This window comes from Equus caballus, chromosome 8 (assembly GCF_041296265.1).
Source record: "Equus caballus isolate H_3958 breed thoroughbred chromosome 8, TB-T2T, whole genome shotgun sequence".
In the NCBI taxonomy this organism is placed as follows: domain Eukaryota; kingdom Metazoa; phylum Chordata; class Mammalia; order Perissodactyla; family Equidae; genus Equus; species Equus caballus.
Window position 1 is genome coordinate 69,598,397 of NC_091691.1, and position 72,089 is coordinate 69,670,485.

A 72,089-nucleotide genomic window follows, 5' to 3' on the forward strand; every position below is an offset into this window, starting at 1 on the left:
TATACAATTTGATTTTAATGGTCTCAATTTTTAATCTCTTATGGCATTTCTTAGTTTCCATCCCCTGTCTTTCACTTCTACCCTACCTTCTTGCTCAATCCATTCTTTATCTTGGAGATTGTCTTCTCTGCATCTAGCTCTTCTGCCTGCTTCAGGGAATTGCACCTACCTAGTATTTATTTCCTATGTGTGGCCCATAGTGCAACACAAGAGCCTCCAGCCTAGAGGAGAGTTTAAAAAATGATCCAGAAAACAATATTCTGCAAAGAAATACCTCTATGCACACATGCAGCACAGTTACCTTTAGTTTGGGGCACTGAGGACCCCCAAAATAGAATAACACTTTTCTGGAAGCAAATCCAGAGCCTAAATCATACCATTTGACCATTCCCGGACACCAGCACCATGTATGCTGTGTTGTTACAAAATCTTTTCACATGAAACAGTCCTCTTTCAATTAATGGCAAAGTGGATTTCAGAAGGAAAGCCCAACCAACAACAGGGACCTAGCCAGGGATCCCACCCCTTGTAACTTGTTGAATCCTCTCGTGAACTTGAATCCTCTTCCTGAAGGTGAAATCTGTCTTCAGAGGCCACTGAGCTTTTTAGTCCCTTGAAAGTTCTTACAGTGTCTATAAAAATTTCTGCTCTTAACCTTTCTTGTGTTATAAAAAGCACCGCCACGTTCCTCATAACTATTTGATGTCTTATATAAAACCCTTTATAAAATAAAATTTTTTAAAAATCTCCCCAGACAGCCTCAAAAGAAAAGTTGCCCGGCGTTGTCTTTAAATGGCATGCTTATTTAATACCGACATGAAGATAGAGTCAGTGCTCTGAATTCTGGACTGCCCATGCTGGCATTGAGGGGCACTGTTAAAACCTGCCAGTTGCTAAAATATCCCTTCTACTCCGTGGGGAGATAGTGTCAAGAGTAAAAGCCAGGAAGGGAAATTTTGGCTGGCCTCCAAAAACAGTTGTAGCAAAGAAGGTTCTCTCTCCGACAGCATTCTGACATGCTTTCTTCAGTTTTGCCATGAAGTTGAAATCCTTCCTCAGGAGAGAGGAGTGTATATATAAAGACAGCACGAGCGTGGTGGGCCCAGGAATTTCAAACATGGCCCAGTCTGACATGAAGGAAGGAAAGGGAGAGGGGGTGGGGAAGACACCGCTGAACTTCCAGCCAGAAAGGACTGTCAGAAGTAAGCCGTTTCAACAAGTTTATCCTTGAAATATTTCCACTGCCAAACTCTTCTGGGTGATTCTAATGTAATTTGGACTCAATCCTTGTATGATTTTATATAAGGCTTCTTGTTTGTTTGATTTCTGTTAGTTTGGATCCGTCATATAAATATAATGATGTATGTGATCTACATGATAAAAAGTTTGTATTTGTGGGGTAGTTAGAAGACAACAGTTTAGTATCCAAACAGCAGCTAAGGCGTGCAGTGAAAATTTTAAAAGTGTACCTGGAAAGAAGGAAGGATGATAGGGAAAATATGCAAAAAAATTCTTCCAATCTCAACTGGCAGGGACTTTGTCACAGAGAAGAGAGTGGCAGGCCTCTGCTATCACTCAGGCTGACCAAGTCTGAAATGGTGGTGGTGGAGGGGTGTGTCTGTATGCACACACCAACACGCATGAGCAAGGTAGAGCCAGGAGGGCCCTCAAGCAAAATAAAACTTCAAAAAAGATACATAGGTGTCTTTTTCCTACACTCGAAACCTGTCCCTCTACAGAGAAAAGAGTAAAACTTTGGCAATTGTCTAAATTAGTTCATCGATGAGTTTAACATTAATAACGGAGAACAAGTAGGTTAGACCTTGACCAATAGTGTGGGTTTAACAAAGCTATCCTTACTTCATGCTTTCATATGTTTTGAACAGTAAGAAAGAGCAGAGTTTCTAACTGTTAATAAGTAAGTAACAAAATAAACCAGGTGTGATTGTTTGCTAAGGAAGTTGAGAGGTAATTTCTAGATAAGCCCATAGAGCCATCAAAATCCATGACGGAAACACAAAGTAAAATTTTCTTCATTTGTCTATGCAGTGAATGCCTGGTTCTGCTCTTGGTTCTTTTACTAGCTAGTTGTTTATCTTCTTTACAACAAACAATTCTCCGAACATCAATTTTCTCACTTGTAAAATAGAGATAATCATAATACCTACTTCTCGGTATTATGTGATTTCAAAAGGTACAATGGATGTATCTTTTACAGACTATAAAACGTTGCACACATGTTGATCATCATGAATAGTAGTAATATCTCTGATTCATTTCTCTCACAAGATTGAAGAGAAAGGATATTTTATAGCTTCTTAGATTTTAATCAGTTTCTAATGCACTAATTTCATGGTCATAAAATATTAGAGCTGAAAGAGATCTTAGAAATCATCTCATTCAAACTTCCTCATTTTTCAGGCCCAGAGAGTTTGCAACGTGTTGAAAGTCAAACAGCAAACTTAAAAAGTTACAGACACATGTAGAATACAGACGTGTATTCCAGATGCGTACATCTACGATACAGGCTATTGTGAGCTTGCTAAATGTTTTCTTTGATAAGATCCTCTGACTTTTTGCAAAAGAGTAGGTTAACAAATCTGGCCTTAAAGAAAATTTCTGTAAAGTAAATTTTCTATTTACTCATTAGTTCTTATAATGCAATTTAGAAAAAAATGATCCCATGGAAACAGCAGCCGGAGACATCTTTTAAAGTTATAAATCCAATCATCTCATCTGCTTGCTTAAACCTTTTTATCAGCCCTCAGGCCCTTATTATAAAAACTTGCCATCGCTTGCAAGGTTTGCATGCTCTGATTCCTGCTGGCTTAGACAAACCTATCTCCAAGTTTATAACATCACTTCATCAATTATACTTTGGCTACACCTGCCTTGTTTCTTTTTTTCCAAATTCTGAGATTTACGTAAGGATTTTCCCTCAGGTAATTGCACGGCACATCTTTCGTCACTCATGTGTCAGCTCAAATGTCATCTTCTTGGAGAGACCTTCTGGATCTCTCTAGTCTCCTCTCTATCTTGCTATTTTGCTCCTGGTGCTCATTCCATCTGGAATGGTGTTACTCATGGATATTTTGAATATTTAGGGTCAGCCTCTGCCACTAGAACATAAGCTCCATTAGGGCAGCAATGATTTTCTTTCTTACCCACCACTGAATCCCCAGTATCTAGTTAGACTAGCTAGTTAGGACTAGCCCAACACATAGTAGTAGGCACTAAATTGTTTATGAACAAAACATAATTTTCTCATAAAAAAAAAAATGTGTGAGTGAACAAATGAATGGATGAATGAGTAGACCACTCACAACTTTTGATAAGAAAATGCTAAGATGGTGATCAGGATTGCTTTCATAACAGTTTGCAGTTCCGACCTGGTCGGAGCACCTCCTCGGCAACCAGAACGTTGTTGGAAGAATTATGTGAAGAAATAGTGGCGCTTGAAAGCAAGATGAAAGAACACTAAAGACATACTTTGCTAGTGTCAGAATTTCACATGAAGCCAGGCCTCAGCATCAGGTAGATTCATTAATTGCATGAATTAAGAAGTAAACATTTTAAGCACCTTCAATATTCAAGGCATACAGCATACAGGGAGTGAGAGGGAATAAGATACATAAGACGCAGTCTCTGACATAAAGTCCACGTAGGTTTGCTTTGGGATCTAAGGTATAAACACATAACAAATGAAATAACAGTGCCAAAGTTGAATAATTCAAAATTTGAATAGCAACTATTATGGACTGAATGTGTCCCCCCAAAGTTCATATGTGGAAATCTAATTCCCAAAGTGATGGCATTTGGAAGTGTTGCCTTTGCGAGGTGATTATGTCATGAGGGTGGAGCCCTCATGAATGCAATTAGCACCCTTATAGGAAGAGGCCAGAAAGCTAGCTAGCTGTCTTTCCACCTTGTGGATACAAGGAGAAGTCAGCAGTCTGCAACCCAGAAACGAGCCCTCACCAGAACCTGACTATGCTAGCACCCTAATCTCAGACCTTGATTTCCCAGTGTGAGAAGTATATTTCTGTTGTTTTAAAGCCACTCAGTTTATAGTATTTTGTTATAGCAGCTAGAGCCAAGACAGCAATGAAGAAAGATAGGAATCATACAGAGAGTAGCTGATTCTGTGTCAGGTAAGTAGAACAGTTAAAAAAGTGCTGAATTCAAGAAAGAAGAGTGTTGGCAAACTGGTGTCCACTGGTAAGGCTAATGTGGAAGGAATTCTATTGAGTCATTTTACTGTACTCATCGTTTTAGGCAATGAGGGCTATTTGGATTTCCTGATGTTTATTTAATCCCAGATACGCAATGGTGGAAAATTTCATTCCCCTTACTCTACCGTGTTCAAATACATCTGTGATGATCCTAAATAACACAGGAAACCACGTGGGTACAGCGCATAGAGTTTGCCTATGAAAAATTGGCACACAGGTAACGTGTGCTTTTTATAGCCTTTATACTACATCTTGGGATTTCCTATCTCCAGGCTCATTTGCAAATGACAGCAATACAAAGAGTGTTCAGATCTGCTTAATAGTGGAGGACCTGTTATCTTAGCATCTCTACCCTAGATGGGATGGGTTGAACTGGAATCCTCTTCCAGCAGAGATGAAAACCTCAGGCCCCAGAGACACTGCACCAGCAATGTTCAAGCAGCCACTACTCTAAGGAAACAGCTAAATTCTGCTGGGTTGTGATGCTCCTGTTCACCCTCTTCCCTTTGCAATTCTGAGTCCTGCCTGCTAGACTCAGGAAAAGGGTGCATTCTTCTTTCCCGGCTGCACTCTGTAAACTAGCACTGATCACAGTCCCTTGATGGTGTTTGCCAAATACTTAGGATGGTTGGATGAATGGATGGATACTTGGATGCATTTGCAACAGACAATGTAGCATCTAACAGATAATTTCTTTTGTCCTAAGCTATAAGCCTGTTCTCTGCAGAAAGTTGGGGAAAGGCAGTTGAAACATAGATACTGACATGACTGATACTTGGGTTCAAAGCCCAGCTCACTGCTCTAGCTTTGTAACTCTGAACAAGATCATTAAATCTGTGAACATCAGTCTCTCTGTCTTTAAAAAGTAGGATCATAAATTTACTTTCCACATTGGAAGACTAATGAATGGAATCATGTATATAACGTAATTAATTACTTGTCTTTTTCTGACTGTTTGATAAAATTTTTTCATACCATAGTCTGAAAACTAAATTTTCGTTTGTTGATTGTTTGGCTTTGATTTAATTTTCCCAGCCCTAAGATTGTATTAGAATGCCTGATGCTTTTATCTACACCTGACATTAGTTGTCTTGCTACTTTTTTTTTTTAACTCTGACCTGTGCTGGCGGCAGGAAGCCAGGCAAAATACTGTAGTAGTGGAACCATCTTACCCTACACCCTAATATATAAAACAACATACTGCTTCTTGGCATAATACGTCATGACTAAATTTGAAAATGAGATTTAATTTAAGTTTTTCATATTCTCTGCATTGTGACACTCATTTTATAAAAATATTCCCACTCATCACTGCTTATTGTTCTTTTGGATAGAACTGCAAAATTGTGAAGATGGTTAAGCTATTTATTTATTTTAAAGCTAAAGCTCTTTCATCTTTCATATCTATCTCCAATTCCCATCATGCTATGACTCAGGCTCTTCTCTCCTTATCATTTTCACACTGCACCCAGGCTTGGAGGCCATGGAGAACTCATCATTGCCTGGACAAGAGCATCCATATCTCGCAGGAGCAGAAATGGGATGTACAAGTTCATTATCGGGGAAGAAGAGGGGAATGAGCATAACATTCAGAAAAGCTGCTGTAGCAGCCCCCGTGCAAATCAGAGATTTGTGGAAATGACCACATTGCTACAGCCTGCCTTCTCTCCACAGTATGTTCTTCTCATTAATTCATTAATCTTTGTACCACCCCTGCAGCAGAGGTACTATTATTAGCTTGGGTTTGTAGATGGAGAAATAGAACTAAAGTACAGCGAAGCTCAGCATCTTGCCCAGGATCACAGTGCGAGATGTTGTTGGGAGCAGGATGTGAGCCCAGAAGTCTTGTCTCCCAAGTGTCTGCTGTAACAGAAACACTCCCCACCCCCATACTGTCCATTAGCATAATGGTTAAGGGAAGCTGTCATTTTATTTCTTGGAGTTGCATTCACCTAAGCTGCTGAACTCTCCTGAACACACATACAGTTGAGTTGTCCTAACATTTACACTGCCAAATGTCTGCATAATTCCTTTCTTTTCCTTTCCTAGCTGTCAGCAGCTGCCCTGCCTGACAGAATGCACCCACTTGGTCAGGAAAATATACTTTTGAAAAAAAAATACTGTTACACTTCAGCCCAGTGCTACAAAAGAAGCATGGTATTATCACCTAGTGAAACAATACATTTCTTTCTGAAAGGAAAGGTATATCCCATTATTTTTATGCACTGACCCTCTCTGTGCATCTCACCTCAAAGTACAAATGACATTTTGGTTTATCACCATGATGCTGCTGATGAAAATGACCCCTCAGTCGAGATGCTTGGCTGATTCAACTTGTAACTCCTGATTTGATTTCAGGAGCCATGTGAAGAAGTTGATTAGGGTGGAAACTAACATGGGCTGAGGGCCCCTCCATGTGCCAGGCACTGTGCAGCACTCATTGATTGTCAGAAAACTACAAGGTGGGTACTGGTGCTCTGGTTATATAGCTAAGAAAATATAAACTCAGAGAGGTTAACTTGACCCGAATTGTTCAGCTATCAACCAGAGGCAGGATTGGAACTCAGCTCTATCTGACTCGAAATCATGTTGAATCTATATATTAGAATAAGAATATATCCAAGGTATTGGCCCTTGATATATTTCAGTTGAACTCACTATGGAATCTATGCGCTTGAAAAAGAGGAGCCTTGCATTAAAAATCATTTGCTGAGCATGAACTCAGGGTTGTGCTGGGTTCTTGGGATTCCACCCATATGTACACAGTTGATTGTCAGGTCACAATGGGATAACTGCTGTCCTTGAGGTAGAAGCAAAATACTATATGAGTGAGGTATTCCAGGCTAGGCTGCAGAGCAAAAGAATCTGGAGGCTGGAGATGCCAGGAAGAGTTTAATGTTAGGGTCTATTACAGTGAATATATCCAAATAGACAAATATGTATAAATTAGTTACCATGTGCCAAGCAATATGATAGATCATCTCTCCATTTGTTGATGCTGAAACCAGGTTCAGAGGGCAGATGTGATTTGTTCAAGACATGAAGCCATCTAGTGACCAAGCTAAGGCTGAGTCAAACTTGTGCTGACTTCCCAGCATGCTCGTCACCATGTATCCTGGCTCTTTCTCCTACAATGCACTTAAACTTTCTGCACATCTGCCACACAGTAAGAAACTCTCTTCCTTTCTCTGCCTTTCTTCTTTGCTCCTCTGCTAAGCTCACTGTGAGAGGAAGGCTAATTAGTCTTTCCTGGGAAGTTGTTTTTAACTTTATATTTAGACTTTCATGGAAAAATTTACTAAATGTAGTCCTGAATGATAATTCCTTTTAAAATGTTTATTTAAAATCTACATTGAGCGGGGCTGGCCCGGTGGCCGAGTGGTTGAGTTCGTGCGCTCCGCTGCAGGCGGCCCAGTGTTTCGGCAGTTCGAATCCTGGGCACAGACATGGCACTGCTCATCAGGCCATGCTGAGGCGGCGTCCCGCATGCCACAGCTGGAAGGACCCACAACTGAGAATATACAACTATGTACTGGGGGGCTTTGGGGAGAAAAAGGAAAAAATAAAATCTTTAAAAAAAAAAACTACATTGAGAAATAATTATCCACCTAGCTGTACCATTTAACACTTATATACAAAACAAACACCAGCATAACCGCTATACTGGTTAAGAAATAAGTCTTTTCTAGCACCTCAAAAGCTCCCAGGTGACCCCTTCCTTTCCTCATAAAGGTAAACATTATTATGACATAAAGAATAACCTACTCCCCTTTTTTCTCAGAAACTGAACATTGAACAAAGGTGGTAAGACACTAAGAAATTTACAGAATACAATTCCATTCAAATAAGTTAAAATACAAAATTATATTGTTTAGAGAGAGATATATATGTGGCAAAACTATAAAGAAAAACAAATAAATGAGTTATTTTTTAATACCATAAATCACAACGTCATCTTTCTGCTTAAAATCCTTCAGCAACTTCTTGTTGCATAGAAAATAAAACTCTTTTTGCTTACTCTAACCCACAAGTGCTGGATCCGGCGCTGCCCACTCCTCTGACTTGATCCCCTGGGCCTCTGCCTTCCACAAACACTGAATTCAGCCTGTTTCAAGATCGCAGCAGGCACACCCATGCCTTCAAGCCTTTTCTGGACCACTCTTTCCTAGGACTCTTGCTTTCCTGGCACCTTGTCACTCAGATCTCAGTTTAATGCCACTTCCTCAGAGAAATCCTCCCCTACCACCTCCAATCTAAATGAGATCAATTCACCTTTTTATGTTTCCATCATGGCATTTATCATTACTGACATTGTATTATTTAGTTACTTATTTGTTTGATTATGTCTGTCTGTCCCCACCAGACATAAATTCCATGAGGGAAAGGGCCACCTCTGTCATGTTTGATGCTGTCTCCTTAGCAACCAGAACAGTGACTGGCACATAGTAGATGCTGAATCAATAACGTTTGAGTGAATTGGTCAAAAAGCAAATGGTTCCCTGCTTAGATGAGGATCAAACACCAAGAATGCATAAATGTTTCATAGTAGAACTCTGAGCTAATGGCTGAAAGCTGGCCATTGGTAAGAACCAGACATATAAAGAGAAAGGGAAAAACCCAGTGGAAGAAATCTTGCTCCAGAGGCTGGGACATAGATTCTCATTTCAGGACTGAAGTTTACGTGTAGAAAGTGATGAATTTTACCTGATCCTTATGATTCCCACTCCACCCCACCTCTCCAATCATGTAAAGAAGCTTTTGATTAAACCATCCTCTGCCCATTCTAACCCTCCTCTCACACCAATAACGTGGAAAAGGGAGAGCTAAGGAGCACAAGAGAAATGTGAGAACTCAGCCAGGGCGGGCTGGGACTTTTGGAGACTCATCCCTCTCTTGGTCCAGTCCTAACTCACGCCACGGCAGTCATCCAGCCGTGTTATCAATGGACCACAGGTCCCATTCAGGGTCAGGTGACCTTGTGAAGCAGAAATAATATGTCACAAAGATACAGTGTAATAAAAGATGTGTGCGAGGCTTGGCTGCCAAGCCAGCTTTTCTAAATAACATTCTGATTGCATTCGATGCCTCAGCAACCCCACTATTCTTGCTGCCCAGGCGTTCTGCAGCCAATATATGCACTGGATGATGAAAAGCCCAGGGACCCACTGGGCAAAAGCCAAATCGCATATCGGCAGCATCGGCATAAGGGCATATAGAGCAATCCTGTTAAATATTTAGATGTGTAGGGCCCCAGAGCATGACACACACTCAGCTGGAAATGTACTTTTTTTAAACCAGGAAACTTGAGATTATAAACCAGTATAATATTGTGCCTTTTAAAGGAAAGTGAATCTGAGAAGGATTTGTTGCATATTGACCTACAGGATTTAAATCATCACCATCAAATCACATGCCTGCCAGGGACTGGGTTCATTGAATCACAGCATTAATCCCTTGCATTTACATTTTACTTTTTTTGTTTCAAATCGCTTTCACAAACATTATGATGTTTGATGCTCAAAACAAAAATCCATGGAGATAAGTTCATTAGCAAGTATTTTTTGAGCAGCTGCTGTGGACAGGACACCAAACTGTGCACAATGGGAGACACAGAGACTAGCCCTCAAATGGAGAAAGAGGGCATCTGTAGATATGGAGAAGTAGTTTCATCTCCTTGAGGGAAACTATAATGGAAGGAGCATCAGGGGACATCAAAGATGAAAAATAGAGTTTAAGAGCAAGAACAAGCATTTATCCTGTACCTGTTACCATCAAGAAACTGTCCTAGCTTCATAGCTTAGAACTAACCACCCCACAGTTGTTTACAGCACAAATGAGAAGACAGAAAATTTTAATAAAAGAATAATTATAAATACAATATTATATGTAAATGCCCACTGAGTGATCCAAAATACGAGGATGTAAGAGCTCGGAGGAAGGTAGACTGAATAAGGTTTATCGAAGAATTTGGATTTGGGCTAATATTTGAAAGAAAAGTGTTCTAAAGAAAGTGTAAGTAAGCCTGTCATGTGGGAATGTGTAAAAGAGCTTTCTCAGCTGAGGGCTTATTCTTCACATGGAGAATAATGTGAGTTTTCAAGGGTTGCGGAGCTAACCAGTTAGAACTCAGACGTATTACAACCTCCCCTACTGCAATGTGCTGCCTAAAAATAAGTGAAATGATCTGCTCACCCACTCGATAAACAGGAACCGAGTATTAGAGATGGAGTCCGAAGACTGACATGTGCAGATGAGGTAGTCCAATTGAGAAGGTAGAAAGTAAGAAACATCCAGGGCACACAGGTGAGGCGGCTCCTGGAGGGAGCATCTGAGTTGATTTACAGCATTAACAGGCGTTAGCAAGAGGAGACCTGGAATAAGGGCATTTCTGATGGAAAGAACGGAAGAAATGGAAGAAGAAAGGCTTGCATGTGGATAGCAGGCCACCTTCCTGCTGGTAGCAAGTGTTATCCAGTGCGTAGAACCAGCAGAGCCCTCATCTCTCTTTTCGTGAGTGAGGGCTTTGGTGGGTGGTAAGAAAAGAAGATGGTGACACACTCCCACCAAGAGTGAGCCCTCAGGAGTTCAGATGGAAGCCTCAGCACGAAGCAGGGGAAGTTCAAAGGCAGGTCTTCCCTCAGCACCAGGCACAGGGGTGAGCCCTGAGGACTGCGCTTTCTCTGCAGATGCTACTTCTCATATTCTACTCAAGGTCAAAGCAGAGGTTTAAAAATATCTGGCAACTGCCAATGAAGAAGTTGAACTTGATATTAAACCTAAATTGTGCATACACTTCTGCAGCTTTCTGTATTCTTCCTTCATCCTCTCTCCAATTTTCCCTGATGGCTCTTGAATATCTGAGGGTTTGATCAGAACGATTAAGAGTAAGTATATTAGGTTTCATTGAATCATTTTTGTTCAAAGTATGTGAAAGAGTTAATTACAATTATACCTCTTGAACTTCTCTTAATGAACTATCTGAACCAACACTTTGAAGAAAAGTGATGCTGTTTATAGCCATGGCTAACTATCAGGGACCATTGTTCCCTGGGACTTTCTTTGAGGAGAAATCCTCAGATAATCTCATCTCTTATTTCACTGAAAAGATATTCAGAATAAAAAAGAAGTGATCATGTAAATAAACATGGCACTTTTTTTCCCTCTGCTGTACTGTTAGAGAAACAGAGCTACCACATGGACACCAAGAACAAGGGAAAGATCAATTAAGGAAAGCCTGAGTCACCAATGCAGCTAAGTGTAACTAAAGACCTCCTGGGTTGAGAATTGGAAGGTGCAGACCTGGGCTGAGATCTGCCACTTCCCAGTCATGACTCTCCAGGATCGTAGCTCTGTGGTCTGTAAAATGTGGATAGTCGACTACCAGCTGCACACTGCAGGCCTCAGTCCATCTCATGGGCTCGTTGTGTGCTTGTGAGGATTCAGTGAGATCACCTGACACAATCCCTGACGTATTATAGAAAAGTACAAATGCTAATTTAATAAGTGAATGATGTCTAAAGAATCAGAGTAGGACTGCACAATGAGTGTGGCCATTTGAGTCAGAGAAACGGGGTCAGAAACTGGGTTGCCACTGGTGCTGTCTGCCTGCGGATAATCATGAGATTTCTCTGAATCTCATTAAATGAGAGCACCTGGGACAGGCCTAGCACAGGGAGAGGGGAGTGAAAAAAAATGTCTGTTTCCCTTCCTTTTGCTTCAAAACAACCTATCACCCCAGACCTTCTACTTTCTCTCTGATGTACGTTTACACTTACTGAAAATCTGCGCCCAAAGCTGTATAAGGATGACTATGCTGCCCACCCCACTCCAAAGGGGTCTTCAGTTGAAATGCCTCCAAGTTAGCAAACCACAGCTTCTGAAGCCTTAAGATTAGAGAGAGAACCAGGAGACACAACAAGCCACTACTAATGTTTGTGTTGGTGTGAGTTTGAGTGTGTGTATGTTTGAATGTGTTCAAGAATGTGAGTGTGTGATTTCCCTAGTAAGACCTGGATGAAAAAATAACTGGAAGAGATCAGATGGATATGGAACAGCATATACATATATGTATACACGCAATTAGAGAGTGTACTGAGGGGCCCCCAGGACCCGTTCAGGGCCGCTGTAGCTTGTCTGTCAGACCAACTCGTCCTCACTCGAGTGTTAACAGAGCCCTGCCCAGAGCCACACAGGATGCCAAGTGACTGAGAGATGGGACTATGTTAGTTAAGGACGAAGATACAACCTAGAATTTTGTGTCGTTTTTACCTGCATGGGAAAAAACTAATTCCAAATTTGCCATTGTAGGAAATAACATTCCTGTTTTCTCAGACTGGCTTTTATTTTTTCCTGTCTGAGGTTTTTCTGTAAATGGGTTATTCAGGCAAGTAAAAAGGCAGAAAAATAAACACTGCTACTGTTTTCAAATTCAACAACCTCCATGGCTGTTAGTAATCCTTGATCAGTCCTGCCACGCTTCAGTAACAGTATTCCTTACACTTCCTTCTTGCCAGTAATCTTGAATGTATGGGCTGCATTGCCTTATTGTTTTGTTTTTTTTTTTATCAGAACCTTTAAAACTGCATTCATGAGAGTACCAATCTGCTTTATAAAATTGAGGTTTAGCTCTCCTGGCAACAACCACAGAAAGAAAAGAAATTCTAAAAAACAGTTGTGACTGTATTGTTAAAAATGTTGAATCCAGCTGAAGTCTTTTCTCCTGGCTTTCCCAAGTACTGGGACAGGGTATGGCTCTCGAGTCTGTCAACTGGAAAATTCTTCCTAAAGGGCAAAATGCAACATTATGGATCACAGTCAACCAAAGAGGGGAAAAAAGTAAAGTAGAAAATCGCCCTCCAAGCTGATAAAAACCCATCTGCCTCCCATGACAAGGCAGTGCCATTCTTCACAGCCTCCCATCCTGAAGACATTTAGAGGGTCATAATTTCCAGTTCCTTTTTCTTTTATTCTTCCTTCTTTTTCTTGGTGGGGGAAGGCAAGTCTGAAAGGAGCTGGTTGCTGAAGACTGAGAGAAGATGGCCTGAACTAATTCATCTTGTGACCTTTTAGTGCTTTCACAGTAAGGTGATTTAATAGCACTTAATCTGTCAAAAATCTGAAGCTTTGTAATAACTGTATATTAAGCCGGTTTTTATGGAGCATTAGCTAAAGTCCTTCCAGTTTACAAAGAAAGAGAGAAAGAAAGAAGAGAGAAAACATTTGCCATGTTTATCCTCATTAAACTTGCTGCTATTCCCCAGTGGGTTCCTGTGCTATGGAGTGACTGCCCACAGGGCACTTTTGTCCCTGCATTGTGTGATGTCATAAGAAGGGCCAGACCAAAACTGGCCTGACTGGAGCACTGCAGACTGGCTCATGTTGCTGACTCTGAAAATGGATTTGCTGTTGGGAGCCACTGGGGAGAGGCATGGGCAAACCCCACACAACTGGTCCCTATAATTGTTTTAAATCCAAAGTACTTTGTCGCAAAGTGAAAGAAATTATGATTGTATTGTCTTGATGTATTTTTTTTTCCAACACTAACAACCAATTCTCTGACACCAACTAATTGTCCAACAGTATAATTCAGTTCTGACACTGTTACCACACAAAAATGGGGTTCTCGTACCTGATGTGCATAAAAAGGTCAATTATTGTGGCAGCAGCTTTTGGGAAAAAATGTAGCTTTATTACCAGATCCATTTGCAAGGAGACAGGAGGCATCAGCTCTCAGGTCTGTCTCCCCCATCCAGGGCTTGAGGCAAAATTTATGAGATGAAGGGCAGGGAAGTATGAAGTGTGGAGATGGATGAGTGGAGGTAAGGAGAAGTGAGGTAACTGATGATCTGTGTAAGCATAGTCAAGCTTCATGGCTTTTCATAGGACGCATGTTCACAAAATGGTGGTGTTAGCACTATCTGAGGGTAGAGTTTTCAGCCCTTTGACATCAAAAGGGTCACTTATGGGGCATTTGTGCAGGCCCAGTTGATGGACTGGTGGCCTCAACCAGCATGAACTGGACAAGGAGCCGTTTCTCAGTTCCTGAGAAACCACTCTTAATTGTTCATCAGTGGGATCAGTTGAACTGATCCTAGAGGGCATGTGGTTACAACACGATCTACCTGGAATTAGCATCAGATCCCACAAGTTAAAGGGCTGTCTCACAAAACTGTCCCCAATTCAGATACCAGCGACAGTGGGGTCTCCAGGTGACCTACACTTTGGCCAGCTAACTACAAATTCAAGGATTCCTGTGACTTCTTCTTCAAATTTGATAATTTGTTGATGACACAAAATTCAGGAAAATCCTTTACTTAGGATTAACAAAGATACAACTCAGGAACAACCAAATGAAAGATCTGCATAGGGCAAAGGATGGGGATGAAGAACACATAGCTTCCATTCACTCTCCAGGGATGCCGCCCTTCTAAATATAGCGATGTATTTACCCCAGAAAATGTTCAAGTTTTATAACCCAATCTCCAGCTCTCCTCCCCTCCCTAGGGGTTAGGGGGTGGAGCTGAAATTTCCGGCCCTCTAATTATGTGCTTGGTCTTTCTGGTGACCAGCCCCCATCCTGAAGCTGTCTAGAGGCCCCAAACCTGAGTAACCATTAGCAGAAATTGAGGTGTGGTGAAAGGGCCTCGTTATGAATAACTAAAGAGACATTCCTATTATTCGGAAAAACCCAAGGGTTTTAGGAACTCTGTGCTGGGATCAGGAACAAAGACTAAATATATTCTTTATTATACCACACTTGGACACAGTCTGTCCAGTCTAGCAAGGCCAGATTAAGGCAAAGTTAGAAATTTTACCTCGAGTGGATCTAAAATTTCACTTCTTAAGAGAGGGTACTTACATCCATCTAGTGATCTTGCTCATATAACTTTGATGCTTTTTTCCATGTCTGTTTAATACCCTCTCCTCATCAACCAGTCCCCAGGGTTCATTTGGAGCTCACCTCCTGTGTAAGCCTTCTTTTCCTGGCCTCCCAATCCTTGTCAACCTTATCTCCCTTCCCCTTCTCTGAGTTCCTGTGATACCTGGAATCTGTAACACAAGCTTGGTTAGTATTGGATTGGCTCCAGCTGGATCATAACTTCTGTATTGTTTAATGTCAAACAAGAAACAGATGGCACATTTAAGTCGGGATAAATTGAGGAAGATTTCATAGAAGAATGATTTTCAAAAATGGAGATAGGCTTTAGAGAAACCAATAGAATACCAGGGCTGACAATAGCCCTATTGCCATGCCTAAGCCTGAGGTGGTGGCGGAAAGAAGAGTTGCCAGAACTGGAAGGAACGAGTTATACAGAGAGGGCCTCCTTTAAAGGATTTGTGACTTCTGCTAGAGAAATGAAGTCAGATCAAGATGATACCACAAAGGGGGCTGGGTGAATAAATATCCCCCAAATCACCATCTTATCTCCTGCTAGAGTTCCCCAGTGGCTAAACCAAACCAGAAGCCATGGGCAAGTGAGCCCATTGATGAAATCCATAGAGGTCAGTCCCCGAGCAGAGAGAAGGTGGAGGGTAGATTGAGAAGTGCAATATAACAGAGAAGAGTTTAATAAATAATCATTGAGGTGTGGATCCTGAGGCCCATGGGTGTTCCCCAAGTCCAGATAGGCAAATCCTCCCATATCAAGACACTTAGGCTCTCTTCTATGGCCGCCATTCCCCAATGCCTCCTCTTTCTGCCTGGAATATTGCAAAGATGTTCACCAAATATTCTCCTTGAAATATTATTATTTCGATCTCTCTACTGACTGAAATTTAACAAAAAGAGCAAAGGAACTAAGAGACTACGGAGGATTCAAAGTGCCAAATGCAATGGGGGAGAATAGGACTCATCATGCCTTCTGTCTTCACACATTCTTTTCTCTTAGTTTCCATGAAGCTGCCTTCCTAGTTGTTCTCCTACTCACTGCAAGTTCTTGGGCTCTTTGTGTGTTCCATCTCCCACATGCATTCTCTTTGGGCTCTTTTCTCTTTATCTTTGCACTTTCTTCCTAAAAGATGGCTCAGGTCTCATTATTTTAAATATTGTCAATGTGCTTATGCCATGGAAGATTTTTAAATCTCAAATCAGACCTTTTCGGTAAATTCTGAGCACGTATATAAAGGTCCTTATCTAGCAGCTCTTATTGAATATCTCACATATATCTCAAAATGTATTTCTGAAAATGAACTCCTTCCTCTCTTCCTAAGCGGTTAAAGAATACCTCCAGCCACCGAGCTGTTCAAATGAGAAGCAGGGTGGTTCCTCCTCCCTCCTCTCTATCCCCCTCCTGTAAATCTCCACCAAATCCTGCACACTCTCCCTGGCTCTACAGTATGTATGGAATCTTCAGACTCTGCAACAGCCACTTTGGTTCAAACAACCAGTGTATCTTGCTAAACTACTAATTGGTCTCTCTGCTTCTTCTCTTTGTTGCCTCCAAATCACTTTCCACACTGCTAGCAGAATGACCATTTTAAGATGCTAATCCAATCTCTAATTCTTCTTCTTAAATCTGTTCACTAACTCCCCATTGCATTTAGAATTAAATCCAACTTCCTTCCTGTGGTCTGTGAGACCCTACATGATCGCCCTGCTTCCCTCTCCAGACTAACCAACCGGATCTCCCACCCGTCTCCTCTCTCACTCATTGACCTACCAAGTTCGTTCCTAAGAAGCTTCTTTATAGGTGCTCTCCGCTCTTGCTAGAAGGTTCTTCCTGAAGAACATGCATGCTGGCTATTTCACTTGGCTCAGGTTTCAATTCAAATGTTACTTCCTCAGAGAAACCTTCCCTGATTATCTCATGTAAACTAATTTCCGTCCTGATCACCCTCAAATCTCCTGCCAGGTTTAATTCCTTCAGAGACTTGTCATTATCTGAAATTATATTATTTATTGTCTATTTATAGTCTTCTCCAGCAGAATGAAAATTTCTAGAAATCGCTAATCCTTACTGCCTAAGAAAATGCTGGCACATAATAGTTGCTCAATAAATAATTTTTTTCTGAAATTAGTTGATGAATGAATAAATGAAGTCATGAATAAAAGATAATTCTCTCCTTCTTCACCTCTTGCTAATAACTCTTTAACTCAGTTAAACAAGCACCTATCTCATAACTTAATATATTAGTTGTTTATATGCAAGTGTTATTTTTCCCAAATACAATGAAAGATTCTGGAGGCTGGAGATTCATTTCATATAACTTTTGATCTCTCACGGTTTCCAGTATATTATTGGCCACCTGGGAATTGCTGAGTAAATAATTGTTGAGAGAATAAATGGAAGAATCGAATGGGAGGAAATGAAGGAACAAAGTACCTTTCTTTTCATGTGATAACAAGCTCAGCATCCAACATAAACAGCTCCAGCCAAGAGCTGCTTGAGTACATCCTCTCGTGGAAATAATCTTCTTCTCTATGTTTAATACTCTTCCCTGGTGTTCCTCATTTCTTGAAAGTTTTAGCCTTTGCACAAAATCCAAAGAAATAAAAAGACACAGCTTAAGCCCTCAGAGAAGCTTGGTTAAAGTGTGAGAAACAGAGGTAAGTGGTGGATGTGATTTAAGACAGGTACTTCAGACTCCATAAATTTTTTCAGTCAGCATTAGAGCTGCTTAATATTTTATATAGCATTGCTTGCCTAGGTGTGACATCTAGAAAACCTCATAAATGTAAAAATTTTCTTTTCTGATTTATTTTTCTCCTGTCATCAGGGATGGTTTCTGTCCACTTCGCCTATATTCCCTTCCTTCTCTTTTTGCTCATTCATCACAATTATAAATATCTGCACTTTTCCTTGATTATAGTTAAATAGACTCTAAATCATTATCTTCATTTCTTTTTTTGAAATAGTATATGGAGATTACAACATAAGGAGAATTCCTTTATGTCAAATGAACATGGGAAGTCTGATGATTCCTTCCTTCATTCACTCATGTCTTCAGTATCTACTATACTAAGTGTGTTAGAATAGAAACAAAGATGTGTAAAAACAGGTCCATTAGTACTTCCCACCCATGACATAGATGGTAGAAGGATATTTCAAATAAGATTTTAACACAACAGCAAATTCCAATTTGCAAACATGAGGCCAGTTTTATTTTTCCATACTCAGCCCATATTCGACACCTTCTTTGTGTTCCATGTTGGCTCATTTCTGTATGTGTGGTGTGTATGTATGGGGGTGGGGATAGGTATGTATGATACAATCCTGTTTCCTAGTGGACATCAGGTTCCATTGACAGAAGGGATGAATTATTGCTTATTTTACACACTTCCTGTATGCATCACAAGTGCTTCCCAAGTTGGATACATAACAGGCACAAATAATTCGTAACGTTTCGCGACATTTACATATTTTTCCAACTCAAGTCAATTTGGCTTCAAACTTGCATTTGTCAAACTTGACAAGATCCCTTAGAGCCATGTTCTATGCCTTAAGGTCCTGACAGGACCAGGAGGGTTACAAAGTCCAGGAAATGGGGGAAATACTTCTGGTCATCCACACAAGCCCTCTGTAGGTGCCAAAGGCTGGTGGCTCTGTTACCAGCTGTAACGATCAGTACTAGGCTGGCTGTAGGCACCCTTCTACTGTTCCCAAGGCTGCAGTACTTGCACCTAGCCTCCATGTTCATTCACTAGGCCTAAGCATCTCCCATCTGGAGTCTTGTTCAGTCCTGCAAGCATGCCACATACTTCTACCACTAGCAAAACCAACAAATCCCAGATTCCTTTCTCAATCTTAAGGAAGTCAGTCTCTACAGATAAGCATTCCTTCTGTATTTGAATATCTTCCCCACCCATCCTTACCTAAAATGGCCTGGACTGGTATTTTGCAACCCTTTCAGATTCAAGGCATCTATTTTATAAAAAATATTTGGTAATGAATGATTTATTATCTTAAAATAAAATTGATAGACTACCTATCCATGTGATTTCAAAAAAAAAAGAAATAGAAAAAGAAAGAAATAGGTAATGCCCTATTTGTATTATAAAAGTGAAATAAGAAGAAAAATATGTTATGATAAAATAAGGTTTCAGTATGTCAATGCTTTAGGAAAAAGTCATGTGATTGTACCACCACAAAGAATCATTAAGTTTGTAGCAGCCATAAATGTGAACTGACACAGCTACATTGTATTAGCAAACAAATACCTCAAGTATGATTTTAATTCGTAATATGGTAATGGTAGCATTCTGAAGAAAACATTGAAATCCCCCCTCAATTTCTACAATATTTCCCTGTTTAATAAAGAATTTGGTCTCAGCCCAAAGAGAGGTATGGCTTTTGATTGGAGTGTTTTTCTTGTTCATGGTGGGCCCTTTGGACCATACCTTATAGTTTATGCTAATTAGATAACTCAGCATGGGAGAAGGCAATACCAGGAACACCAACCATGTGATCAGAGGATTGAGCCACATGATATCACCTAGACCTCTGGTTAAAGGAGCATGGCTGGAGATTGAATTTAGTGACACAGGTAATGATTCAATAAATAGTGCCTACATAATAAATCCCTGGTAAAATACTCTGGACACTGAAGCTCAAGTGAGCTTCCCAGATTGGCAACACTCTGTTCATATTGTCATACATTGATGCCAAGAGTGTAGTGCATCCCTGAGGATATGGAAGCTTTCATTTGGACCTCTCCCAGACTTCACCCTCTGCATCTCTTCCTTTGGCTGGCTCTTATTTGCATAGTTTTGCTATAATAAAACTGTAATCCTAGGTATACCACTTTACTGAGTTCTTTCCAGAGCCTCACATTAATCTACCCTTTTTCATACATAATTTTGGCACCCAACAAAAAATAACCATGTATAGAGAAGATAAGACATGACCACAAACAGAAAAAGATAGAAAATAGGAATAGACCTCTAGGGAACCAAGATAATAGAGACATCAAAAGGGACTTTATTTATGATTGCTATATACCAGGAATTAAAAGATAAATTTTATAATGTTGGAAAAGATCTAAAACTACGAAATAGAATTACATTGAAATGCTAAAAGTAAAAAGAAAAAATGCAAAGAACCAAAATCGATAATGAAAAGAATTGATGTAACAGAAGATTAGACTTGGCTGACTAGAGACTTAGAGAACTGAAAGATAGTCTAGAAAAAAATATCCTGACTACAGCAAAGGGAGATAAAAAGGTGGAAAATACAGAATAGAGCATTAGAGATATATGGGCTATAGCGATAGCTCTATATGCTTTCAATTGGAATCTCAGGAGAGAAAAGAGAGATAAAATGGGCAAGAAGCAATATTTGAAGAGACAATAACTGAGAATTTTCCAAAACTGAAGCTGAAAGACATCTGTCAAAGTTCAAGAATTATTAAAACCTCAAGAAGGATAACGACCTAAAAAACATCATAGTACTCTGATAAAAACCAAAAAGAAAAGAGAAAAATCTTAAAAGCGTACACACAAAAAGGACCTATCACCTTTGAAGGAGCAACAGCTGACTTCTCAAAATGAAAAAAGAAAAAGCCATAAGAAAGACAATGAAGTGATATCTTCAAGGTAGTGAAAGAAAATAACTGACAATCCAGAATCCTATACCCAGTGAGGAAAAAGTAATGTTTCAAAAATAAAGGTCAAATAAATAAATTTCCAGAGAATCAATAACTGATAGAGTTTGTCACTGGCATACTCATCATAAATGAAATATTAAAAGCGGAGGGAAAATAATTTACCTTAGAAGAAATGGAGAACATCAGACAGGGTAAATATATGGGTAAGTCTATATACTATAAATACTATACTTTGGGATTAAATTAAATGACAATAATAGTAGAAAAATTGAGAAGAGTGTAATTTGAGTAAAGTATTCCAGGTCCTTGCATTGTCATGGGAATGAAAAAAATGCTAATTTATACTAGAATTTAATAAGGCAATACATAAATCTTATACATTTTTTAAAAAGGCAAAAAAAAAAAGAAGTGAAAAAGAAATATAGGACATGCAAAAAAATAGGAAATGAAGAATAAGATGATAGACTTAAACCCTAACATATAGATAGGCAATTCCATTAAACATACACGATCTAACTATTTCTATTAAAAGGCAGTTTGTCAGATTAAAAGACAAGGTTTATTTCACCAGGAAAACACAACAATTCAAAATTCCTATGCACCTAAAATATTTAGGCTTTATAGTTAACAGTGAGGTGATTCCAGACTCTAGGCAGACATTTTGCTTTCTGTTTTGTTTTGTTTTCTTTTAACTGACAGAACATTTGAAAGTCACGTAGACAGAGGACAATTCTTTTTTTATTTTGCAAGATTGTTCTGCCCATTTCCATATATTTAGCATTCCTAGACTTCCTCCAATAAATGTCAAAAACATACCATACTTCCCAAACACTCCCTAGGGAGCAGTACTATTCAGTCCTTAGCCTACATCACCAGAACAGAACTAGGAGTTGTTGCCCTGTAGTAAAAACAAATTGGGAATTGCCATCCTGGTAAAGGAGGCCCCAGAAATCAAGAACTCAAAGGGCTTCCTGCTCATCTTATGAAGTAAAAGGGGAAGATCACATTTTTGTTTTTTTTTTTTTCTTTTGTGGCCCAGGTTTGACCAATTAACCAATCTGGATATAGTAATCGGGTCAGAAAAGGACACCTGAACCAGCCAGGGCAACAAAACTCTACTCCAAGACTTCTGTCAGAAATTATTGGAAGGAGTGCTATCTCTCTATAGGAAATGCTCTGTGTAATTTCCCCGATATTTACATCCATATGATTTCAAAGAAAGGCTATGTCCTCAGCAGGTCATGAGTGGGATCTACCTTTTCATTTCTGTTACATGGAGAAAGATCTTGAACCCAACATTTTGGGAATACAACAAAGTTTATGGTCTGGCAGCCTTTTGCAGCAGCACCGATGGCAATCAACTGCAATTTGGAGCTGTGGGGTGGCCAGATGGGCCGACCTTGGGCCATTCCAACACAGGCAAGGTTGGGCTGGGACTGCCTGCCCATCATCCTGGTTTTCTCTCCTCCTGCATGCTTGGAGTGCTGAGAGCTGCCTCACAGGTGGGGAACAATTGTATTACCATAAACCTCCAATTAGAGAGGTTCCCGGGCTGGCTGATCTGATCCCTTTACAAGAGTTGCTGATAGTGGCCAAGTTCTGCCCCAGATCTGCACATTCGCTCAATCAGAAGATAAAGGAAGTTACAGAAAGAGATTTGGAGAAGGAATTCTGTCCAATGAGTTTGGAACCTGGGGGTTGCACACAGACAGCTTCTGGTGCAGGAAGGATTAGAAATTAGTAAGAAGACTACTGTCCTGCCTAAGTCAATTGACTGAGAGGAGACTGATTCTCCCTTTTCTGAAATCGTGCTTTGGCTCTGGGATACTCTAAGTCATCCGAGATGGTTTTACTTCATATGTTCTTAGGAAAATACCAGGAGGATCGGTGAGAGGACAGCCTACCCACTAGATATCTAATCATAGGTCTATAATTATGCATCACTTTCATAGTAAGGTAAAAGCTAATACTGCTAGTGCAGTCTCCAGGAAAATAATTACAAGATAAGTATATGTTTAAAGTTAAACAAGTTTCCTCTTCTAGCTTCAAGATATTTGGTTCCACGTCTTGGAATCTAGTATAGCATAGGTACATAAGACTTCTAGTTTTTAAATAATAAACATCTATACACACCTACTCATACTTTCAATAAAGAAATCAGTGCAGCATATGAAAAGAGTATAAGACGGTGAGGGATGAACAATAATTCTTAACATATGTTACAGAAAAAAACAAATTATCTGAGTTTAGACCATGTAGTAGAAACTGGTCTACATAAGGGTTAACACCAGCATTTTCTTCATCTTATTACTTTAAGTCCAAACATTCGTGAATGCAATAGTTAATCTAAAATAGTCAAGAACTATGAAATCCCAGCCTTTATTAAATGTGCACATGGACGATATAAATCTTCCTTGAGCCCAGGGTCACTTTGATCCTTTTAGTGGCTCATAAAGCAGCGTGTATCCTTGTGCGGACAAAGGAGGCGGTGCCACGTCTGAGCGAGGAGCTGCAGAAGGGTCTTTGAAGGGAGGACGGGGACACAGTTGAGTCTTAGATTGTCTCAAATACTGAGACTAGATTTTTCTAAACTCAGTTTGGAAGAGAAAGACAATGAAAAGAGGGATTTTTATACATTGAACTCATCTTCTGATCCTTCTCTATTGTTATCCACAGGTTGTGGGCATAACATCTAATGTTCAGTGGTGTCCTGATGAAATCAAATTGGGTTAAATGAAGCTTAAGTGCCTGCCCCTGAAAGATCCTCAACCTAAGGTCAGAAACCTAATTATTGTCACCAGAAGGGACTGACTACGGGAAACACACGGCCCTAGACGATTTGGAAAGTGTTTTAGTAAAAAAGTGGATTTCTCATTCATCTGTAGGTAACTAATTGTTTGATACCCTTTTAGTCCCAAAACCTAAGGTAGCAGCATTTTCACCTTTTTAAAAATTTTATTTTAAAGGGATTTAACAGCACTTTTACTTTCAAGGATGGTTCAGAGATGCGCTGCCAGGTTTCTGAGGAGACTGCAACACGGGCCAGCAAGCGCAGGGCAAAACTGTTACACAGGCTCCGGGGTCGCTCTCTCATTGCTTGTATGTAAATAGGAGGTAAACAAGCTATTTTGCCTCAGAGGGCCCGAAGGAGGAGCGATGAGATAGTGAATTTAGAATGCCTGTGGTGTTTTTTTTAGAAAATACAGTTTATGAGGCCAGGGCATAAATATTATTATTGTTATTATTCTGATGCCTACTGAATAAGGCAGCATTGCCAATGGCATGTTCTCTCAGTAAGTCCCCTCTGGAGATTCCAACAAGGATCTGACAGGTGAAAGGACACACTTTTCATTAGATAACCCCCAAGCAAGGTTTGGAAGCCTGGGTTTTTAATAAGAAGAGCCTTTTCCAGTCCAAGTTTTCAGTGTATTGATATAGTTACTCATATTGCAATTTCAGAATAAATGCTTCTGGCAGAGCTCTCGCCCGCAAAATTCCCTCTACTAATCTTTAAGAAGAATCGAGGTAAGTAGCATATCATCACAGAGGCAGGATTGCTTCCGTCAAGGCAGGGCAAGGTGTCAAAGACTTCTGGCAAGCACCCTACCAGGCCAGACTCAAAACTTGGTATGGTACTAACTTTTCCGAAACTGAAACAAAGTTATTTATTTTTGTTTTCATTCATTGATTTAACTGTAATTTTCTAAAGATAGTCATTTTAATATATTAAATTATCTCCACCACTGTCGTCACACATAAGGACTGACACAGAAGCGTGGAAAATGATGGTAAGGTTTTCAGCATAAGGTGAATACCGGGTATGGAAAAGTAACAAGGTGATAGCAACGATTTCATAAAATTGTTATCAGAAAATAACTAGAACGAGAGAGGTCTGTGTACCCACGTATTCCACTGTATATGTTTTAATTTTTTATTGTGAAATCAGCATACAAAGAAGTGCACAAGATTTATCAGTGATCAATGGTTTATTATGAAACCAATGTATAATGACCACCTACGTCAAAAAACCCACTCTGACCCCTCCTAGTCACTGCGCCTCTGGAACTGCTACCCTGGTTTCAATGTAATCACATTTTTGTATTTATTTGTAGTTTTTTCCCTAGGCATTGGCTTTGAATACTAAAATTTGGTTCGAACTGTATTCTGAAATTCATGTAATTGGAATTATACTGTATATACTCCTTTCTGTCTGGCTTCTTTATTCATGCTTTCTAAGGGCTTTCATCAGGGACAGTCATGGAGCCCTGGAGTGCCTACATGACTGGTCTTAGCTACTCAGGCTCCAGCCTCCGCAGAGGTCAAACTGGTACAGTATGGGTCAGAGTCCCAGGCACACCAAAACAGGTATTCACTGTAGATCACAGTGTTAGCATAAATGGTGTGGCCCAAAGCCTCATGTGTACAAGACACTCTTAGGTAGGAGCAGGTAAATGGAATTAGAAACCTAAAAATCTGTTTACTTTCTAAGAAGGTAGTAAATTGAAAAATGAAAGATTTGGATAATATGACTCCATACATCCCCTAAACATCACTGCAATGAAACAGACAGATGGCTTGACACTGTCTAAGGAGGTTGTTGCCATAAGGGATTCTGACTAGAGTGGAGTAGGACATGAAAAATGGAGAGAAGGGGAGAGAAAGGATACTAATAGGTGTCTTTTCATGTATTCCAGCCAAGTTGACCCTTCCAGACTATTTATATCTTGAGTTTGGATTTCTCTGGTTTCTGGAAAAAATATGAGGACAAACTCTATATGTATTCCTGCAGCGCCTAACTGTGGGAGCAGGGAAGGAAGGGGTTGGGGGGGGCAAGAGATATATATGGCCACTGCCAAGTCAATGAGGGCACCCAGAGGTCATGCTGGGAGTCCGTGATAAAGGGTAAGAAGGATCTGACAAAGGATCCAACAGAATGTTCTGCCTCATGCCCCTAAATCATTGCTTCCTGCTGGAAGATGTAGAATGTCAGGATCGACATTATGAAGTAAATATTGTGCACAATGGAGAGGGAATTAGCTGTTCAATTGCCATTAATGCTAATGAGACTTTGGTGGTTAATTTCCCATGCCTTGTGCTGAATATTTGCCCCAATTAGTTATGTCAAGCTTGTGCCACACTCCTACCAAGTTTTCACTTTTAGGTTGGAGTGCAGAAGGGAGTGGGTAATTGTCCACATCATTTCCTTCAATTTCAGATGGTGAAGGCAAGGCTGAAGTCATCTGATCATATTGTTCGCTCCTTCAGATGAAAAGCCTCTGAGAAACTAGCACTTTGCCCAAAGTTTTGGAATGTACAACCCCTTGGAAATCATTGTTTTCATTAGTAAGCTACCTGCTGCGTCATTCTCTTATAGGAGACGGGTTTATTCTGGTTTATTTATTTCACTCCAAAGAATAATTTCATTTCTATTCTCATTAGACCTACAGTTTAGTTTAACATGCCTATTACTTCCATGATGATGCTCCAGATAATAGGAAATTAGAGGATATGTAGGAGTGAGTTTTAGGGGAGTACAATTGTACAGATCAGTCTATAATAAGCTTTTATTCTTGCGTACAAGATAGGCTTTCTCTTTTGTTCCAAAGAAAAGCATGTATATCTCATTTATGGAACCTCTCATCAGCCTTATCTTATATATTATATATATTTCTCTTATTTTCCCTACTAGATTGTAAGCTCCCCAAGGACAGGGACAGTGTTTTATGTATTTTTACTTCCTGTGCTAATATCTAGCAAAGCACTAGACATTCAGGTAATATTTACTAATGAATGGAAATATAACAAACATAACTGAAATGAGCATGGGGTAGCATCAAGTAGTTTAAAATATCAAATAGAAGTTCCCTTTAAATCAATTCTTAGGGTACATGTAGTCATACCATATGCATTTCCAGAACTTCAAAGAATTTGTTTTTAGTGTGTGAGAATTCTCTTGAGAATAATTCAAATAAAGAAATAACTAGGTTTGAAACAAAAACAGGAAGTAAAAAGGAGGGTAGGAAGAAAGGGCAGGTTTTTGCAGTAAGCTTGTGGGAAAGATATACATGAAAATAAGCAGAAATAAAATCCAGGCTGTAAGCTGGACTCAGTGGTTGCAGTGAGGTGAGGAGGGCCTAGGCATCTATAAAAGGGGCCATGATGTCACATGCTGTGGAACAGAGTGAGGACTCTGTAACCCTGGGTGTAGGGGAAAGGAGTTGATGAATATACACTCAAACAGCCTGCCTTGAGGCTTTTTATATTTCAGATTTTCTTGCTAATCCTCATAGCTCTTCTTGAGGAAAGAAGTGGGGCCTCGTAGGTGTGAGAACACAACTGCTGATCACGAATCAAGAAGGAATTTCTAAATTTGGATTGAGAAACATAATCTAGCAGAAAACTACAAACTGTTCCTCCTATGTGTATTCTCCATAACAAAACAAAACACAATTTAAGCATTTCCTTGAAACCTGAAGAAAGTAAGCCCTGAAAGATATTAATGAGGAAGAGAAGATCAACAAAACTAATAGCATAATATCCGTCCTTATCAATGTAACCATGTAAAACGTCACTAATACAGTCTAGTCAATTGGTGTTTGACAAATATGGGTTGAATAAATGAGTATAGAGTCCCAAAGCATGCCACCCCAGATTCGTCGTGGAAGAGATTGTTTTCCACCCTTTATAAGTAAGCTTAGAAAAGTGGCCTCCCTCTGAAGCCATTTATGACCATCAAGAGAGAGGCATATCCATGTCCTAGCCATTGGATTTCTCTTTTCATGTTGTTCTCAATGAAATAATCTTGATTTACCTTTACCCTTACCTGCAGTAATTGCAACTAATTTATAGCGAATGCTTCCTATGTGCTAAGCAATACTCTAAGAATCTTATATGTATTAACTTGTTCAATCCTCCTGATAACCTTGTGATGTATTATTATTATTATCATCATTTTACAAATGCAGAAAATAAGGCACAGGGAGCCCTGGTAACATGCTCAAAGCCACTAGTCATTAAAAGAATAGGGATTTGAACCTAGAAAGCCTGACTCTCCAGCTCCCTTCCTCCCTTTCTTCCTTAAGAACTTTATTGAGATATAATTCACATACTGTGGTGAGATTAATTGTGTTCTCCCCTAAAATTCATATGTATAAGTTCTAGCTCCTTATACTGTACCGTGTGATCATATTTGATGACAGGGCATTTACAGAGGCTATTAAGTTAAAATGCAGTCATCAGAGTGGGCCCTAATCCTATATGACTGGTGTCTTTATAAGAAGAGAAAATCTGGACACAGGCAGGTGCAGAGGGAAGACTATGTGAAGACATGTGGAGAAGATGGTCATCTACAAGCCAAGGAGAAAGGCCTAGAACAAATCCTACCCTTACGGCCCTTAGGAAGAACTCATCTTGCCAAAACCTTGATCTTGGACTTGCAGCCTCCAGAACTGTGAAAAAATAAATTTCTGTTATGTAAGCCACTCAGTCTGTGTTATTTTGTTACATCAGCTCCAGCAAACTAGTACACATATACACTTTACCTATTTAAAGTGTAAAAGTCAGTGGTTTTTCGTATATTCAGAGTTGTGCGACTATCATTACAATCAATTTAAAAATATTCCATCAGCCCTCAAATACTTCATACCCATTAGCTGTTGCTCGCCATCTACAGGCCCTAGCAGCCACCAATCTACTTTCTGCCTCTAAGGAGTTGCCTATTCTGGACATGTCATAAAAATAAAACCCTATAATATGCAGCCTTTTGTGTCTGGTTTCTTTCACTTAAAGCCCACTTTCTTAACTGCTAAGCAATATTGCCTTTCTCTCTTACTTCTTTATTCTTGCTTTAATCAATATAGGACTTAATAAATTTCTAACAATTACTGCTAATTCACATAAATATTCAATGGCACCCTGAAATAGTAAATCTTCAGACAAATCACCGAAATGTATAGCTACATGGAGGAGTGTGGTGAGCTCCAGTGAAGAAAATGTACCAAAAGCTGAAAATGTATTACATAAAAATTAATCTAGAAGATATGAAAAAATTTTTCTATGAACTACATGAATAATCTTGTCTGAATTTCTGAGGCCTTTAAATGCTTTTAAAGAATTTCCATGACCCCCTCCCTGTTGACTGCATATTCAATGATGTAGATGAAAAAAAAGACACACCTCAATCCAACATTTTAAAAATCATTTTCCAGGATCCTTCTGGGAAAGAGAGAGAAATGAAAGACCTACTCATTTACAGACCCTTGGACCCATCTTGGGTGACTCTGTCTCTGAAAAGCCTCCATCCTCTAAATTCTAGCACTTTAAAAATTAGCGAACCTTGTAGCTTAGAGGGGCAAAAGGTCAGGTGTCAGTTCTGTGGGTGTTTCTGGACTGAAAGTGAATGACAGAAGGAAAAGACGACCCTCCGATTCTTATTGTTGGTTTGCATCCCAGTGAATCAGCCTTGCACCAAGGAGCATGCTGGTGCGATTCTGCTCCCAAGAGGACTTCTAAGTCATTCACTGGATTAGCATGTCTCTGAGAATGGGGTGGACAGGAGTGTACTTTGGAGGGGCCCTGGGACCTGGGTTGAAAGAGTTTCTGGTATTTGGAATCCATCTGTGGACTGAAGTCTATTCTCCCCACAATGTCTTCTATTACTTTAGAAGGGGAAGTAGGAAGATATTGACACATGTAAAAGAGGCATGGAGGGGTAGGTGATTTAGAGAACTCAGCCACATTACTTTGATTCAAACTACCTTTTTAAAAAAATTCACAAATGCAAGTTAAAAAATAAAAGTGTACTGGGATCCCCAGCGTATACCTTCCTCTGTGCTAGGCGTTCACAAAAACTCTAAGAGAAGGCCTTTGTGCTCTGCAGATCATTATGTTCTTGAAGCTGTGGCTGCACACAAATGAATCAGGGCACATGGCAGACAGCGCGGGAACCAGAAATACATTACATAGTGCAGATTGTACTGTTATAGGACTTCTTACTATTGCTTTTATTTATTATTGCCTTCTGTTCACTTCTAAACACAAATTACAACATTCTCCTAGAAATTTGCCAGTTGCAAAATGATTTTCTTAGATTATTTAAGAAAACCTGTTTAGGGCCAACTTTCCATTTTGTTTGTGTTTGAATTTTAGGATCGCCTTATCTGAATATGAAACCTGCATCCAGACTCAAAAAATCCAGGTGAGCGATGTGGTTTGGTGTGACTAGGGGTGAGGCACATAGCCCAGAGTATTCTCATCTGATCTAGGTACACTGTCAAGTTGTGAAGATCAAATCCCACTAGCAAACGTGTGGGAGAGAAAATGAAACCTAGAACACAGGATGCAAAGTAAGGGACAGTCGTTGTGATCATCATACAGCCTCACACACTTCATGTCCCAGAGCTTACAGAGAGTGGATTTTAACATTCTTAGGTCATATAAAGAGTGGCAAAGCCACACTCTTTAGAAATAGCATTATCTTTTCTAGGGCCTCCTTTCAGGAAGCAGCCAGATCTTTATTGAACACCTGTTGTATAACCCTGCCGCATGCCAGGCACCAGGCTAAAGACGAGTGGTCTAGAAAACATTGTCTCAGAACTTAAGGATTTGGCAGAAAACATCAACACATTCAATACAAATAGAAAGAACTATATTAAAATAGCAAGCCACAGAAGGAGGGAACCTGATGAGCTGGGCAAACTATCAGGAAACGCTGCAGGGAGGAAGCTGATAAAATTTGACCCTGATCTTTGAAATGGTCAAGAATCCTTTAATGTCAGACAACAGAAATCCAGCTGAACATAGAAATTTATTGGTTGACCACAACTCCAGGATAGTGCTGGTTTTAAGCATGTCTGGTTAACAGTATTAAAACAATGTCCTCATTTTTTATCACACTCACACACTCTCCCTCTCCACCACTGGCACAGCACTCGTTTTCTCAGAGTTTGTTTTCTCTCTCTGGCAGCTCTTTTCATATGGCAGAAAGAAGGCCACTCTCAGTTCTGAGCGCACACAGTCCTCCCTACCATATCCAACCCAGAGACAAAGACACCCTTCCGCTTCAGTTGCACCTATCTAGTCTCTTGGAGGGATGCCTACTGGTTCTACCCGGCTGTGAGCTCAGGTGCTTGTGGACAAAGTACCATAGACAGAAGACTGGAGTATCACAATATAGCCAAATGCCCAACCCTGAGGCCAGGAGTGTGAGTGAGGCAATATGACAGACGGTCTCCTCATGACCCACGGAATCAAGGATTACCTAACAGAAAGAAGAGCATTGGGTAGTAACAAACAACATATATGCATGCAGCTGAAGCAACAGAAAGTAATTTGAATAAGCAGAGAGAAGGAGTAGAAAGCTAGGAAGATATATAAATAATATATGAATGAAGTCATGCCATAGACTGAAGGTTTGTGTCCCCCAAAATTCATATGTTGAAACCTAATCATCAGTGTGATAATATTTAGATGTGGGACATTTGGGAGGTGATTAGGTCATGAGAGCAGGGAATTAGTGTCTTTATAAAGAGAACCCAGAGATCTCCTTTGCCCTTCAACCATGTGAGGACCAGCGAGAAGATGGCCATCTATGAGCCAGAACCAGATCCAAATGTCCTGGCACCTTGACCTTGGACTTCCCAGCCTCCAGAACTGTGAGAAATAAGTTTCTGTTGTCTATAAGCCACCTAGTCTATGGTATTTAGTCATAGCAGTCAAATAGACTAAGAAAGTTACATAGGGGGAGATGAGTACGGTATGTGTGTTTGGGGAGGGAAGGAGAATGTGGTATAGTGAGTGGAAAACAGATGATTATAAAGGAAAGCCTGGGCATGAATATTGTAATCTTTCTTCTTCCTGCCACCTCTCCCACCTCCTCCCTTTACAAGATGAAGCGAGCAAACCTTGTAGAAGGCCTGATGAGCACAAAAGCTAACACAGTTGGTCTGACATAAGATGTGGTGCCCACCTTTGTGAAGTTCATAGCCTAATTGTAGAGACAAGACATATACACATAGAAAGCTGCCCAGTGACAGATGCTAATAAATTAACATCTAACCAAGTTCAGTACTCCAGAATGAATCTGCCTTTATAATGTGGCCTCTAGGGATGGGGTTGACGATTCAGTATGAAGAAACCAGGCCTGGTGAGCTTCCTGTAGGGGTCCTGCTGCACCAAGGTGGGCCTCAGATTGCAGCCTCGTCCTCACCCTGTGAAGGTCAGATTGTAGTTCAAAAAGAATGTCGGTGACATAAATTATGTAAAACAACCACTTCAGGGTGTTAAACTGAATTGAAGTCTGAATTTAACTGCCCAGCAAATCACTGAAAAGGGACTATAGCAATATCTTTAATAGACGATATAAATACTTAGGGCATAAAGCTGCCTATTTTACTTATTTCCATTACAGCAATCCCCTCCCTCTCCCAGACCTGATTAGGGCAGATCAACAGGCTTTCAAGCTTCTGTTTCCTGGGCACATGCATTTTCCCAAATGCACCATCTTCTCCCATATGTACTACTCCAAACTTGTTTGTCTAGGTTCTATATGAAAAGCATACCTGAAAGGATGAGGAACAGCAGACAAGACTTGCTGTTTTATACAGGACACTTGGATTACTAATGTTCATAAATTCTTGTGTTGGCCACCATTTCAGGCTGATATAAAAATATGTCAAAATCTAGTTTGGTCCTAAGTCATCCTCTAAATTCCATCTCCCCACGGCCCAACCCAATTCCCATCTTTCCTTTTTTTTAGGAAGTTTAGCCCTGGTCTAACATCTGCTGACAATCTTCCCTTTTTTTGCTGAGGAAGACTGATCCTGAGCTAACATCCATGCCCATCATCCTCTACTTTATATGTGGGATGCCTGCCACAGCATGGATTGACAAGGGGTGTGTAGGTCTGCACCAATGATCCAAACTGGCGAACCCCAGGCCACCAAAGTGAACATGCAAACTTAGCCGCTGCACCACTGGGCCAGCCCCCAATTCCCAACATTTTTGATGACCCTGAGCCCGTGAATCTGTCTAATCTCCTATTCAGAACATAATGGGCTGCCCTATGTGGTAATTTTCCACATCTGCATCTTTTCTCCCAAAATCAAATGAATGAAGGATTCTCTGAATCTGAGACCACATTGTAACCTTATTCTCCACAGGATGTAGCAAAATGTCTTAGGAGGCAGCATGGGGGGACAAAAAGCAGGGTTTCAAAGTCATAGATATTCAGGCTTGAAACTAGCTCTGCTATTAATCTTTCTGAGCCCTAATTCTTTCTTCTGTAAAATAGGAATAATTCCACCCAACTCCTAAATGTGAGGATTAAAATGAAATAGTAAATGTTTGTTTCTTTCTTCCTCTCCATGTTTGGTTTCTTTTCTTTTTCTTTTTTTTTTTTTCTTTTCAAAGATTGGCACCTGGGCTAACGACTGTTGCCAATATTTTTTTTTTTTTCTGCTTTATCTCCCCAAACTCCCCTGTACACAGTTGTATATCTTAGTTGCACGTCCTTCTAGTTGTGGGATGTGGGACGCCGCTTCAACATGGCCTGACGAGCAGTGTCATGTCCGAGCCCAGGATCCAAACCCTGGGCTGCCGCAGCCAGAGCGCACGAACTTAACTACTCGGCCACGGAGCCGGCCCCTGGTTTCTTTTCTTAATGCCCATTAATACGCCTTTGGGAGGCTTAACAAATATCGTTGACAGGTCCAGCTGCTCTTCTAAAAACAGGAGTCACATGCCACTTCCTTTCTGCCTCTCTAAAGTCCACCAACATTTAAAAGTTCAGCTCAAGCCCTAATTCTTTCATTCTCCAATCATTCTAGCTTTTGCTATTTTCTATTGTCTTCAAGAACACTTTGTACTCTATTTACTCCAATAGCTAACTATTTATCTTCCCAATTTTTCACATCCATTATTTTTCCTTCCTCATGAAGCTCCTTGATGGTAAGGGGTACACTTTTTGCCCTTTTTATGTACTTCCTTATAACTAGCAAAGTACTGGTCCTTTCATAGAAACAAAATAAATAAATGTTGATCAACATAGACAAAAGCAATACCACAATCCAAATGCATCAAGCATAAATCAGTAAATTATAACAGTGAAGACTACAAAAATTTGGTATAAGTCAAACACTCTTTTAAGATGCTTTGCACAGATTATCTTACTGAAACAAAAGCCTAAATGTGTAAAAACGAACCATAAAATACTCCTAGGAAGGAAGGAGAGCTAAATGGTTTGGATTTTCCAAGACAAAGGCTTTGTAGAGGAGATAAAACTTCTGAAGAACTTCAAATGGTTCTAGTTCCAAGGCTGCAATTAGAAACAGCTTGCAGAGTTTGGGATTATGTTATTTTCCTATACTACATGGTCTATCAATCAGCTGGAAATGTGTAAAATATGATTAATTCCTTAGGGGCCACTTCCCCAGCCTAATCATTGTGCTTCTTGGGTTTCTGTGATCCCTCCCATCTGTGACCATATAGATAAGCACTTCTGTGGATATTTCTACCTTCTGTGTGGTTTCCAGCATGTATGATTTTGTTTCTAACAAAATTTTAACTTCCTTTCAGAGAAAAGCTTTTCCATCTTCAAAAAAGCTAATACGGACCTGAGACTACACAGAGAGCGTGCAACACATTTTTCATTAGACTTACTAAATTTCATCCATTCCAGATATCACCATGAAATCCAACTACATCTCGAAAGCCCACAATCTTTCAGTAAGGAAACACGTGACAGAGTGCCAATAAAAACAGCAATTCCTTTTCTAAAGTTCTCAAGGAAGTGAGACTGTGTTGCACAGCAGAGCATGACAATTTGAAATCCAGAAATACAAAGCGAGGCAGCACACTGAGAAATGAGACTCGTCCCCCACACAGTGGCATCTGGTTACTAACAGAGGACTAATTCTTGTCCTTGGATGCCCGAGTACACCTTCTATTACACTAACTTAAATGAAAACCCCAAGGGGAGAACATGACCCTAAAGATTTATCTGATGATACGGCCACATTAGATCCCTTCAAATCTTTTAATTTGCAAAAAGTCCCAAAGTCGGTGAACCAAACAAATAGCAGCTCTCTCCCCATGCTGTGTAACTTGGGTGATATTTATGGACGGGAAGAAGTTCTGTGTTCAGCAATTTCCTAATCAACTAAGAACGAATAGAGAAAGCAAATCCATGAAATAGGAAAGGGCAAGACCACCGAGCTATGACTTAAAAGGCGGCTGAGAAATGTTAGAGCCATTACACTGCTGAGCCTCCTGCCCCAGTCAAAATGCATTCATCAGAGATTGCTATAGAAGCTGAAACTTGAGGAAATGGCCTGATGATGTGAAAGCCAGAGCCTTCCTCCAGTGGCCCTTAGAGAAGAGCCCTGCATATAGCCCCAAATATCAATGGCATGTCTCACTGGATTAATTTTTATTTAATGTGATATAATGCACCATTAGCTGTTTCTGGTAATAAATTCAAATTCAACAAATCATTTAAAAATACTTACGAGGTGCTTGTCAACACCTGAGAGAGAAGTTCTAAAACTGCCCAAATAGGAGGAGTTCTAGCCCCCATGCTCAAAACATAAAATGTTTCAGAAGCTGGCTTTTGTTTTGTTTTTGCATGGACTTGTAAATGATTAGCTCGTCACCTGGATGTTCATCCCCTCCCCCCTTCTACCTTCAGTCGGTCTGCATCTCAAATGTCCCGGGCAGATGTACCATATACCTACCGTTATTGGTTTCCGATTGCACTTCTAAAACCCTATTTCAACCACGGAACCCTGTCAGGAAAATCTTCTGTAAAATATGACTTAACTGCCTCTATACTGAACCTCAAGTTGTTTCTTCTCATCCTTGATTCATGGGAAAAAGAATAACCTGTTTCCCTTTTATGACTTTTATATTTTCAGACGCAGAAGTAGAAAAGTACTTCGGAATCTAAGGAGTACAATTGCAGAATTTCTCGACACAGTGAGCACAAGAAGGTAAAAGAATGAGACAACATCAGAGCTCAAAGGACTGCTGAGAATGGCTCCCTCCCAGCTCAGCTTCCTCCTGTTTCCTGTGTGGTGACTGTGGCCCAGAGAATTTGGGTCGTCTGCACAGTACCTGGCCCCCTCTCTCTCGCAGCAGACTGGTTGTGGAAAATGGTTAACCCACAGACTCTATATCAGTTTCTTTTGCTCTATCTCCAATTCACACAGTTTGCAAAGAACCTGCAGCCAGTAGGTTAAGACAATCATGAGTTGTCCAGCATGGAAAGGCAAAAACAGTCGTGGAATGAAACAAAGCTATCAATGCTGCTCTGAACAGATATTTAACTTTCTTTGAGACTTCAAAGAAAAAACTGAATTAACTCATTTCAAATTTGTTTAGATTGGTTTGGAATCTTTTTCTTTATCTTACTGTCTCCTTGGCCCTTATATCTCAACTCTGGCACCACCCTCCTTAGATTTCTTTCCTTCTTCTTTCTTGACTTGACGTGCTTATGAATCAGTGTGTTAACTTGACAAGTTTCTGTGATTCCAAGTTCCCTAGATTCTCCATGGAGAGATACATCTTATTTCCTACTGACCTCAAATAATTAAAATAGGACTGGGACCATTACTCAAAACTTCCATGACCATAGCTTGCCCACTACTCTGTGTCTGTTTGTTTCTATAGGAAAGTGGGAGATGAGACAAGGGGGATCATAGTCAGGATGGCTTGGTGAAATGATCAGTCAGGTTTTCTGGAACGTCTAGACCAAGAAAGCATAAGGAAAGGAGAACAGCATTTCCAGCAGCCTTGGGTCTAAGCAGCTATGTGGTGAAGAGTATGGAAGGTCCTGAAGCAACTGATAGAGGTCAGCCAAGACAAATGTTTGGGTCTGGAAATATTTTTCAGACGAAATGGAGAACTAAACAATAGCAGCATATAAAGACATATCTCATGAATTTAAAAAAAAAAAAAAAAAAAAAGATATTGCAAAGAAGCACAGGAAAAGATCCTGATTATAAAAACTAGATTTTTGTGGTGTTTTTTTAAGGAACTTGGTAAAGAGAGAAAAAGTCATTTATGGCCACAAACTGTGGTAAATAAAGGCCAGTAAATACTGGCGTATGTCTCCTCATATTCATCACAGAGTCCTTCCTACCACTCCAGATTCCCTCCTCCAGGTTGGCTCCAGAGTCTCCCATGACCTGGAACCATGATTGAAGAACTTTCAGCCACCAGGGTAAAGGATATCAATTTGCAACCCTTCTCATCTCTGACTTTTTTTGGCTGAAGTTTCTCATTAAGCAATGTCTGTCAAGGGAAGCTATGAGCAGAATAATGACAGGCATCTAAAAGAGCTCAGAGGAACCACAGAAGGATTTTCTAGAACAAAGCCTAAACTATAGGAGTGAAAGAAACATTGAGATCTTTTGCTCCAGTGGTCCCTGTTGTGCTACCTTAGAGCAGGTAAGGTGGTTGCCATGTTATAGATGAAGGTAGCTAAGGCCCAGAGTTGTTCCCAGGGTGAGGGGGATAGAGGACAGTTCAGCATCAGAGTGTCCCACTGCTCAGTGGGACCAGATCTTCCCATCACGCCACATGCATCCCTCTTAAGTGTGTGGCAAGAAGATCTCCCAACATTTACAGAAACTTTAAAATCAATTAGTGTGTTGGCTTCGGAGAAGATATTGTAACCTGTCCAGAGTAATAAAATCAACAGTGCGCAGCATTACCTCCCTCTAAGAAGAGCCTGAATAAATAAGACATTTATAAGAATGAGTGGAAAATCTGAAATGAGTATCCCAAGAACCATGAAAAAATAAGCTAAGAGAAATTGAATTTTCTTTTGAGTCTCTAAGAGAGAGGCGGCAGTTGAGGATTCTATACATAATTTATAAGGAAAATTATCCCGTTCACTCAGGTATACACCATATCAGCTTGTGGGAAAGATTAAGCAAGGTGTCTTTTTTTTTAATTGAAATCAAATGGAAGAAAATGAATTCCGAGTGAGGGAGAATGCAATGAGTCACATGGCCAAAGGCTTACTGGAATTTACATGAAACTTTGTTTTTTTTTAAACCAAGTAACTTTGACCCTATTTATTGATCAGTAATAAGAAAAAACCCCAAAACAAAGTCCAACTTAGTGCTAAAGCTTCCTGTTCTCATTTTCCCTTCACTTCAAGGAAAGCTGGGCCTTGGCTGAAATAGCACATACCTCACTGGATACCTATGATTTAAATATCATTGGTTAAGCATTCTGAGCTGGTTGTCATTGTCTCCTAAAATGTTCCTATAATCCATTCAGTCCTTGGAATTTTTTACCCAAGGAGAAGCTTTCAAAGTGAAAATACTCCCAGAAACACGAACCAATTCTTACTAGGGTATTGGTAACTCCCTCTAAACCTCAAATTAAAAGGACTCAGGGAGGCCGGGCAAGCAAAAAGAGAGAGACTTTGAAAAGAAGGGAATGAGTACAGTAACTGAAAGTTCGGAAGAGGGAAAAGCACAGTATTGTGACGCCACAATTTTGCTGGTAGGACCTCAGAATAGGCCAAGAGGATCTGTGCCTGCAATCTCTACAGAAAACATAAGTGATTTACTCTGGCCCCTGTTTGTCTTGAGCCCCCCCCCCCCCCCATTCCTCTTCTCCATCCCAGGAACATCATTCTGATCACCCCTTGGACCACTGTGAATTCTCTCAGCAGTTGTGGCACAGAGGCATTAACTTACATGCCGTTCTCACATCATATGTTCTCTTGCCATTGTTTTCTGGGTATTCATTATATTCTTGTCTTGGGCCCCAGTGTCACTGAAGAGTTAACACATCTCTCTCACTCTTTGGGAGCCCCACAGAATCTGCAACAAAGCTAATTCTGCCAGGGAGCCTCATTACTAATATGAAAACAAAAAAAAATTGAAATGATGCAGCTTACGGTTTGCAAAACCCATTTACTTATATAACTGCTTATTTATATAAACCAAAAAGGAAATTAAGCACGGGGGTTTTATTATTCCAGATTTGCAGAGGAGGAAATAACCCCTGAAATAGGCACTACTAACTAACTTTTGCTGAAAATTGCTCTATGTCAGGCACTCTTCTGAGCGCATTATACAGATTAGCTAATTTAATTATTTCAACAGCACTATGAGTTAGCTACTATTATATCCCCATTTTATGGATGAGAAAACTGCAGCTTTAAGTATTTGAGCTATTTTCTCAAGATCACACAGGCAGTAAGAGGCAGAAATTGTGACTTACATCTAGGTCTATTGAGTCAAAACTTAATTCTCTTAAATGCTGCTGCTCTGAACAAGAGTTAAAGTGTGGAAGCTTTTCCTTCAAGGTCATCCTTCCTAAGAGGCAGGGGATGGACTACTTCTGGATTTAACTCCTCATCAAAGGCACTTTCAACACTACCCTGATATTTATTGAAATGCAGGCAATTTGGTTAAGGAACAGAATGACAAGATACATTGATCCTGCACCTGAACTTTAACAAACACTGGTTCCTTACCTAGACGACTCTGCTTTGCAATGGAAATTTCCTATGGCTGTCTTAGATGATTTCAAGACATTCTATCTGCAAGAAATGAAATGGATTAAATGGTCCCCATTAAGCTTATGGTAATTTTAGCCTTTCCAGCTTCTAGCAATAGAATGTACAGTGTGAGCACAGGGTAAATTCCAATCTAAGTTTGCAATTTTGATCCTCCTATGTTATTAGCAGTGAGTCACTCTAACCAAGAGCTACAGAGAACACCTTCTTCTGGTAACTTCTTTCAACATGACATTCAAGGAATGAGACCTCCAACACACTCAGCTTTTAGATTTCTACTCCTAAGTCATCATGATTTTTTTTTTTTTTTTTTAGCTGCGGAAGATTTGTGTGGAGCTAACGTATGTTGTCAATGCTCTTCTATTTTGTATGTGAGCCACCAGAGCATGGCCTCTGATGAGTGTCATAGGTCAGCGCCCAGGAACTGAACCTGGGCCACCAAAGTGGAATGTGCTGACCTTAACCACAAGGCCACCAGGGCTGGCCCCAAAGTCATCATGATTTTGACAAAGCAAAGACTTGTCAACAAAATTGAGAAATGTGATTATTTTTCTTCATAGAGTAGGCTTGCATTATTCAGCACTCTTATTTGGTTGAAGAAAATAAAGCCAAATTAGACTCAAATTTCTTATTTGAAAAGCCAACATATTTAACCAAGTTACCAGGTGAGGTGCTGGCCTCAGTCCTCATCCTACTTTGAAGTGGTCAAAGGAGAAGGTTTAGGTTCTAATCAGGAGCCTCCTCTAGTCGAGCAGCGTGACAATCCGTTCAGTGCTCTGATTTGTACAGTGATGCTGATGCTGCCCTGCCATACACAGCAGACTTTCTCTGGACAGGTAAACCACAAACTGTCAAATGCTACTGCATAGATTCCCTATGAAGTGGCCTGAGATTGCTCCAAAATATGAAATTAATCTTCATTAGCACCAAAGTGTAGGGAGGGGCCTGGAAATTGCTTACTTAACTTTATCAAATTATCTTCACTCCCTAATCTAAGCACTAAATTTGAAATGGTCAGTCTAGTGGTGGTGTGTAAGTTCACTTACAGAGTTGACTGTTTCTCCTTGAATGAAATAAAATGTTTGTCTGTATTTTTCCATCAATAACATTATTTAATAAAAATTCCAAGAAGCAGGGAGATGTCCTTACTGATGTAATGGCAGTGGCATTCCAGGGCCTAACAGTGTTTCTCAAAATATGACTCTAAATTCATTTACATAAGATTCCCTGGGGGAGAGGGGGCTGTTGCAGAGAGAGAAAAGAGAGAGAATCTTTATTCAGAATGCAAATTCCTGGACTCTAACTCAGACCTACTGAGTTAAACTCTATGGGGACACCCTGATGTCAGTGTGGGGTCCGCGAACTGGCCACCCCAAGATATGTCTCTTTGGCATGATTATTATTTGAGGCTCGTTACTTTGCAGACAGGAAAGAAACTGAAAAGTAGAATTTACTTACCCTTTGTAAGAAACATTTACATTGTAAAGGAACTCTCTATCTGTAAAGATATCTCCCTCTCTACCAGGAAGAATGGGGGATGCCCTTATCTCTAGAAACTCTTAATCAATGGGGAAGGCAAGTACTTAAATCTGCATTTGTTTATTGTGCTTGTCTGGTAACCTCCTGTAACTGACTCCTCCCACCCCCAGTATCCTCTTTTGTCTTCAGTTGTATATGATATTTCAGCTGTGGTGGTTTCGGCCATTTTGGCGAGTTGCTCAGCTTGCCTGAGCCTCTCCCATCTATACATTGACAAATAGAAATGGCAAGCAATAGGATATATTGGAGTACATGAGGAAGCCATTTGATGTAAACCTAATTTGGCCCGACTTTGCTATTTTTTCCAAACGGGCCTGACTGTGGCCATTGAGCACGCATTGTATGTCTGCTTTAAAACATTTACTATGGCAAGAACAAAGGCCCTTGAGATAAAGGTGCAACTTCCCTCCCCCTCCCAACGTTGGCATTTCCTTAAGGATTAAGCATCTTTCCTTAGGCTAGGAACTGATTGCTGCGCTCACCTGTGACCACCCAGCTTGAGACAATAGACTTGCCTCCTGCTACGCCCACTGAGTTAGCAGACCCACTACCTGCTGTGTCCATCAAGCGCTGTGCTGACAGGGCAATCTTGTGACTATTGTGGGAGGGACATTTCAATCATATGTGAAACACCCTGTTTGGGGGTATATAACCACACTGCGCACCCCACTTCTTCGGTGCCCTTTCTTCCTTTAGGAAGAAAGGCCCCGGGCCATGGTCCTCAGTAAAGCTTTGTTTAATTTTCTCTTGCTATTCTGTCTCATGTGAATTTAATTCCTTCTCTGGCCAGACAAACTCAGTAAAGGTAGAGGAAATGTCTTCCTCCCCTGCATCAGCATGTATAACAGATTTCAAAGTCATGGTTTTGTACTAAAATTTGAGAATCACTGGCCAGGTTCTTGAGGCACCAGAACAGTTAGGTGCCTGTGGAGCATAGAGAGGCAAGGGATGGAGGAGGCTGCAGCAGCCACAGTGGAATGGCCTAAGGAAAGGCCTGCCAACAGAAATTCCTCAATTGTTTTGGCTTTCATTCAACAGAGCAGACCCATGAGTCTGGAGACGGAGCCCTGTGAAAGGTGAGATAGGAACAATAAGAGGCCAGTGAAGCCTGTGTCTTTGGGGACAGGGATTATGAAAATAAGGGAAGAGAAAGAGTCAGGGGGTAGACCCTGTGCTCAGCTCTCCCTTACTTAGAGTCCTCCCCAGGTAAAAAGTGAGCTGTGTGATTCCAGAATGATGCTGAGGTCAGTCAGCTTCTGCTCTGCCCCTCATTTGGGGCTCTTGAGGGAGATCCCCTACCAGGCTTCCAGTACAACCTACAGTGGCCATGACAGGATGTATTCAGTGACAACATGGTGTATGTCAAAGGGAGGCCTGTGGAATGATGCCCTGAGCTTCCTCTCTGCCTGTCTGTGGGGGACACAGAAGACACCTGAGCTGAAAGCAGTGGGCTTGCCCTAAGCCCACCCTGGTTTGAGGTATCCTCCCCTGCCTGGTAACTGAGGCCAAGAATGGATTAAATGAGATGATATATATGTAAAGTGTTTAATCAAGATGCTAATTTGAAAGATAGCTAATGGCACAAAGTATATGAAAGTGTTTTGAGAGTCTAGAACACCGAATAAATGAAATATATAGAATTAACAGAAGATTGTGGTTCCAAGAAAATTTAAAATTGCTGTTAAATTACTGGGTTTACGGTGCTTTATGAATTGAGCTCAAGGAAACCTAGCAGTGGCTCTGAACCCCCATTCCTATCACTTACTGGTCCATTGTAGGGAGCTGAGGCCCTATGAGACAGACCTCTATTCCTCCACCCCACCCCCACTTTACCAGAGTTGCCCTGATTCTGTTTCATACTTTAACTTTGTTTAATCAGAGAGTTTCTCAGCTGAGAGAGAATCTGAGAAATATTGCGCTTGAAGATAAAAATTGAAAGGTCACTAACACTGGTAACAATAGTAGTAATATTCTAAGAGAAAGTCTCCCAGGCCCAAATGGCCTTAAAACCCAAAACTATTGTCAACCTTACTCACAATTTCACTCCTGTTTTGTTTGCTAATGAGTGGAATGGGAATCCCAAACCATGCTTAGAGTGAGTATAGTAGTTTATAATGCTGGCAGCCCTGATCTGCACCCCAGCTCCCCTAAAAAAGGATCCTGCATTGACTCCAAGGGTTTACAATAAAACCCACTGAATCTCTAGCTTCCCTAAGCACTGCCTTGTCACAAGCACAATAAATTGCCTCACAAAGAGCTAATACTTTGAATTACTGTCAGCACCAATTCTTATCTGCTAGAAAGTGATAAAACAATCAATAAGGAGTTTTTGTGCATTTGTTTCCAAGGAGATAACAATGTGCTCAGGGTTATTGGGAAGGCTTCCTGGTCTCCAGGGAAGAGCAAAGACTGCAGGACAAGAGCTTTGAGAACAACTATCAGCTGTGCTTGGTGACCTTAGGTAAATTCCTTAATTTTTATCCATAAGTTTCCCATCTGTAAAATGGGAGGGAAAACAGTTGACCCAATCCTCCAATAAAGGAATAGATCATGTAAAAAATAGTAGAATCACAGAAGATAGAGAGTCTCTAATCATTAGATACCATTTCTTTGTGATCTGAAATTAGCATGCACACCAGACTTCATGGCTCTGCACCACTTTGTGTTCTAGTTACCCACTTATCTGTCTCAACCCTATTAAAATAGGACTGTCTTGAGATTTGGGACAATGTCTTAATCCTCTTTGTCCCCATAGCAATAACACAGTATCTGGATATTCTAGAGACTCGTTTAATATTAATTATTTATTAGATAAATAGAAGGAAATGAGTGAATGAACAGATTAATAAATAAAGGTATTGAACCATTTAAACTCCAATCCCAAATTAAGAGTCTTTTGTAAAATATCCACAAGAAGTTTCTTAAGCCTCAAAGTGCATGCACCAAAGGAGATGACCAGGATGGCTAGGGGGATGTAAGAACAATGCCACAGGCATAACATTCCATTATCACAGAGCCACAACTGCACGCACTTATTGTTGATAGTCATGTCATTTTATCATTCTGAGTCTATAGTCAACCAAAATTCTCAAATATTTTCCACATGCTATGGATTCAAATCAGTCTCACTCCAGGTACTTTTTGAGTGAAGAAACAGAAATGTCCATGAATCCCTAATAAATATTGGCATGCCAAATTGGGCCCATTATTTAATTTTATATTGATGTATAACACATACATAAAAGTGAAAAATCAAAAGTCTAGCTTGATGGATTTTCAAAAACAGAACACTCATGTAACTTGCACCCAAATAAAAAAACAGAACATTATCAACATTCCCAGAAGCTCCCCTTCGTGCCTTCTTCCTGTCACCACCCATCAAGAGTGACCACTATTCTGAAGTCTAACACTGTACATTGGTTGAGTTACTTCTCAAGATTTGTGTACATGGGATAATTTTGAATGAACTCTGGTGTCTTGTTTCTTTCCCTTAATATTTGTTCCTTCTCATCGCTTGTATAGTATTCCACTGTGTGAATACCCCACAAGGTAGATAGCCATGTTACTGTTGGTGCACATTTCGGTAGTTTCTCTTTGGGGCCGTTAGCAATAGTACTGCCATGAAGTCTTGTGCATGTCTTTGTGAACATATGTTTAGCTTTCTGTTATGATCAATAAAAGCTTTTTGAATCATGAATCTATTTCAGTCCTGTCAGCTCCATCTCTGAACATTTCTAAATGTGCCAGCCTCTGGCTTCTCTGCTCTCAACTTGGTCTAAGCCGCCTCATCTGTGATGTGGAATATTGCGAGACTCCTAACCGGTCTCTACTTTTATAATCCATGCTCTACACAGCAGAAATGGTTGTCTTTTTAAAAATGTGAATAAGATCATATCCTACCACTACTTAAAACTCTCCAGTGGTTTCCCATTAAAATAAACACTCCAGACCATGTTCTACAAGGCTTTATCAGAACTGGCCTCTGCCTGCATCTCTGAATTGATTTTGAATCATTTTCTACCCCCTGCTCACTCTGCTTCAGCCATGCTGGCCTTCTTGCAGGCTTAAAATATGCTAAGCATGTTTTTTTCTTCCTGTAATGTACCTGCCCCAGAATCTTCACATAACAGTGTCCTTTTCTTCATTTAGCACTCACATCAATGTCATCTCAGAGAGACCTTTCCTGACCCCCTAATTTGAAATATCACCTCCTTCTAGATCATTTTCTACCTGGTTAAATGGAGCTCATTCCACTGCCTAATGTTTCTGTTACTTACTAACTTATTGTTTATAACAGTTTTATTGAGATATAATTTATAGACCATAAAATTCACCCTTTTAAAGCACACAGTTCAGTGGTTTTTGGTATAGTCACAAACTTGTGCAAGCATCACCACTATCTAACATCAGAATATTGTCATCCCCCCAAAAGAAACTCTGTACTCAGCAATTATTTCCCATTCCTCCTTCCCACAGCTCCTGGCAACCACTAACCTACTTTCTACCCCTACGAATTTGACTACTCTTGAAATTTAATATAAATAGAATCATACCATATGTGCATTTGTATCTGATTTCTTTCACTTAGTGTAATGTTTTCAAGGTTCATCACTTTGTAGTACATATCAGTATCTAATCCTTTTTCTTTGCCAAATAATATTCCATTGTGTGAATATAGCACATTTTGGTTATCCATTCATCAATGGATGGACAAGTGGGTTTTTTCTCTCCTCTGGAGGGGGCTATTCTACATCATGCTGTTATAAATATTTGTGTACACATTCTTACGTGGATGTATGTTTTCATTCTTCTCGAGTATAGACCTAGGAGTGAATGACTTTCCTCTAATATTAGAATGTTATCTCATCTCTGTGATAGCAGACACGACCAGCACCAGCACATAATAGGAACTCAACTCATTTGGGGGTTGAATTAATTAACCTAGGATCTCAAGGCAAGGTTAACCAGGACTGATTATCTTTTACAGTTTATCTTAGAAATCTGGAGTCACTGGGGTTTGACTGCCTAACAAAAATCACTGAGTGGAAAGCTGGTTTTCATATTAAACAGCACATACTGAAAATCATGTGCTGATAGGAACCTTTGAACTTAAATACACAATACAGTTTGGAGGAGGGAGCAGAGTCCTGGCCGGAATAAGCAGCCAAAAGAAGAAAATTCACCTATGGCCACTTCTACAAATGAATCAGTTTGTAGAGACCCCGGTGAAGTCTCTCTGAGGACCAAGTGGAGAAATTACTCCAGGCCGAGCAAGCCTCATCCTTTAGCACATGTGGAAACAGTTGAGAAAATAAATGAAGCAAATGACTTTAAATATTTGGGGCCGCTGCTTACATCAAAACGAGAGTCAAATGTTTTTATCTTCAGAGCTGTGGGAATTTATCTCAAAATCCTCTTAGAAGCACATTTATCTCTCAGCAAGGTTGTTTAAGACCATCAAAGCACAGGAATTGCCCCAGTGGAGCCAGACCAATGGTCCATCCAGCCCCGGATCTCGCCTCTGAGAGTAGCCAGCGTGGAATGGTATGAAAAAAAGGCAAAAGTCCTTACTGAAATGCACCTAATTGTGCAATGTCAGGGCAGGGGGTTTGGAGTAATCTCTTCTGAGCCCAGCTGGTGACCAACTTGTGCCCTGAAGCAGGAGGCCTGACAGCCCTTGTAACTCTTAGCCTGGCAAGTGTAATTGCCGGCTCCATTTCGGAGCACGATTTCCTTCCCCGGTGTCTTTAGAAAAGAAGGTTGGATATTTACCACCCAACAAGTTTGCTGCTATCACATTATGGTGGGCCATTAGAGTTAATCCATTAGCAAAGGGGAAAAGATCTTCAGGGAACTGGGGAGTTTAAGTCGAAAATCTAGATAATTTGCTGCCATTTTCTCCAAAATATTTATTTTATTCTTAGGCTGACTTTTGGTTTTTTTAAGAGAAATAATCTTTGCATTCTGCCTTGCTTAGATGTGTTCCCTTTAACAAAACAGTATCCTTAGCTGTCTTTGTGCATCATAAACAAATTAGCAAGAAGCAGAAGTAAAGCATTTAAGATTTGAGCAGAGAATGGTACCTCTGTACCTTCCCAGCTGACACAGTGCCTATATTTCCAAGGTCTTGATTAAAAAATAAATAAATAAAAGCAAATTATTTATTCTTCACTAAAAATTGAGTGCTATGAGCCAAGCTAGACCCTGAGATACACTGGTGAACATGGCAGATTCTATACTTGTGGCCATAGAGTTTCTATTCCAGTGTGGTAACAGAAAAAAAAGTGTAAAGAGACAAATGAAAGAATACCTATTTACACACTGGGGTATAATTTACCTAATGGAAACAAGGAAGGTGTTGAATTAGAAAATTATTTGGCAGAGGCAGGGGTTTAACTTACTTCAGAGGTTTTAACAGAGACCAAAGATATGACAAAAAGAGCAAGGTGAGTTCCAGCAGAAAGAAGCATCTGCCAAGGCTCTGAGGCAGCAACATGGGTGGCATACTCCAGAACTAAGCAGTGACTCAACCTATAGGAGTGTAGTCTGTGAAGAGCCATGACATGAGATGAGCAAGACCTATCTTGCAGAGCCCTATATGTCATAGAAGACAATTAAAACTTTTTCTTCATGCAATAGAAATGTTTAACCTTTGGGACCAGTTAATGGTCACAGAACAAGTCTCCATGAAATAGATAGGTGTCTGTGGGACCAGTCGACCAAGTTGGGTGGAACCAGGCAACAAACCATGCATCTGATCCGTTGAGACTCTCCCAGTGTGGTTCAACTAGACAATGACCACAGGGATCAGATGAAAGTTGCTGGGTCCTCCCAGCTCCTCCATCTGGGATCCTGACCTGTGACATGGCTTGATTCATTTCCTTTCAGTTTGACCTGACCCCCAAACTTGACCAGCGTCTCTGTCAAATCTTGTGTTTCATTCTCTTGATCTGATGTTTGAGCAAGGGTATTTCTTCCCTGAATCTTACCCTCTGATTATCAGCCACTTAACTCAGGGCATATAATCCTGGTGGGTAAGTCCTCCTGACCCCTGAAATCTGGCCGTCTCTCTTGGGTAATCCATTACACCGCGCAGAACACATCATTTCAGGCTTTGGAATTGGCAGGGAAAACAAAGCATTACATCGAAATGGAGCACAGAGTGGAATGGAGAGAATGATAAAAGAAGAAGAAACTTGAGGAGCTGAGAGTTTGGCTAACACACAGCCAGGTAAAATCATAATAACAGTACTGACTGGGTACTTACTAAACGCCAGGCCCTGTGCCACACACTTAATGTGCATCCACTCATTTGATCCTCCCTGAAATGCTATGAGAAACTTTTCAATCCATGTTGTACAGAAGAGGGAACTGAAGCCCAGAGAGGGTATGTAACTTGTTCAAGGGAGGAAGATGTTGGAGCCATCTAACACTGGAGCCAGTGCTTTTCCTTCCAGCTGTTGGGGAAAGATGGGAAGTTGAGAGATCTTGGTTCCAACAGCTGTGCTGCTGCTGACTCCCATGTGATGGCAGTGTCGCCTACTCCACAGCTCTGTAAAAAGGACACCAAAAATTCCATGCATCTCCACTTCCCCATGTCCTAAAGGAATCTACTCACAGTACTTATTGAACACCTGTGAGAAACCACAGGCTGTTTCTACATGTTTGGAAGGAAAGACAAAAATCATGTACAAACATCCATCAAACAAGTATTTAATGAGGATGTGCATATCGCAGAACACTTTGTTGGGCACAGACAGAGAGGGAGAGAGACAGCTGCGATTTAGAAGACATTCCATGTGCCCCAGGTGACTTGCAAAGTAGTTGACATAACTAATGATATAAAGCAAGATGAGGGATACAAACCATATAAACTGTAGATCAAAGGAGACAAATTAATGCTACCTTGGAAAGGCAGTGGAACAGGGCTGGGCCTGGAAACAATGAACAAGTCTCAAACAGGTGGGGAAGAAAGTGACCATTCTAACTTCCTAGTGAGAAATTTAATATATATATGTATATATATATATATTTGCTAATATTCAGATGACTGTTTTAGATAACTGAGACCCAGAAGAAATTCAAAGTACACACACATACACACATACAAGCAGCCAATGTTGTCCTGTTAGCCTTTTGAATATTGGGCTCTGTGCTATTGGATACAAATATATATAATAGGGCTTAAGTGTTGGGGGTGGAAGCAGGAAGTGGAGAGAGGTAAAGCTGCTCTAGGAATTTCGTCTCGTATGTTATCGTTTTGGGAGAACTAAGGAGACCGCATCCTTTAGGTAGTTAATTTCTGCTTGTTAGGAGACCAAAACCCACAATGCCTCTCCCAAAGACAGTGGAAGCTATGGGGTGCACACTATGGAAGGTGTCGTTTACTTCATCAGAGGTGCAGCAAAATCACCTGAGGAGTTTTCTCAAGCTATAGCTTCTTGTGCTCTATCCCAGGACTGACAAGATAAGCCTGGGCATGTGACATATGTTTCTAGATGATTCCAATGTCTTCTGCTTTATGGAAGTACTGCTATGTGGGAACAACGGAAGATGTGCCATAGTAGCCTGAAAACCCACAAGACAAGAACTCAGAACTTGCACTCACAGGGATGCCTATTAAAGGAGCAGTGGTTGAAAACAACTAACAATTAGGACCAGATTTCTAAAGTTTATAGAGGAAGAGAATGCCGGAGGCTCTAGAAAATCGTATTCTCACCATCTGTCTGTCCTTTAATGTACAACACAAAGATCACTTAATAGCGCACTCTAGGCATCTAAAATTCCACAATTCGTTGTGGGTTTTTCGTTTTCTGTTTTTAACAGAGAATCAATCCTGGGTCCAATCCTACAAAAGATGTTCTGGGAAGTTTAAGAGGGAAAGCATGTTTTTCTGCCTTAAAGAACTTATAAATGAGAAAGAAAATTTGAATATATAAAATATTTAAGTAACAGTGTAGATGGTGCAGTGACCAAAATGAATGGTTGTAAGTAAAATTTGCTTTAGATCGGAGGTCCCAAAATTGCAGCCCATAGATCTCACCTACAAGTATGTTTTGTTTGGCCTGCATCGTGTTAAAAAATAAATGAGCCACTATTTAAACATAGGAAGATTTCATATATAATCAAGATTTTTAACTTTTCTTGAAAACTTTGGAAGCTCTGGCCTCACACTGGGGTTCTCATCTTGTCTGATCAGGGTGGAGCTGACCGGTGGTGGCATCTCATTAGCCGAGTCTGCAGTAGCTTGTTGTCCATAGTCCCCGCTGCTTCCCCATGCTGCCTAATCCCACCTTCTTTACTCATTCCTGTTTCTTAGCTGGCCTCTGTAGGAATTTGCATCCCTGTGCTTGCGAAGAAAGAGAGGGCACTGTGTGTTAGAATGCTGAGTTCCTGGAGGAGGTGGTCTGGGACTGGGACGTGAAAGGCGCTAAGGCACGTGTATCAAGATTTTTGATCAATGCAAAGAAATAGACTTTAAAATCCCCATTCCCAAATAAGAAAATACATCCCTTCCACCTTTCCTTCTTTCCTCCTGATATCGTGGCAGCGGGATTCATTTATAGTCATTAAAGAATGCAACTATCTCTTTTCAGAGACTGTAACTTTCAAAAATTCCAGAAAAAAGTAGAAACGCTTGGGGAGATGTGCTCTGGGCTTTACCATCCTCTAAGCACTTGCATAACAGTGAGGGACACAGGCACTTTTAAAAGGAGATGGTATTCACTGATCCGGAGAGGAAGCAGTTGAGTAGGAAATGCTAATTCTGAGACCTGGTGCTCTGGAGAGATTGAAATTCACAGTGGGGAAAGAGGCCCGTGGGTGCAGGCTCCTCTGTCAAGCCCCTGGAAGGGAACTGGGGAACAGGAAGCTCTCACAGGTTTTGAACTCCAAGACATAAGCACTCTATTTGCTTTTGACAATGTGCAATCTAATTGTAATCTGATGACCTCAAAGGTGTCTCTTCGATGATTAAACTCAGGAATCAAGAACCATGTACCTACTTTTTCCTTTTCATTTCCAAACCATAAAACTTAATGAGGGAAATTCAAGGCCTTATGGAGGATTAGAGTCAAAAAAAAAAAAAAACCTGGAAGAAAAAAAAAAGCCTTAAAAATAAAGAAGAAAAGCCCAGATGGTCTGATCTGGACTTTTTAAAGTTGGCTGCAGCCAGCGTTGCTGAGGCCCCAGCCATTATTTTTTAATCTCTCATTGACAAGGCGCAGCTTCCCTGCAGACTGGGATTTGGGACTTGTTATCTCCACTTTATTGGCCTCTTTGCCAAGAATAGCAGGGCCGATAAAACGCAGACTTCAGTCAGCAGGGAAAGAGGAATGGACACTGAGGCCCAGGGGACAGCAGAGAGCAGCCGCTCACACTCCCCATGGAGGCAGGAGAGGTTGCTTATTTAGCAGCTGTCTGTGAAAAATAATGAAAGGCAAGAAGAGGTGGTGAGATGGGGGAGAAGGAAGGGAAGAAAGAAAAAAGAGAGAAAAAGGGAAAGCCAGAGGGAGATGAAAGGGAAGGAATGAGGCAGGAAGGGAAGGGAGAAGAAGTAGAAGGCAGGAAGGAAGGGAGGAAGGAAGGAAGAAAGGGAGGGAGGGAGGAAAGAAGGAGAGAGAGGGAGGGAAGAGTAGTTTTACAAATGGGTCAAAATTCTATTTCAGTTTTTTTGAGCCTCCTTTCTTTAAAAGCAAAAGTATCAAGCAGCATCATAAGACAATTCTTTCTCACATTTCCCTGTGATGTTTATGGAGGAAATTAGAGGGACTTCCTGTCACCTTTAGAATAAAGTGCAAAATCTCTATGAGGTTTATGAAGTCTTGTGAATTTTATCCCTAGCCAATCTGTTTAGACTAGCATCAGACCTTTTTCACACACCGCCCCCATGTGCAACCCCAACTTTCTGAAATTCCTTTAGTTTTTCGTATGAAATCTGCCCATTCTCACCTTTCTGCTTTATTCAGAATGTTCCCTCTGTTCAGAACCCACTCCCCTCCCTCTCTGTTATGACTAAGTGACTAATTTGAATTTAGCCTCAAGGTGTGGGTAGCTTCTGAAGGAGTGAAGAAGGACGGTGGGGGCAGGATAATCAGACCCTCTTCTGAAAATGTTTACAGTTTCCATCTCTATCCTTGGATGTGAAGAATGTGATTTGGGAGGCAAAGAAATAAGGTAAAGGCCAGAAAGCGTTTGTGGGAGAAGGGCCTGGGCAGGATATTTCTGGAACAATCTGTGAAATCCCATTCTAACAAATGCGGGGCCAGAAGCAGAGAATATGAGACCATGCATGACCATAATTGTCTCTACTCCTACACACCCCCAACATTCCCCCACTGATCAGAGATGAACCTGTGTAATAACCACTTGTGTGATGGTGGAGGAAGATTGCCATAAAAAGTGACTTCTGGGCTTGGCCAGACTTTCTGCGAGACTATCCCTATTGCTCTGTGGACTGCGTATCAGGTGCCCTTTGCATTTTCCCAAGACAGTAAGTCTGGGATATTCTCCTGATCAGATGGCTCCTGTGAGTCATCCTTTGGAGACTGCACAGTGAGTTCTAAGTGGGCTTCTTGGAAGCTCTAAGAAATGTCCCCCAAACCCCCAAAGACCTGGCAGCATCTATAGGAGGCAGCAGTAAATGAGGGTCATGGGGCCTTAGGAAAAATGATTGACTATCCAACAACAAAATTCTCCACTGTAAGAATTATCCCCCTTGTCAATGAAACCTCAATGACTAAGATTCACACATTAGAAATTCATAATATTTGTGATATGGTCTAGGACTGACATTTATTTTTACACGAAAAAATTGCTGTTTTTAATAGAAATACCATATGACCCAGCTATCCCACTACTGGGTATTTAGCCAAAGAACTTGAAATCAACAATTCAGAGACTTACGCAACCCTATGTTCATTGCAACATTATTCACAATAGCCAAGATGTGGAAGCAACCCAAGTGCCCATCAACTGGTGATTGGATAAAGAAGATGTAGTATATATGTATACAATGGAATACTACTCAGCCATTAGAAAAGACAAAATTGTCCCATTTGCAACAACATGGATGCACCCTGAGGGTATTATGTTAAGTGAAATAAGCCAGAGAGAGAAAGACAAACACTGTATGATTTCACTCATATATGGAAGATAACCAAACACATGGAAAAAGAGAACAGATTAGTGGTTACCACAGGGGAAGGGGGCTAGAGAGTAGGCATAAGGGCTAAAAGGGCACATATAGATGGTGACTGACAGATAATACTGTACAACTGAATTTTGTAATGTTATAAACTATTATGACCTCAATAAAAAAATTGCTGTTTTTAGTAATACTATTATCTTTTGCCCCAAAATAATCCAAAAGTGAGGGATGAGTAGATGTAAAGATGAAAACAATTGGCCACGTGTTGATAATTATTGAAGCTGAGTGATGGGTACGTGGAGTTTATTATCCTGTTCTCACTACTTTTGTCTATGTTTGAAATTTTCTGTAATAAAAAGACTAAAATATATATCATACTATATATGATGACATAATTGCATTTCTGTATTTAAAATAAATAAATCTTATTAAATGAGATCATTACACTGTATTGGAATTTTTTACAACTTTTTAAAATGTACTTATAGCTATCACAGCATTTAAACTTAAAAAAATAGAAGCCTAGTCATTTAGGTAGGTCCAGGTTATTGTTGCTGTCAATAGGTGAGTCAACTAAGATCATGGAAATCAGTAATGAAAAGCAAGGACCAGATGATGATCCTTGATGACAGAGGCCCTTGATGATGAAGATGATGATGAGATGATAACTAACATTTGCTGAGTATTTATTAGAAACCAAATACTATTCCAGACTTCTTATAGCTATCAATTCACTTTACACTGACAATAACCTTATGAAATAAATACAGAGGCTTAGAGATCTTTTGGGTATTAAGTGGCTGAGCCAGGATTCAAATTCAGACACAACCACGTGGTCAGTAGCCACTAAGCCATGCACACGGTGATAATCCTAACCAACATTGGTTGAGCACTTATGTACCATCAGTGGGCTAAATCATTATGTAGATTATTTCATAAAATGCACAAAGAACATGATGCGGTGGCTTTTATTGTTTTCCTCATTTTGCAGGTGAAAAGATTAAAGCTCAAAGACCTAAAAGAGTTTGCTAAAGTTGCTGGGCTAGAGAATGGCAGGACCAGCCCTCTTAGCCACTGTGCTAGGCAGTTTCTGGTATGCCCCTATGTAGAAAAGTCAACATGATTGTAGGGAGAACACTACCTCCAGTAAGAGGATAAGCTCTTGTTCAAGTATTTCAGGCTGTCCATGCACATTCCAAGTTGTTATAGAAAACGGAAGCCATACTGTTTAATCTCTTGGGTTGATAGGCTAATATCAAATAATGTTTATTCTTCTCATCCAGAAAGTTCTTCCTACCTGTTACAAAAATTCAAATTTGAATCGAAAACCAAATCCCAGAACAAGAAATTAAATCAGACATCTCATGGGGATCCACTGAAGCTGAATTTCACCAAGAGCTTGCGTTTTGAGTGTCAATTCAGCATACATATCAATTCTTTCAGTCCCTTAGCCCAATGGCGTCAAACATTTTTTGTTTGTTTTAGTGTGGCAATTTTTTGCTGATAGTCTTATATTGAATCCAAAAAGTAAAAATAGATAAAAGTGGTGTATTAGAGTGATTTGATTTTATAAATATAAATTTATAACATTTAGTTAGAAGTCAATTAATGAAAACAATGAAAAACTACTTCAATGCCACAAAAATATGAAATATGGTTATAGTCTTCTATCGGTCTCAGCCACACATAATTTTTTTCTGCATTTGATTCAAATGCATTGAATCAAAGAAACCTCATTTCAAATAGACAAAATAATAGGTTTTAATAATTTACCTTGTAACTCCAAGATATGATTTTTAATTAAAAAGAGATGATGGGAAGGGTTTATTCCAAGATCTACACAAAAATAAGTTAACCTGGCAGCTAAAATTAATAAAATGTACTAATTTATAAAATTTAATATATAGGGCATGAGTTTATGTTCGTTTTATGACAGGTCTTAAAAATAGTTAAGATAAACTTAATACATATTTTCAATAAAGCATTTAGAGATTTTCCTAAGAAGGTTATTTTGAAAATCACAGATGTAATTGAGTCCAGAGAATAGTTTCTGCCTCATTCATAGAGGGAATCTGGGAGAACAATAATAACAAAAAATGTTTACATGGTGCTTACTCCATGCCATGAACTCTTATAAGCTTTTCACATAAAATAATTCATTTTAAGTCCCAGAAACCTCCTAAGAAGTAAATAATATTATCCCCCTTTTACTGAAGCTTCTTCTTATATGGAGAGCAACTTGCTGCAACTCACACAACTTGTAAGTAGCAGGACAGGACTTGAAACTGGTAACCTGGCTCCGGAAGCCTTTATTCACTTGGGTCAAAATGCCCTTGAAGTTGAGGGGAGGGAGTAATCAAAAACATAATGCAGAGCAGCAGAGGTAAGCCAAAGACTTTCCAGTTTGGAACCAAGCATTTAACCCTCTCCACCTCAAGAGCTCTAGATAATCCCACCAAAATGTTGACCATGGTCTGCTCCAAGACTAAATTGCCAAAATAGCATCTTAATTAGGTTTTCCTCATTCCTTGTGACATCGAGTGGCTTTGTCCTGAATCTGATAAAAAGGATTCCAGTAGGATATGTATGAATCAGGGGCTTTACAAAAGTGCACATACCATTTTGCCTGCCTCTCTGATCCAAGAGGACTTTAGCAAACATCTTCCCACCCCTGCTTCCAAGGTACTTCCCACTACTTCTCTGCCTGACTAGACCAAACAGCACCTGAAAAGCATCACCCAATCTACCCTTTTTCCATCCAACTGTGTAGTCTTCAGAACCATCCTACTAAGACCACTACTATCGCCTCTAGAAACTAAGGAATGTACACCCTTATAATCTTCTAAGGAGAAGAACAACCATCCCCCATATACCTTATACCTCAGAGTCAGGAGGGGACAGGTGTGAGGAATTTCAACTCTGGGTAACGACTGATCCTCATTCTTATAATGGGCTAAAACATCCAGCTTCACAGCCCTTTTGTTCCATCTTTTTTGTCACTTACACTCTCCTGGTTGTTGCTGTTCCTCTCATGAACAACCTTAGAACCTGGACAATGGTCTTCCTCTCCATCACAATCCCTGACAGCATTCTCTAAGTGTAATATCCTCATGGAAGACTCATCCAACTCTGGGTCTCAGATCTCGGCCCCTCATCTACAGTGTTCTTTCCCTTTACTTCTCAATCACATATTCTCATGGTCCAGTCCTGGACTTTGTCATTAACAAAAACGGCAGCAACCTTCTAAATCACTAATTGGAACATCCCGGCTTTAATTTCTAACCTCCTGTCCAACTAGCTCCCTTGCCAAATTGTCCCTCAAAAATAATGAATCTATTTTAATCACTGTTTTATCTCTTGGCTTTCTATTCATCATCCCCTTCTGCCTCTCCTTTCCTCCTAAGCTTTCACAGAGTCCATGGTTCCTCATCATGCTTATCTCCTTGCAAATATCCTCAACTCTGTTATTTCTTTTTCCCTCTTTTACATTCTCCTGCCAACTCCAACCCTGGAAGGACCCGATGATCTTATTTACTTTCATGGATCACATAACTTGGAGGACAAGTCACTATGCATTCATGATAACCAACTTCAAACAGACTTCCAGCCTTCCCTGACACTCTCACTGCATTTCTCTACAACACTCACTCTTCCTTTCTCATCAAAGACTACTTTGCATTTCTCTTTTTTCACCTCTCCTCACCACTTTCAGCAGATAATCCTGTATTTTATTGAGCAAATCGGAAGCTATCAGCTTGGAGATTCCACATGTGCCCATGTCCAAATCCTTTAACCTACCTGTGTAAACATCTTTTTTCTCCATTCTTTCCTTCTGTCTCAAGTGATTAAGTATCTTTCATCTGTCAAGGGGCCTCTCCACATGTGCTCTGCATCACAAATCCTTCTACCTTCTCAAGGGCTTTACATTCTCAATGTCCCTTTTCTGTCCTACGTCATCAACCTCTTTCTTTTCACCAAATTGTTCACGTTAGCATATAAACATGATGCCTCTTACATCTTAAAATAAAATAAAATAGCTTCCCATGACCTTATAGTTTCCCACCAACAACAGTACAATTTTTTTGCTTCTTTCTCTGGTAACAGAATTGTCTGACACTCTGTCTCTACTCCCTCAGTTCCATTTCATTGAACAAGCCACTGCAGTCTAGCTTTCCTCCCATCAACCCGCTGAAACTCCTCCACATTCAGCAGCAATGAACCCAGTTCCTTGTTCCTGAGTTCTTTCCCCTCCTGACCTCCAGGACATCATATCCCTGTTGTTTTCCTCCTTCCTCTTTGGCTGTTCCTTCTCTGTCTTTTTCATAGTCTCAGCCTCCTCTCCCTGAGAGGTGAGAGTTGAAGTTCCTTTGGGATTTCACTCCCCTTCTCTTTTTTTCGAGATTATCTTCCTTTATTCCCATAGCTTTAATTGACATTTATACTTTCATACACCTCCAAATTTATATTCTCAGTATGGGCTTGTCTGAGTTCATTCTTATATATCCAGCTGCCTACTTGACATGTCCTAAATGGAATTCTTGATTTTATCTTAAAATCTGTTTTACCCTCAGGCTTCCAATCTCACTAAATGGCATCACCGTCCATACATTTTCTCAAGCCAGAAACATGAGAGGGTGACATTTCTCTTTTCTCTCCTCCCTCTGAATCTATATCTGATCTATCAGCAAATCCTATTCCTTCTACTATCAAAGTATGCCTCAAATACTTTGAGTTCTCCCCATTTCCATAACTAACGTCCTAATCCTAGATATTATCACTTCCCTCTCAGCTACTGCAAGAATTTCCTCATGGGTCTCCATAATCCCCTTCTTGTCCTCCAAATCCCCTTTTTCTCCACACAATAGCTAAAGTCAAAGTGACTTTTGAAACAAAAATATTAGCTGTATCATTCTTCAGCTCAAAAACTTTGAATAAGTTCCCATTGCACTTTGAATCAAAAGCAAATCCCCTACCATGGCCCATGCTGCCCCTCTTACTGCTCCAGCCCCATTTCATGCTTCTATCCAGTTTCTTAGAGTGCTTTGTCCATTGAGCCTTCCTTCCAGTTTCCCAATGTAGAAAACTCTTCCCCACATAAGCTTTCCACATTTGCCATTCCCTCAACTGGATGTTGCCTCTTTTCATCCATCAGGCCTTAACCACCACCTCCTTGGAGGTCCTCCCTCACTACCGTATAAAAAATAATATTAACATATTGTGTATGGTGCCACAGACACTCAGGTAAGTATATTAAATGGATTATTATTATTTTGTGTGTGTGTGAGGAAGATTGGCCCTGAGCTAGCATTTGCTGCCAATCTTCCTCTTATGTGCTTGAGGAAGATCATCACTGAGCTAGCATCTGTGCCGATCTTTCTCTGTTTTATGTGGGATGCCACCACAGCATGGCTTGACGAGTGGTACTAAGTCCATGCCCAGGACCGAATCTGCGAACTTCATGCCACCAAAGCAGAGCACGCAAACTTAACCACTATGCCACCAGACCAACTTCTTAAATGGATTATTTTAATTAATACTCTTAACAAATCTATAAATAATTCATTATATGAGGAAATTAAGGCACAGAGATGTGAAGTAACCTACTCAAGGACAATATAGCTTGTAAGCAGAGGCTCTAGAATTTAAAACTACACAGTCTAAACCTAGATCGAAACTCTTAAGCACTGTCATGTGTTAATCTGTGTCTCCTCTTCTTCCCTACACTTTATAATGTGTAATTAAATATTAATTAATTTGTTCACTTCATGTATTCATACAGCTAAAATTTATAAGGGCCTCCTGTGTGTCCAAGCCTATTCTAGGTAAAAAAGACAAGATCTTCTCCCTTATGGGGCTTGTGTCCAAGTGGGCATGACTGACAGGCACCAAGGAAACAAATCTGTGTGTTCCATGAGGCCAGGGACATGCCTTCAAATACATGTGACTGCTACAGACCTGGTACATGATAGGTGCTGAGTGATGTTTTTTTATGAAATGTGAGTTCTGAGGAAGTCCTTGTTTGGTTTAAGTAGCAGGAGTTGTGTATTGGTTGCTTGTGGCTGCAATAACAAAATACCATAAACTGGACTGCTAAAAACAACTCAGATTTGTTGTCACAATTCTAGAGGTCAAGTTCTGGATCTGAGTCAAGGTGTTGACAGGGCTGCACTTCCACTGGAGGCTCTAGTGGAGAATGCGTTCCTCGCCTCTTCCAGCCTTTGTCAGCTACTGACCTTCCTTGTCTTGTGGCCACACGTCTCTCTGCTCTTTCTTCACAACACCTTCTCTGTGTGTCTGTGTTATTTCCTTTTGCCTCACTCTCTAAAGACACTTGTGATGACTTTTAGGGCCCACCCGCATAATCCAAGTAATACTGTCATCTCAAGATCCTTTATTTCATTACGCCCTTGTCCATAAGCGATATTGTTCACAGGTGCTGAGGATTAGGACATGGACATATTTTTGGGTGAAGTCACTATTCAGCCCACTAGAAGGAGTAGGCCTGTCTGCCTCGTAAAGGACTGGCCCTTTGTGAGGCACTACATTCTTTTTCTTCAAATGTCCACATTGTTGGAAACAACTGCAGACCCTACCAAGACCCAAGCTTCATTTTCTGAAGCTACTAGAGAAGTGGCTTTCAAATTCCAGTGTATTTAAGTATCATGAAAGGAACTTATTTAAAATCTCTATTGGTCAACCTTGCACCCAAAGATTCTAACTCTGTGGTTACCGGTTTGGCATCAGATATCTGCATTATAACAAATACCCTGGTGATCCTAATATAAGTGATCAAAGACCACCCTTGGTGGACAGTGTCCAAGAGAAAAATCCAAGCCAGAATCAGACAGATTTCCAGACATCATGTCCAGTCTTTTACTCTAAAATCAATACAGCTTAAAGGTTCTAGCTTACTTTTCAGCAAGCAAAGACTTGGATACTGAGCAGAATCTGAAAGACTCCCATCTTTCAGGTACCCACAGCACTCTATTTCTTTGGGGACACACTGAAAGCTTGTTCAGTTTCCTCTAGAGAATAACCAATGAGAATTAATTCTTCTCAACATTCTATGAGGCCTCAAGACCTTTTAAATAAACACCCTCATATAAGACAGAGGTGCACAGCTTCCAAGGACTGTAATGATAAATTTTGTACTATTAGGTAAAGAAGCTGTTATCTGACTCATTCAGCCAAATATATTCTTTTATTTGCTTATGCAAGTGAACACGGCCTCGAATGTCTTTTCAAGTGCCTGACTGTCTTCAAGAAACTTACACTGGTCCACTTAAGCTATAGGAAACAATGTCCTATTATTTTTTCCTGAAAAAACCACTTCTTTTTTCCCTGAAAAATAAAATGGAGGTATGATCTTGTCTAAGGCAATGTATTCAACTAGCAGGTTTAAAATATATTGTGTGTCTACATTCAAAAAGCAAAGAAGGGCACTTGAAAAATTAAAAAGATATAAAATGAGGCAATCAGGTTTTAGGGGTTTTTTTAATAGTTGCACATAATTTAAGGACTAACTAGATTGGAGGAAAAATTCTTCAAGTTCGTTAAGTCTTTCCAAAGATGTCAGAATTTGATTCAACTGAAAGATTCTGTATTCTACATTTACAGCCTATTTTTCCAGATCCTCCAATGGTTCTGCTGCTCATTGGCCTCCAATTCAGGCAATCACAGCAAGTCGATAATGAAGCATGATAAATTGGAATAGCTACATATTTCAGTTGCTTCACAGAGCTCAGGTGAAGTTATTCCTGCAGAGTCCCAGACATGTTCCCATAAGCAGTACAGCAAATCAATGCATCACATCGGCTATTTTGGAAAAATACTGTAACCCAAATTCCTATATGGCTATTTGGATTTGCATCCAGCTTGATAAGCAGTTTACTAGATGGTGCTTGAAGAGATCTGATGGTAACCCTTCTCCTTCCCCTGGTGAAGGCACAGAATGGCTTTCTCCGTATCTCTCTCTTTCTCCCTCAAGAACAGTCCGCTTAGATCCAGCTGGGTGGCACAGCAGTTAAGATTAAGTTCACAAGTTCCTCTCCAGCAGCCTGAGGTTAACCAGTTTGCATCCCAAGTGCGACCTATGCACCACTTGGCAAGCCATGCTGTGTCGGGTGTCCCACACATAAAGTAGAGGAACATGGGCACGGATGTTAGCTCAGGGCCAGTCTTCCTCAGCAAAAAGAGGAGGATGGGTGGCAGATATTAGCGCAGGGCTAATCTTCCTCAAAAAAAAAAAAAAGCCTGCTTATACATGATGACATTCTGTAAATTATTTCTCTTTCAAAATCCTAAATTTTCATTTTGACTTGATTTTTCTGGATACAAATTCAGCCAGGGCACACTGAATTTACTTTGGCACCATGCCCTTCTAAGACTATATTCATTAATTTATTTAACAAATACTTATTGAATGTCTGGCGTCTGTCAGATTGCATCATATTTACTTTCAAATAAATTGAAAGCCAAAAAAATTGTTTTTTCTTGGCTGCTCATTTATATTTCTATCATGTGATGGAAAAGACGAATTTCAAACCTAGTGTTGACTATAAAACATATGAACTAAGTATACAATATCCTTCAAAAGACTACATCTTAGCATCTTCAGTTGAGTGCCGGCCTTGCCAATGGACATCAGAAAATGAAAGTGTATTTGTGTGGCCACTTGTGATTGGATTAACACTCTCACGTTTTGTTCTTCACCCAGTAACATCGGCTTAGCAAATGTTGCTCTACATTAGTCGCGCTGTTTCTGCAAGGCCACAGACGTTAGCTAAACATTTAAATTTCGGCAGAGAGGTATAGATGGTCGTTATTTCATGCTGTAGATAGTAGCTATCTTTGGTGGTTAACTGCAAATCGCTCGCTCTCTCTCTTCTCTCTCATACACCATTTGCTTATTATGTTCCCACAGATAACCAGAGGACGGATATTCGCCGTCAAGATAGCTCAGGCCTTCAGTAGCTCAGCAAGGCAGTTTGCGTGATGTCTGTGATTCCATTTGTCACAGGAGCCTTTATGAGGGAACAGAAGATATAACTTTGCCTCATTTTTCATTTCCTGTTATCTCTCAGATTTCGGTCTTCAGCTGCTCTGTTTTCCTGTACCTCAACTGGAGCCGACATTATCAGAGCGCCACCTGCTACCACCCTTGCAGCTGAGGCCCTGTCAGCAGTTCCAGGGGGAGAGAGTTTCCTTCCAGAGCAGCGGGAAACTCCCTCTGGGTCGGAGCAAACCAGGTCCACTGTTAGGGCTACATATGCAGTGCAAAATGAAGACATTCAATAATTAGCTAAATAATTCCAAAGGCAGAACATTCTTAGAACTGCAAAGCGCTTTTAATTTATGGAGAACTTTCCTACCTATATTTCATTGGATCTTCAAAGCAGCCTGTAAGACATCAGGGCTGGACAATTATGCCTGTTTGTACTCCTGTGGAGCTCATGCTTTCTGACCCCTAAGTTAGGAATGTCTAGGCTGTGGGGTACGACTCAAGGATAAGTAAGGGAGCCAGTGAGTCAATGGTGGAGTACTTGCGTCACACATGTGCAGGGAAAGGTGAATATTTGCTGTGAAGCAGGAAGGAAAGAACAATGAACAGCTATAGTTTAGCTATAATGTGACTCTCAGAATGAAGAAAGGAAAAGAACAGAAGGAGAAAGGCTTTGATCATGAGGGAAAAGGAGACAAAACATATCACTAGGGAGTCGTTTGGGCCATGCGCTATGGGGAAGGAGAAGAAGTTGATGGCATTGGACTGGTCTTGCCTATTCTTTCCTGATGCCTTTTCTTAGCCTTTACTCCTCCAGTCTGGATCCTAACAAATTAGTCATAAGCTTATAGATGCCATTCTTCCTCTGTCTCCTCCTTTAGAACTTACCTCTCTCTCTCGATCATGGTTTCCTTAAAAACAGGTTCTCATTGCTACTCAAGGCCATAATAACACATCCATGTAACCACAGGATGGGAGGGAGTGGGGTAGGGCCTTGTATAATCTCAGTATAGACATTCTCTTCTCTTCATTCCCCCATCACTTTCCCTCCTGATAGACACAATCCTGCTCCAGTATCTAGTGATAATTCTAACCACGTTTGATTTTGTGCTATCAAGTCTTATGCCTCAGTCTGATCATTGGACCTCAGTCTTGATCACATGCCCAATCTTTTGAATCTCTTAGGACCACAGCCATCTGAACCTCCAGGCCAAGGGCTGGGGATCTGGTAACTGCTGAGAAAAGCTTTCCTGACATTGGCTGCCTGCCAATCAGCTTGTCCACCTAAATTTTACATGCCATCTGCTTGTCCTTCTTCAAAGCTGTGTTATTCCTGACTGTTGGGAGATCTTTTCATTTGTTTTAAATCTCTCCAAGGTGGATGTCATACTTGGATTATAACCTGTTGCCGTATTCCCTTGGTATCTAGCTTTCTCCCTGAACCTACAGTAGAATTTTTCACAATAGCACTTATTTAACCTAAATGAGACCTGGGGACGTTATTTCTGGCCCTACCTTCTTCTAGTCCTCCCAGTGTCCTGAGTATAGCCTACATGTGTTATACTCTCCAGACTTCCTTTTTATGCTCTAGACATTTCCCTTTTTCAAAATGCACAGTTCTGTTATCACACATGCTCTCATCCAGTTGTAAAGGGTAAAATTTATGACTAATTGGGCATGATGCACTACTGATACTAAAGATATTTGACAATTTGCCATGGAAAGGGCACTGAAAGGAATGATGTTTAAATGAAGCATTTTGCAAGGCAATGAGGGCTGTCGATTGATGATAAAGGAGGAATTATATGTATGGTGTTATAACCCTGGTGGGGCAAGAGGACAAGAGGCAGGAAGACTAAGCATGAGGGCTCCAACTGAGCCTTTCACAGGAGCGACTATACCCATTGGATGCTCTGCTCTGCAGTAGTCTTCACCTGACATCTTCCAGGAAACAGAAGAAAGTATTGGTTTCCAAAGTGTCCTATTTATTCCCTCTGACTGCTTGATTCCAAATCATTCTTGAGTATTTCCTGGAACTTTGGATAAGTTTAGAACTGAACTCAGGTGACTGGAGCAGTAGTTTCCTGAGTGTGAAATGCTATAGATAATTTTAGATGATGTACAAGTTTGGCAAATAAAATTGAATCACATAGTGAGAAAGTTATTCCCTTTTCAATTCTCTTCTCATCCTTCTGATGACACCGAGGATAAATTCCCAGTCTGAAATTGTACATCTTTAACACCTCTCTAACACTTGCTTTTCTCCTTTTTTAGCACAAAAAAAAAAAAAAGAAATGCAGACTTGAAGCTCAGAGTCTTTGACAAGTAGTAGTATGTTGCCATAAATTAATAACATTGGTAGTTATATTGTATTTATTTTCATACTTATTGTGTCCTTTATGGAAAATAATACCAGTCACGTATTTGAGACAGTGAAGCCAAGTTTTCTTTTAAAAATAGGCTTCTAGGGACCGGCCAGGTGGTGCAGTGGTTAAGTGCACATCTTCCACTTCTGCGGCCCAGAGTTCGCCGGTTCGCATCCCGGATGCGGACATGGCACTGCTTGGCAAGCCATGCTGTGGTAGGCGTCCCACATATAAAGTAGATGAAGATGGGCACGGATGTTAGCTCAGGGCCAGTCTTCCTCAGCAAAAAGAGGAGGATGGGTAGTAGATGTTAGCTCAGGACTAATCTTCCTCAAAAATAAATAAATAAATAAATAAGCTTCTAATTTAAAAAGAATGGAGGTTTGAAGAAAAATTTCACTAGATGATAGTCAGGGGTATGTGGCAGCAGGCATGGTAAAAATATGCAAATGACTACCTGGCAGCAAGCACTGGCTTGGGTCATATTCCCAACATTTCCACTGTGCTGCAGAATTCCTCTCTCTCGCCTTTTTTTGCCTTTTTGCTCTCTTTTTTGTACAAAATAATATTTCAGTTAGAGTGCACCTTGATTGACTTGACAGGAAGTACACAAACCCCCAGCATCTGTGCATTTTATGGTAGTGTTACAAGTCTCACTAAAAGCTCAGATATACCCAAGGGAATGAGAAATTTAGAAAGAGGAGAGCCAGTAGCCCCCACCTTCAGCACAGGGGAAGGTAGAATGGGGTGGAGGAGGAAACATGTCAACACAGGGTGAGACCCCTTCCAGCCTCCCCCTCGCCCTTAATATCTCCCCCTGCACAGAGGACAGGGGGAGGGGAAGGAAGACCACAGCTCATGTGTTTGGGTAATTGCTTTCTCAACATGAAATGGTATCTTCTTCTTATTTCCCTTACTCTTTCCTAATAACACCAGCATATTGTATTCCTCACACTGAAGTCTGGGTGTATAAATCTTTGCAGGCAAAGTGAGGCCTTGTTGGGTTTGGCTGTTGTTTCTGAAAAGAGTATAAGGGGACATAAAATGTAAGTGAATCAAGCCCTCAGCTAGCATTTAATTGATAAGAACTAAAGCTAATATTAGATAACAAATAAATGGTCTGTTGCACAGGCATTTAATTAAACACCAAATTAATGCAGTAATGACCTACTGGAACTAACAGCCAGGAATGCTTTACTGCGCGCCAGCATCTGGACGCTTTCACCTTCCAATCCCCCTCCTCCTTCCCCCGCCTCCACGGACAGATACATTATAAAGAAACACATTCACTCATACCCTACATACTCATGTTGTCATGTCCCAACTCACCACGCATAATAATCTACTTTGCCCAAGGAAGCTTGACCATGTAACGAACTCTCTACCAGGTCCCCCTCATCACATGTCCCAAACGTCAGCATTTGGGACTCTTTGAAACCCTAGTCTTGTGCCCTTGGCTGATTACATGCTGCCTTGAAGATTAATTGCAGACAGTGTTTTAGATAATGGTCTCAGGGAACAGCATGCAAAATTGTGAAGGGGAGCGGAGGAATCGATATGTGTCTTTGTCTGGGCCTGTCCAGGAGCTTTCAGTCATACGATAAAACACATAATAGGTATAGAAGATTAACTCCACTCAGATTTACTCAACTTGTCCCTCTTGGCTTTCATACTATTCTTCTGGGCTGCACTCATACTGTCTTCATGCTCACTCACGTCCACAAATTAGAGACAAGCACTGGGGGCATTTTTTGAAAGCCTTTTCCGCTCACAGAGCACACACATCCGTGTGAACACTGTCTTCTTCTCTTGGTCCATAAGACTTTGAAATCCCCTACTGGACACAGGGACACGGCCTTTTCAGCAGCACGCTCCAAGGTTTTCCGTTCTCCTAGGCACAAGCCCACTTCAGTGAGGAAGCAATCTACAGAAGCCAACAGCCTCATATCAACATATTGTTTCCATTCTGGGCCTAAAAACTTTATGTAGGTGACTTTACTGGAAGAGTTCTACAGAATTCCTGCGCTCAATATGATTTAATTTCTCCATCTCTGAGAGCTGAGAAAAAAAACTTTGAGCACCTGGAATGTGTATGTACTTACCAATGTGGGATCTCCACCTATATACAATCCTTGAGGTTCCTATACAGAAAAAGGTTTAATGAGGTTTCCTGTACAGAAAAAGGTTTAATGGATTAATTCGTTCCCCAGACCACCTCTGCCCACTTCTCAGACGTGATCATAAATCAAACTAATTTTGACAAGGTGAGTTAAAACTCATTGGCTCTAGCAAGAACAGTATCCAGTGAAAAATGTGTGTTTCTATCCTTATCTATCTATCATCTATCTATCATCACCTATGTATCAGGTTTTAGTGCCACAATTTTTTTCCCTGCAGGACTCACCTATCTGCTTTGCCATACTCCATTCCTTTTACATCACAATATCTCTCCCAATCCCACCCTCACCCAATTCCCACCTCCTTCTCCCCTTTGGGATCCTCATTACCTCATCCTTTCCCAGAACTCCCCATGTAGCTCCTCACACACACATTCTAGCCAGTTCCTGCCTCTTAGGGTTAAGAGTCTGAAAGTCATTAGTAACTTCAGTGAACTCTTGTAGGGTCAATTTCCTTTTGTGGGGAGACTGAGAGAAGTAAACCTCTAATGGTGGAGTTTCCCGGAAGTTCAAGGTGAATAGGGGTGATATCAGAGTCCCGGGATAGAGCCCTTCCAGCACCTTTTAACAACATCATATGTGTTGCTTTTTCCATGTAGGAGCAGCTTCAAAAGAATCATATCTTACAGCTTATGGTACTATTGGATCCAATGGCATATATGAAGTCTTCTAGGTGACTTAGACATAATAATAATAGTTAATTTGTATTGAGGACTTACCATGTGCTGGGTGCTGTTCTAACTTTTAGGGAAATACTTTTTAAAATATATATATATATGTAACATTTTTGTATAAAATATCTGAACATGTGCCCACAACCCTGTATTCTCATTAATGCATTAGCCCTAAATTTCATCTTTTTATTAAATGGTTGAGTAAAAGTACTTACTATAGGTCTTTTAATTTCCTAAATCATTCTTCATATCAGTTGTTGCATGCAGTATTCAACACCTTTGTAAGATAAATTGAGCAAGCGTTACTACCCCTTTTGAAATAAGTGTCTGAAGCGAAGAGAAGTTTAAAAATCACACAGTAATTTAGGGCTGGAACTAGAGAAGAACCTGACCTCCAGAACAAGGTGTTTTTCATGTTATCACATTATCCCTTGCCTGAGAAGCTGCTGTGCACACTGCTGAAATAAATTGCCTGGGAGAAGGCAATCATGTAATAAATTTTAAAAATAAATAAAGAGATATTAAATTGTCTCCTCTAATTTTTGTTCTTCAGTCATATGTTTTATCCCAGGATAGCAAATTGTTTACAAGCAATTACAGTAATTAAGCATAAATACACCCCAGCGAGGCAAATATTATTATCCACTTTTTAACAGATGGGAAAGCAGAAGTGGAGAGAGCTGGAGTGACCTGCACAAGGCCAAAGAGGGTGTCTGCCACAGACCTAGGAAGGGCCTGGAACTTCAGGCACCCCAGATTTGTTCTCAAACTTCAGGATAATGCACACACTTTAAAGACAGTTTGACTTTTGAAAAACAGAAAGGACAAAGGTGGTTGGTGACAATACCAGGGAGAAAGATGCTAGAGGAAACAATGCCAAAAGGGAAATGGTTTGAGAGATACAAAGCAACACAGTCTGATACCTCACATGCATCTGAGACAAGGTCCAGGCTCATTCAGGGGCATCCTAGGTTTAGCAGCAAAGGTCATAACTGGAATATGAATGAGTCTTCTCTAAGAAATAAGATGGTCAATGTTTTTTCCAGTCCTGCATCTTCAGAATGAGCCTGAGTTCATGAAAAGATTACTGGAACTACAGAATAAGCTGGCATGCTCATGATGAAGATACAATTGCCCTTTCTGCAGGGCTTTGGAATTTGTAAGTCAAATGTACAGTTGCATTAATATTAGAAAAATTACATCCAGGGAAAAATGCTGAAAGACAAGAAGGCTAACTTCTCATGCTGCATCTTTCTGCCTATTATCACATTTGACAAACAGTTTGAATTCAAGCAGAAAGCGTATGGCCAAATAGAGTAAGACAGAAATGGCATTAAGAGTTAACAGAAACGAATCTGAAATGAAAAGTCGACAGGCAAGGTTCATGTCACATTCCGAAAATCAAAAACAGCGAAGCCAAGACAAATAATTGTTTGATTTTTCTGTAGAAACATTTTGTAGATTTTTTATCCTGTTTGTCATCACTTATCAATGTAAGATGGATGCAGTATACAATAAAACAGAGGAGATTTGAAAGCCTCCCTCAGATAGCTTTACGAAGTTGTATGTGTAGAACAGAAAAGTATCCAGACACCCATTCCTACAGAGAAGTAAATAGTTATTTATGGCACTCGTCATTTCTATAAAAATTTTTATAACCACGCACACCAACCATAGGAGAGGGAGAGAGAGAGAAGGAGAGACAGAAAGAGAGAGTGCACAGAACTTCATTGTCAAAGGAACTGGGCTGTACCCACTTTGGGAGGCAACTGAGAGCGGGATGTGTATATGAATCATCTACAATTTTCTCAGAAGAATCAAGGAGATATTAAGAAGAGTATGTTCCCTCCTGGATGATTCTTTATGTAAGTGTGTTTGGAGCAACATTGGAACAAGTGTGGACTGTCACTACCTGTAATGAGGTAACTTGAGTTGGTTCCAACAGATTCTGAAAATTTATTGAGGAAGAAAAACTCAAATGTTAGCTGAAAAACACAGTTCTAAGTCTTTGGTATGGTGACACTCAGAACACTCAAAAATTATGTTTTTGTTTCAGTAATGTAGGCAACAATCTTTCCTCTTTGACACCCACCATTCCTTAGATGTTTCTACCTGCTACCAGAAAATCAGTTGTTTGAGGAATAAAACAGAGAATAGCAAGACAAATAAGACAGTGAAGTCATGTAGCCTATCACTAATTAAAAAAACATTCCCACTCAACAATAAATCTTTAGACGTTAAACAGAGATAATCTCAAAGACCAAAATGTGAGTAAATAGGACAACATAGGATGATTAGAATAATAGAAGTTGACTGTCAGTTCTTTTATTTCTATTATTTTGTTGACTTGTAGTTATGGCTTCTTAAATTCAGCAGTGTGAATTCCAGTAAAACAAAGCCACCAGTCTAAATGAAGGAGTGAGTGAATGAATAAATGAATGAATCGCAAGATTTATCTTCCCTCTATTTACACCAGCGAGGCAATTTAGGAAATTTGATGTTTGAAACCTGAAGTTTCCTGATCACTGCCTTAAATAGTTCACCCATCCCCCTCACATGTAACATCTTGTAGTGTTAAGGCTGAGACATCATGCAATATTGTACAGTATCAGGCAAGCAGACTATGATGACAAAATTGCCCCTTAAGCTATCATCACTCAGGGATCTGGGTTTACGCCAGCTTTGATTTCCACCTTGTATCCTACTCACCAAATCACGTCCAGATAAGAGGGTTCATCTGTCATTAAAACACTGGACACTGGTCTGGATAGCATGGTTTCTCTCTCCTTTGAACACAAGCGGTTGATGAGTAATGGCGTTGCTGCCTTCCAATTCACTGGAGAAGAACAGTCCCCTCTGGAAGCAATTACCAATCCTAGTGGTCAGTAGGTAAGCTATAGCTCTTGTTCCCAGGCCTATATTTCAACAATATGACCAAACATCTCTACTCTGTAAAGCTGGTCATCTACTGTATGCCTAAACAAGAATGGTCTGATAAAGAGAGTATCTAATGACCTCCCCAGTTGACGACTCTCCAAATTTTCAATAGGACATTTGAGCAAAATCACATCTCTACTCTGCAGATTTCCCAAGCCCAGATTCGAGGTCATGGGTCAGTGAATCAGGTTTACTGGGTCTCAAATCTCTTTTGTACTTTCCTGTTTTGCCAAACACTTTATAATCATTAGGATCACATAGCAACACCATATATTTTCTGGACAACCAACAAAAAAAAACACCTGTAGCAGGTTGCTACAATTGTTTCTCCCAGTCTACCACTTTTTTTATACAGAGGATAAAGGTGACTTAAGACAGGTGCCAACAGCTAGATAATTATGAGGCTTTAATTGATTTATTTCCAAGCCAGCTGCCACATCTGCCTTTGTTGCTCTATATCTTAAGTTTCCTTCACATCCCTCCTGCCCTAAAGAGTGATGATAGAGATTTAAGGAAATCAGAATTAACTTTTAATTAGAAAAGCAGTGGGGATTTATCCAACTGTCTATCTATGTATCTATCTATTTGCTAATGGATATTTAAAAAGAAGGGAGAGATTTTTTTTTTTTGCTTTTTTCTTGGTCTTATAACCCATCATCTCTCCATCATTAAAACATGAGACTCAAATGCACTTGGGATACTAGTTTCTTTTATGGTTTTAGCAGTTCTCCCATCTAGACAGATCTATTCCTTTTCTCTCACCTGTGATGGAGAAAACATCAAAATGATCTTCAGTAATTAGTCAACCTATTTGTTGATTTGAAAATATATCACCTTTTTTCATATAGTAATATTTCTCCCCAGGACATATAGCACTAGTTACAAGACCTAATACTAGGTGGAGGGACTTTGTACCTAAGTGGATTCATGTCTAACGGTGTCACGGCTGTACACCTCAATTGAGAAAACGAGCCAAAAATCTCCATTGCAGAAAGTAGCAGTCTTAATAAAAGATGAATCTGAAGCTGACCCCCTCCACTGCAGGCTACCATGGATTTTCTGCTTAGTGGGACATCCAGGCCTCCTGCCTTCCTCTGTAGTCTCAAAGCCCAAGGTTCCCTGATACTGCCTTTGTGTGTCAGTGACACCAAACTCCACATAATGCATTGCTCCTCCAACACCCCTAAATACCCTACAGTACCTTCCACACCTGCCATGCTACCTCTCCCATCTCTACCATATTGAACTCTCCTTCCAATCTGGAAGCCTCTGAGTTTGTTCCAAATAGGAAATGATAGTGCACAGTATGTTGTATTTACTGATTTATGGTTCCTTACTAAACAAAACTGAAACATAATGCCGTGAGGTTTTCACTAAGAAATACTGAAAGCTCGTATTTTGTATAAGGTTGAAGTTTTTATACCATATGGATCTCTAATTCAAGAGGAAAACCCTTAGTAAAAGGTTTCCTGAATGTAAAACTCAAAATAAATGTTCTCAGATCACAGCTCTTAGAAACAGTTCTCTGAAAGTCCAAAAATAAATATGCTCAGATGAAAGATCATTGAACAATTATTTCTTCTGTCTAATCAATGTCCTTCAGTAAGCAAATCACAAACCCAGACGAAAAGACATGGCGTGTGACCTCAAAAATCTTACAGTTAAACTGAGATGAAACCTCCATTAATTATAATATTATAAAATGGCATACGTGAAGTGTCAAAGGGGTGATGTATAAACAATGAAGGGAGCTGGAAGAAGCAGAGGAAATTGGACACTACAGAATGGAAGAATGACACAGTCACACATTCAGAAGCATTCCCTGGTAGGCTTTTTGAGGGAAGATGTGGCTGGAGGAGATAAGTTTAGGATTTCATTCAATAGAATTAAACAGAGGGCTTATGTTGGAAAATGGTGATGGTAGGTTTGCAAAGCAGA

At 40.3% G+C, this 72,089-nt stretch overlaps 1 long non-coding RNA gene across 1 annotated transcript; it reads left to right on the forward strand.

Moving 5' to 3' along the window:
- Positions 1 to 7,273: 7,273 nt before the first annotated feature.
- Positions 7,274 to 26,123, forward strand: LOC111774560 (uncharacterized). The gene is made up of 4 exons (XR_002809557.2): positions 7,274 to 7,398; positions 23,451 to 23,549; positions 24,234 to 24,299; positions 25,990 to 26,123. It is a non-coding gene; the product is annotated as an uncharacterized lncRNA (long non-coding RNA).
- Positions 26,124 to 72,089: the final 45,966 nt, after the last annotated feature.